Genomic DNA, 71,510 nt, shown 5'->3' with positions numbered 1-71,510 from the left:
TGTGTTTGGTTAACGGGATGAGGGGAACGGAAAATGGAAGGTCAGTTATTGCCACACAAGGAAAGTGAAATTCAGGAAGGAGTCTCCCTGGGCTTGGATAGAAGCCAAGGAGTGTCTGCGATGTCACAGCCAGAGCTAGGTTACCATGGAACCCTGCAGTGTACTGTGCAAAGGGATTGGGTCCTGGGATGGTAAGCCATGGCTTGTCTTGGTGCTAGGCACGTGACTTGGGGACAAGTACCTCTGATACTCAGTTTTGTCCACTTTAAGTTAGAGACAGTAATCCCTACTTGACAAGTTCACTTCATGGAATGAAGGAGAAGAAATACACAGATATTGTCACATAGCATATCTAAAAAACAATCCAGTTTTGAGGCTAGAGAAAGGGTTCAGCAGTTAAGAGTTCTTCCTACTCTTGCAAAGGATTGGAGTTCAGTTACAAGAATCCATGTCAGGTGGCTCACCACCACTTCTAACTCCAGCTCCAGGGAGCCCAATGTTCCTTTCTGGCCTCTGGTACTCACATGACATACATTCACACACATAAATAAACAATTTTAAAATAATAGCTTTTTCTGTTTTTTTTTTTAATGGGATATTCTTTAGGGAGCATTGGCTCAATACAATGTTCTGAGGTATGGTTCTATGACACACAGAATTAAAACTAATAGGATGTAAATGGAAACAGAACTACACAATGCCCTTTTATATAAGAGAAGTTTGAGAGTGTTGTATAAAAGTGGAACATTCTAGTTTGCTTTCTATTGTGATAAATACCATGACCAAAAGCAACTTGGGGAGGAAAGGGTGGTCTCAGGTGATAGTTCCAGGTCACAACCTATCATTGAAGAAACTCAAGGAAGGAACTTGAGGCGGGAAGGCTGCTTGCAGGCTTACTCTTTCACTTGATCAGCTAGCTTATATAGTCCAGTTATAGACAGCCAGTCTAGTGAGGTACTGTTCAAGGTTAACTGGATCACCTTGCATCAATCAGCAGTAAAGGCATCTCCACGGGTTCATCTGATGAAGGCAAATCATCAATTGTGGTTTCTTCTTCCAGGTGACTTGGTTTTTATAGGTTCAAGAAACAGAGAACCCCAGTGGGAAGCAGAATCACATCTCATCTTCAAGGCTTTCCTCACGCTCTGTGACCCAGTCCTACTGACGAGATCATAGTCTCAAAGACACCACAGACTCTCAAAGCAGCCCCAGCAAATGAAAATCAGTGTTCAGCCACACAATCCTCTGAGGGGTATTTCACATTCTAACCATAACACTTTCCTTCTAGCCACCATGAGCCCACGGCTGTGCTCATGATGCAAAGTACACTCAGTGCAATGCCAAAAGTTTCCATAGTCTTAAAAAGCTCAACATCGTTCAAGCAGCCAGTATCTTCTAAGGACAGATTGGATAAAGACATTTCATTTAGTATCCCATGTTCCCAAGTCAAGACGATCCCTTAAGTGTGAGATCCTGCACAATCAGAAGCAATTTATATACTTCCAATACACCATCTCATGTGAAAATTCCCATTTGAAAAGAAAGAATGAAAAGATAGCAAGGAAATGCTAGTGTAGACGGAGACTTCTTGTTCATTTCCCGGCTACCTAGACCCTAATAATAGAAACTATATTAATTATAACACTGACCAACAGCTTATGCATATTTCTAACTAAATCTTGCATCTTAAATTAACCCATTTTTATTAATCCATGAATCACTATAAGGGTGTGGCCTACCGGTAAGGTTCTGGCTGGCGGTTGGCATCTTTCTCCTTCGGCAGCTACATGGAGTCTCCCTGACTCAGCCCATTTTCTCTATACATCTCTGTTTGGATTTCCCACCTGGCTTTACTAAGCCATTGGCCAAAGCAGTTTCTTTAATAATCAACAGTAACAAAACATATTCATAGCATTCAGAGGGGAATCTCACATCATACGAGGCCAAAGCAAGAATTATACTCAACAGAGCAAACAGACAATCCTGTACCTCCGTGTCTAACATCTAGGTTAGATATGTGATGGTACCATATGTGCTTCTACAGGCATAACCAACCACATCTCCACAGCCCACTGTAAAACACATGGACTTACTCTTGGATCAGCTCCATTCCATTCCTAAAGCATCCCTTAATGGACAACATCCTGTGTCCCTGGAGCCCTGGAGTCTCCACTGCAATGTAGCTTCATCTTTATAGTTTTACACACAACTGTCTCAGAAATTCAGTATGGAGAGTCTACCCCTGCCTTACATTACATGACCTCGTTGGGTTTTCTCTGGAACTTTGCTGCAAGTTTCAGTGACCCCATAACTCTCGACGTTCTGCACATTTAAAAACATGTGTGTGTAAGACTTCAAATTCTTTTACTAGATCTGTAGCTTGACCACCTTGGACCATAGATGTAGTAGTCTCTGATTGCCTGCAGGGCTGATCCAGGGAAAATGTTGCACTAAGCGGTCCTTTTTGGGCATATGTTCCCATAGCATCATTCTCTATTTTTAAATGAGAACCTTTCAAGTGGGTTTTGATTTTATACCCTGGTGAGCAGGTTTTGCTATGGAATCTTTCTGATTATCCTGGTGCTAAGTGTGGGGTTTCTTTTCTTCCATTCTACATGTTTCTTCAGAAATCACAGCTACCATGCCTGGAACTTCTTTGTTCATAGCTTCAAACGAGCCTGTGTTCATAAACTACACAGTCTCCACATCTTTCTACTTTGATGGTTCACTATAAACATGACTAAAAGCAGCTACTAACAACCATGCTATAGTCTGACTATTGTACTGTCTTGAATTTTCCTTCAAGTTAATTATCCTGTTATTTTTAAATTCAAAATTACTCAGGCTTTAAGGACATGGAAAAACAGTTCAATGCTTTGCCAGAGTGCAATAAAAATGGTCTCTATCCCAATTCTCAGTAGATTCCCCACTTTGCTATGAAATCTCAGTAGCATAGGTTTTCCTACCTGTACTTCCATCTGCATTCTGGACTCCCACTGGATTGGCCTGTTAAGCTCAGCTTACAGCAAGTGTGTTCATATGTTGGGCATGCCTAGTTTACAGAATTCTTGGAACTCTCTAGTCTATAGTTCCAAAGACTCTCATATTCTTCCAGCATAACACAGGCCTGTGAACCACCCGGTTAGGCTGATTGCACCAATGCCACCGCTTAGTAGCAATTTTCTGTCCATTACTATCAAGTCGTTGTGACCAAATGTCTCACGGAAACTGACTGAAGAGGAGCCACTACCACATTGGACTGTATTCCACGAGTCATGAACCAGAGTAAATGGCTCCTCTTTAGTCAGTTTCCGTGAGACATTTGGGTTCTAGTTTAATCCTTATAATAAGGAAACACTGATGAGGGGTAATGAGGATATTTTATCCAATTAAAAATTTTAATGTCTAGTTAGGGAAAGCATTTTATAATATTTAGAGATAAATCTGATGGTTCTTAAGCTCCTGGAAGGTGATGTTACAGGAGCCATGAGGCTACTCTAGTGTGTAGGCTAATAATCCAAAAATATAAAATGATGAGAAATCAGTTTCTCCATCTCTGACTGAAAGGGATTAAGATGGAACTGGACACAATGCCCAGTCTCCCATTCTAACGCTGAACATAAACCATATGTTCAAAGGTCAAAATACCTGTACCTTGGTGTTATATGGTATAATAAAATATTCTCTCATCTGTTGCCCAGAAAGTGCTATAGACCACTGTTTTCCTGATGGAGTGTGCTGCAGTTCACAGGGCAAGGTTGAGATCCGGAAGAGGGACCTGGTGAAGGGAACCTGTTAATACGACATGCAGATCCTCCCCGGCTTGGTCTGACCTGCAGCAAGTGTGAAGAATGAGGCTAGTCTCACAGACTTGACAGTGTGAACCACTGCATAAAATAAGCTGGAAAAACTTGAGTTCTGAATTCAACCGGGAGGCTGTTCTGCTGGAACAAAAATGGTGTAATCTCGGGAAGACTGCAACGCTGCCAAGGTACACTACAAAATAAACCAGCAGCATCCATGAGATACTCAACATTTGTTTAGCATGCAAAGAAGGCAAATGCAATCCAATCATAACAGAAAAGACAATTAAAGAGATTAATCCTGGAATGAACTAGGTGTTTGAATTAATGATGACTCCAACAGATACTGCATCAAAGCCAATGCAAGTTCATGACAAAAGGATCTCTACAGAGCTGGTTGTGGGATAAATGCAAATTATAGTCACCCAGGTGTCAGTGAGCTCCCACTGGACTAGTTGAAACAATAGAGCCCTGCGGCACCAGGGAATCAGATACCTCTGGCAAGAGTGTGGGCATGTGTGATCACAATGAAAGGAGTTTGTTAGTTTCTTAGGAAGTTAAAGAAGCCTTCTCCCACAGTATAGCCATTCTATTACATATACTCCACAGAAACCAAGACAATAAATATGTCGTTGATATATATATATATATATATATATATATATATATATATATATATATATATATAGTCCGCAAGCTGACACGCTTAAAAATATTCATCATAGCATTATTTAGAATAAAATCCAAAGAAATAACACTGACATTTGTCAGTAAGAGGGCCGATAAAGCATGTAACATGGATTTAATGAATGCTTTTTTAATAATGCAAAGCAGCAAATTTCAGAGCCTGATAAATGCCATGCTGAGAGTCAGAAGACAGACAAAAGCATGTGCAGCACAATGAAGCTCTGCACCTTTCAAATCTGAGGTGCTGTGAATTTGAAATTTTGAATTGAAATGTTTGCCCTGGCAGTGCTGAAGTGCATATACAAGTGCATGGGCAGCTTGTATATGGCGGGTCTATAGAACTTGTCCATACTGGGTTTCATGGTCTAAGTTGGTAAGGACGACTGACCAGGTCTCTTCCTCAAGAGGGCACCAGATCTCATTAGAGATGGTTATGAGCCACCATATGGTTGCTGGGAATTGAACGTAGGACCTTTGGAAGAGCAGGCAGTGAGCCATCTCTCATTCGTACTGTGGTGTACATATAAATACTGACTCTTTTTTGGAATATTTGAATACGATTGGATTTTTCCCAGAAGATAATTTCTGGGATCATGAAACTTGTAGAGTTTGAAAACTAAAATATGTATACCACACCATTGATACCTATTCAGGTTTTCAATGGTCAGTGGCTTTGAGTTTGGAAAAGGCTGATTCAGTAATCACACATTTGCTAGAAGTTATGGCCTTCATGGTTATGCTTGCACAAATAAAGACAGACAATGCTCCAGTATATGTCTCTAAGAAAATGAAATAGCTTTTTATTTATTATTATATAAAATATATTACATGTATACCACACAATCTTACAGGCCAGATAGTTATAGAAAGATCAACTGAACTCTAAAGGATATATTAAATAAACAGAAAAGGGTTACAAATACCCCCCAAGAAATAGATGGCATAATGTTTTATTAACTTTAAATTTTCTAAATGCTAATGAGAAAAGAACAGCAGTTGCTGAGAGACATTTGATAGTAGAAAAAACTATGGAATTAAATCAGCCAATATACTTTAAAAATGTACTGACCTTAGAATGGAAACCAGGACATGTATTACATTGGAGAAGGGGTTTTGCTTTTGTTTCCACAGGAGAAGAAAAACTATGAATATCATCAAATTGATAAATATTTGATTTGAACAAGACTCTTAATTAGAATAAATGATAGTTCATTAACCATCATGGCCTTTTAATCTGAACTAACCTACAAAACTAACAAATGCCTTTAATTTGATAAGATATAACATGCTAAAAGAGAATTTTTCAAAGATTAGGGTTGGGGAAGGGTCCTGTTTCTGCCTTTTCAGGAGAATGAAGGTACCCAGCTAAGGAATCTGAAGATCATTGGACAAATGAGACATCTGAAGAAAAAGAACAAATCATTCAGAAAAAATGTATCAAAAAAAGAGTAAATCTGCCTATTGGTATATCACATTTCCAAAAGGATAAAATTTTATAAATCTTCCCAAATGTTTGTTTCTGCTCTTCTCTACAGACATATAATAAAAATGGTCTTTATGTAGTCCCAGTCCAGTTAAAGATTAAAGCTGGCTTTAGAGTTGCACTTTTGCTCTCTCCTTCTCTAAATCCAATCATGTTGTTAAAAGAAAAATTCAGAATTTCTGTCTCATATCAGGAGAGCCACCTGGTGTGGGACAGAAGGAAAATAAAAATAAAGGGACCAAGGTTATCAAAACTCTGCTTTCAAAAATTCTACTTCTTCTCATACCTATTTTTGTCTCTATGGTACCGTTCTTTAAATATATGTCTATTGAAATTCAAATTTTCTATTTTGATATGAATAATGATTAAGTTTTCCAAGAGTATAAATATAAGGAAGTTTCTTACACACTAGAAGGAAGCCATATTTAAAAATCTTCATTATGGACAGTGTAGTCAGTAAATTACTGAATGTTCTCACTCTAAGGTCAGGGTGAATATCCACCCTAATTGTAGGTTCTACTCAGAGAAACACGATAAGAAAAAAAATCCAGGTTATAAATTAAGAACTACAATCTCCATGTAGAATACATGACTCAAAGATAGAAAACCATAAAGAATCAGATAAAATGTTAGAGCTTGGAAGCAAGTTTAGCTAGGTTACAGGGAGAGCCAAGTACACAGATTTAATTGCATCTGTGCACCTTCATGATGAGAGATCTGAACATTTAGTTCCAGAAAGAATTAGAGTGGCCACAGCAACAAAAATAATAAGTTTGTCAGAATAGATTTATCGAAGAGCTCGTTTAGATGAACTATAAGGCACCACTGAAAGGAGTTCAGACTATCTAAATATAAAAAGAAGAAAAGCTTTCGCACCAACCAGGAAATTAAGAACAACAGCAAATTCTTTCAGATTGGTGCCACCTCTTACCAAAAACTCTTAATATAAATGGTCTTAACATTACAATTAAAAGACACAGACTTGTCTCTTGAATTGAAAAACAAGATTCAATTGTTGGTTGACTTCAAGAAACCACTTCTCAGGCAAAGATGTATACAAACTAAAAGTGGAAGGATGAACAATAGCAGTTCAAGCAAACATGCTGTGTAGCTGTTCCCTCCAAATTGAGATATTCCCTGTTAAATGGAGGATCATAAGACTCAGGAAGAAAGGGAAACTCAAAATATTCAGGAAGCTTATAAAGCTTATGGGATTCAGGAATTTCAGAAAATTATGAGTCCCTAGGCACTTATGTAAGGTTATATAAACAGCAAGCAATTGCAAGAGGAGAAGAGATTTTCTAGTAGAGCTGTCTACAAAATGGACAGCGAGCTCCAGGAATCCAACTTTCATGAGTCATACCCATGCTGAGTGAACCTCAGTGATACAGCTGTCTTTGAGTCACCAATATACTTGTAATTAATCCTTATTCAGTAAGCAACCCCAATAAACTCATTAAGAATTGGATTGACTTTGATCTATCATCTGAGGTGAATAAATGTTCATTTATTTTTCTTCAGGAAAAGCTAGGCAATAAAATGGAATCTGAAAGAAAATCAGAGTATTTATACATCGATGTGGGAAGTCCTTCTATATATGTGTTGCTCTTATTGGTTAATGAATGAAGAAGCTGCTTCGGCCTGTGATAGGGCAGAACAGGGCAAGGCTGGAATTCCAGGGATAGAGAAGCAAAGAGCAGTTGGAGTCAGTGAGATGCCATGTAGCCCTGCTGCAGGAGACAGATGCGCTGGAACCTTGCTGATAAACCATGAGCCTCTTGGCAAAATATAAAATAATGGAAATTGATTAATTTAGCATGTAAGAACTAGCCAATAAGAAACTAGAGCTAATAGGACAATCACTATTGTATTTAATACAGTTTCTGTGTGGTTATTTCAATTCTGGAAATGAACGAGCAGCCTCCGACAACAATACATAGCAAAGTGGATCTCAAGACAAAATTAATCAGAAGAAGAAAAGGTAGCCAAGGGAGCAAGTCATTAAAAAGATGCTCTGAATAATAGTTCATCTAAGTTTATAGTAAAACTCTACATGAAAGATTGAAAGTCTGACAGAGTCACTAGGTCTCATCAATAGATGCATCATTCAGTTCAATCAATCAATCAATCAATCAATCAATCAATCAATCAACCAATGAGGCTTCAGTTCACACGTGCGAGGGAAGCACTCAGGAATCTGAGGTAGAAGGATCCTAAGCTCCAGGCCAGCGGGAGTTACATGGTGAGACCTTGCCTCAAAACAAAACAAAATCCTCATAAGTAAATAAAATAAAATAAGAGAATGATACAAAAGAAACAAAAATTAACGTTTTTTTTTTTTAACTCCATAGATCAAATGTACCGAACAACTATCTCCAGGATATTCTAAGCCAGTGAAAACAGAATGCATACATTTCTTTACTTTCTGGAGAGCATTCTCTAAGACAGACCATGTGTGAGAGGCAGGATATTAAGCCAGAACACATTCAGAGTTCAACACTGATTCATGATGACTGTCTTGAGCAGAAGAATTACATGCCAAGTTAGCAAGGCCTGGATCTAACAAACCTAAAGCTAGCATTCACTAGATGGGAAAAATGAAAGCATTTCTGCTGAGTCAGGATGAAATAAACTTGTTCATTCACAACTCTTATACTAACGGAGCAAACAAGACAAAAGAAATAAAGGACATGGAGAAGGAAGATGAAGTTTTCCCTTCATTGTAGATGGTTTGATTTGATACTTAGAGACTACAGACTCCTTCAGAAAACTCTTAGGTCTAAACATTTTTAACAAAGTAACAGGATATTAAATCAAGATACATAAATCAGGAAATTTTTTATGCCAATAATGAACACACTGAGAAAGAAATCCTGACTGCAGCCCTAATTTGCAGTGGCTTCAAACACCACTTCCCAGAAGCCAGCACCCTGCAGCTAGGCTCCCCACAATCTCGCTCCTGCCTTTGGGATAGTTTGCTGCTCTTATCAAGTATCGACATGTTGTGGACACGAGGCAAGGACCATGTCTTTAAAGAAATCATTCTTCTAGATCAATTAGAAATACAAAAGTACAGGCTTTCTCTCCCCCAGGCTTCAGTGTCTGCAGTGTTCTCTCAGTTAGACACAAGCTTCTGTCTTGTGCAGCTTCCCTTTGCTGCTAAAGTTTTTGCACATCTCTTGCGTGGGTTGGTAATGAACTCCTTTAGTTTTTATTTATGCTCCCTTAATATTGAAGTGTAATTTTGCACTATGTTAATATTTCACTCTACTTTTCTGATTCACCAGACTCCCCGGGGAATTCTAGGCCAATGCTTTATTCTTGTTCCCACAGAGTAGTTACCTGATTTCCTCGGAGCTTTGCTGTTTGGCTTATGATATACCTTGAGTTTGTGTTAATCATCTTCATGTCTTTTGGTTTTTGGCCTGTGTCTTGTTGCTGTCATTATGTCTGGCAGATTCCTAGTCATTTTTACTTCAAACTTTTTTTCTGTTCCCATTCTTTCACTTTTCTTCTTATAGTGCCCTAATTAAACATCTCTCAGACTTGTTAAATTGCCTCAATTCATTTGACATTCTGTTCTGCCCTGATTTCATAATTTCTTATCAGACTTCTTTCCATGAGCAAGTCAAATCCAGTCTCCTGGTGAACTCCTGGCAGGTTTTTTTTTTTTTTAAAAAAAAAAAAACTTTCCTGAAATGTCTGGCTTCTCTTGGATCCCTCTTCTTTTCTTGATTTTTTTCCCTGCTTTTTCTTAGTCCCTTGCACTATCAATCAAGGACACTTTCAGGTCATTATCTGATGATTCCAGGGTTTCCTTGCAGCTGTCTGGCAAGCCAGTCTCTTATCCTTGGACACACCACTTCTTGCTGTTGGTATGCCTTGCAACTTTTAGTTTGTTTATTTAAAACCGCTCATAATGGAAAAGAAACATGAGATTTCAGCGGGCCATCCTGCGGTAAGTTGGGACGTATTAATAACTCCTAACACTGGGAGTTCTAGAGAACTCAGACTCATTCTTGACCACCTTCCTGGTGTCTGGTTTTCCAAGAACTCTGCGCATGTTCTGTCTGGGTCTTGTGACTCTAAGCTGTGATGAACTGAATTTTTTCTGGGTCCCTATTAGACCTGTGGATGGGTGTGACTGTGAGGTTAGTTTTAGTGGGTTGCTGGGCTAGGCCTTCAAGTGTGCCTAGCCATGGTGGATCCAGGGGCTGGGCCAGGCATGTGTCTTCCCGCGTGTGGGAATAGGTTCTCTCCAGTCCTTTCCTGCGACAGGAGGACCTCGCTGCAGAGATTTCCCTATGTGTTTCAATAGAGTTAGCTTTTTTCTCTCTTTGCCAGAAACTTTCTTGGCCTTTAATATGGGCAGCTGCTTGACTTCTGGGAGGTAAAACCATGGAAGTGTGAATCCTGCCCAAGGCCTGTATCCCAGGGGTCTCATCTCGGTTGGCTGATACTCAGCTTCCAGGAATTCATCAAAGTTATCATGAACTTGTCCCACCAGGTCATGACTCCTGAGGCCTCCAGAGCCCACCTCCAAGTGACTCTCAGAGCACCTGCCTCGGCAAACTTCCTGACCATGGTATCTCCTTGGAAAGAATCAATAAGGTTTGTTTCTAATTAGGCTAAAGCATCTTGTTTTTCAAGGTCTGAATGATAAGAGGCACCTGGGCAGAATATATTTGCATAGCCTATCTGAGCAAGAACTTGTACCCACACATAAAGAACATATCCAAAATGGAACAGTAAAAGCCAAGCAGACCAATTAAGGGGAGCTGTCTAAGAGACACTTCACCCAGTGAGGTGGACAGGTGACAAGAGTACTCTCCTAACCTAGGGACATGCTCGCTGAGACAGTGCTCCCCACCATGGCCACAGTGAGTACTGACCCCCAAGGTGTGGTCACAGATCACTCATCCACACTTAACAGACATGTGCAATGAGCAGCTGCTGGAAACAGCCCCGGAGTTTCTTGAGAGAGTCAAACAAGCCCGCCCAATGATGGGTTGTTTCCACCACTCAGCGTTTTCCCAGGGGAGATGGGAGCATGTGTCTTGGCAGAGATGAGGACGCCAATGCTAGCAGAAGCTTGATCTTTAACAGCCAGGAATTGAGGAAAATGTGGCTTTTTATTCAAAGGTTAATGGGTAAACTGTGGAATGCCCACATGGTGGGTTGCTGCATGGCTGTAAAAGCAGGGTTAATGCTCCATGGTGGAGCATGGATGACCCCAGTCTTCTATGTGGACAGCAAAGGCAGACAAAGTATCATGCAGCCATGATTTCATCTATATAAAATTGTAGGATAATGAGCTGATCTACGGTGACAGGAAGCAGAGAAGCCGTTTCCTAAGGACCCATGGCAAGAGCCGGAGGGAAGGGCTACTTCAGAGGGAAGGTGATGGTTCTGCCCTTCATCTCAGAGGTGGCTTCACAGTTGGGTGGCTACATACCGATCAAATTATACATCTTAATAATATGTGTTGTTTATTTTAACTATATATGAAAAAGATTTAACATTAAAACTAACAAAATTTCACATTCTATAACACAGTGTATGTGATGTTTCAGAAAGGAGAGAGTGGTCTGTAGAGGCACTGAAATCACTGTTCCCTGGCCCCTGACTGAGGGCGGTCTGACCGCAGCAGATGCCTGAGAATCCCTGGGGTGGTGAAATGTTTGTGGAACGTACAACTAAAATTTTGAATCTTCAGCATATGTATATTATATCTCAACATGCTTCATTCAAAACACCAAGTATAATCCCTACCTTTGGCCCTCTAAGTTATATAGTTCTGATTGAGGAACTAGTCTCATGATTACATATTTCTAGGTCATTATGAAATATATCTGTATTCAAGAAATGTTTGTAAATGTGTGGAATTATGTGAATCTTCCATTCTTTCAGAAATTCTGCCTTAGCAGCAGTGAGTATAGAAACCATCCAAGCTTTATAAAATTCATGGGACCAGAGTGTTCTTTGCACAAAAGTCTGACCCCAGTCACCTATTTCTAGTTGTTACCCTGAAAAGAATGAATTAGAACCATCTGATTCAGTTATATTTGTAGCATGCTTGTATGAGCAACTCCTTTGAATGTTCTAATTGTTTCTTTTTATAATTATTTGGTAATAATCTCCCCCTTAATAGTTTAAATGTCACGCTCAGACGTCAAATGAGTAATATAAAATATTTGCGCGTATACAATAGCTGTGTGTAATGGCCGGAAACATCCCATTATATCCTTCCCAGGCTGCTCCTACCCAGAGAGGATAAGGGTGGTTTTAATTATGTGTTGAAGAACACAAGTCTATAAAATATTAGCTATGATGAAACGGAGAGAATATTTTGAGGCAGCTACAGACAAACGCTGCTGTCAGGAAGATGAAAGGCTGGGTGAGTCACCTTGTGTGGGGAGAGCCACCCCCATTTCCCAAGTGGGGGCTCATCCTCTCCTGGGCAGTTGCACAATGGTCCCTGGGGCCCTGGGTGAGCTCACTGTCCACGCTGTGTTGTACATCACTGGGCAATGGCTTGCTGCCAGGTGCCCCAAACCTAGGAAAGCCCAGACTAGCAGAAGCCGTTTCCAGAGTGACTGTCCTCATCAGGGAGGGGATCCTGGGCTGAGGTCTGTACAAATATTAATGAGCTAATGTGAGCCAGTCTCACCCATGACCACGCTTTGTGACAGTCTAATTATGGGACACCTAGAGAAACACGAACAGGCTAATTTTAGTCAGGTTTTTTGGGATAAATTCTCTACACGGAGAAGGGGAATGCTGTGAAAAATGAAGGAGGTTTATGAAGATGAGGCCATGAGTTCATTCTTCAGCAGCCCGTTCTACTCCCACAGAGACACTGAGCAGTGGAATCAGTGGGTACAGGACTCAGAGCTAAACCAAGCAGGTGAATCAGGCTCCGATAAAAACTAAACCCAGAGGAGGTTGCAGCTGGGAGCAAGGCTTCTGGGGCTTGAGCCCCAACAGAGACAGCTCTGAAGGCAATATGCAGAAATCTGGAAGACAGAAGAGAGGAGCCATTTTTCCCAGGAGAGACCGAGGAGCCAACAAGACACACTGTGGAAATCCTTTTTACTTCCCCCTTGTTTTGCTTTGTTTAAAGTTTGTTAGCACTGAACTGACAAAGAATTCCTCCCCTGTTCACTCTTTGCTGTCTGCCCAAGCTATTCTTAACAGGGGGCAGGGCAGGAACTCTGTTGAAGATAGCAGAAAGGCAGGATTTTGACTTCCCTGTGGGCCGTGCACCTCTGTGGTGACCTGCACGTCACTCTTCTTGTCCCCTGTGGTCATCCAGTCAGCTGCTTTCTACTCATGCTCACCCTGCCTTGCGGCCATCACCTGGACTCTGAGTCTCTGATCTTTATGTGGACACAGGAGTTGTGGACGCTGTAGTTCATGTGTATGTAGCAAGAAGGCCACGAGAGTCTGTTAAGGGTTCTCAAGAATTTATTTAGGTATAAAATAGGGGTAAACACTCGCTGATACAGAACGGTTTAGATGCCATCGCTGGTCCGGCTGCCTTTGTTCAGTCATTCTGTCCAGGGGTCAAGGGCAAGGCGACTGCTCTGCTCCAACCCCTGAAGAGAGCGTGGGAGCAAGAGAGAGCGAGACCCTCTCCATAGCTCATAAATGGTCAAGTCTGCAGACAAGACCATGCCGTAGGGTTGGTAATCCCCAAAAACCATTGGCTAAGGGGATTGAAATCCCACAACATGCATGTGAGCTGTGCTGGGGGCCAATCTCATACCTTGCTGCCCTGGGCTTTGGTCAGGCTTGTCTGTTTCTTGGGTTCACAAGTGTGAGGTCTGCATCTCATAGGTTTCATTTCTTGCTGCTTTGTGGTTTGGCCAGGTGGGCCAATTCCTTTAGTTCTCTTCTCTGTGAATGTTGAACACCAACACTTAGCTCTTTAAATTGTTGTGAGGTTTACCAGGCAAGAAAGGCTGAACAATAGCGGCAAGGAGAATCATCTTGATGCCTGGGATGACCTCAGAGAACAAAATGGAGGAGTAAAGCTGGAGAGAGGGGGTGGTTAAGAAATATGTACCACCATCACCTATTCCACAGAACCCCAAAACCCAAGAAAGACTGGGAAAGGAGCAACAGATTTTTTTTTTGTCTGAAACGAATCAGAGGGACCAGGAGACATCTGCCTAAAAGCCTTTCATATATAATTGGAAGTATAAAGAAATGTAAAGGACTTGACACCGGGGCCATGCAAGTGAAAGCTGAGGTTATGGGAGCCACTCAGCTCATGAAAAAGCAAAGAGAGGAGGTGACTTCAGAGGACAGAGAGCTCCACAAAGTAGGTGTTCAGATAGAAGAGAAGCCATCATGTGGGGTCAACTGTGGCCAGGAGTCCACAGGCTTCCTCAGCTGGAGGCCCCTGCCGTAGAATGTCAATGTCAGATTGTTACAGCCCCCAAGCTGGCCTGGGATGACTTTGGCTCCTCTGCATAAGCGTGGTGTCCCCGGTCATGGCTAGTAAGCTACGTATGACGAGTTTGAGTTTCAACAGTATCAAACGCAGATTAGAACACATTCGTGTTCCATCTGAAGCACCCAAACCTGTCATGTCAGTGATGGTCAAGTTGGGCTTGTGTTTCTGACTGCAGGTGTCTGAGGGAGCATCTGGAACAACGGGAAGTCGATGCCCAAGCTGCTGATTTTAGCAGTGTTTGAAGCAGATGCACATTCTTTATAGCGGCTATTCGACAACCTGCGCTGTGTTGACTTTGCTCTCCTGCCTTTCCTAGCCCAGCCCATCGGCATGAGATAAATGAGGAAAAACAGGAAACTGAGTCTGTACAGGCCTGAGACTCTCATGCAGCTGGGCTTGCCGGGCGAGGTACCTCAGTATAGCTGCCTAGAAAAAAAGCAGCTGTCTCTTGTCCTGGTTCTGCGGCACAATAGCTCCTTTTGCAGAAAGTTTTGTTGTGTGTCCTGAACCATGGGGGTGGGGAGCTCAGTTGCTTCATAAGGCATCTGTTGGGATGTCTCAGCAGTGCACAGAGTCTGACCAGAGTCAGTCCCAGAATATGTCTGCACATATATGTACACAAACATGCACACATGTTTTCACGCATGGCGTCGGTTGCAGTTCTCATTGCTACCCAGAGAAGCAGCTAAGGGAGGAGAGGCTTGTTAACTGTCACTCAGTTCAGAGGGTATAGTCCATCATGGTGAGGAGGGTATGGCAGCCAGAGTGGCTTGGTCTGTGGCAGTAGGAGTTCGTGGCTGCTCCATCTCACATCTTGATGGATCAGGAAGCTGAGTCAGCTTGTGACAGAAGCTGAACTGGACCATCACCCTCAGAGGATAGCTCAGGTGATTACAGTTGTCATTTATGGGCTCTCAGCAGCAAGAGATCTTCCTCGCCAACCCCTGCCTGAGCCAGCTTCATGGCTGCACCGTTAGTTGACCTGGAAGTCAGGCGGGAAACAAAAGCTGTGCTCTGTTCTGCTGTAGACGACCCCAGTTTAGCTTAGTAAGCTTGCTCCATGGAACTGGAATCCCTCCACCCCTTGGCCTCTTCTCTTGTCTCTCTCTTTTCTGTTGGTTTGGATATATTGTGTTCCTCAACACAACTCCAGTTGCTGTTGGAAGATGGCGCCCAGTGTCACAGTAGCAAGAGGTGGAACCTGGCAGAAGCCGATTGCACCATGGGTTGCTTCTCTTAGGAAGAATAATGAGGTTCTTGTGGTACCCCAATCCATTCCCATGGAAGTGAGTAGCTATCAAAAGAACAAGAACAGGCCCTTCATATTCTGTGTCTTGCTCTCACCGTGTGCTTTCTTAGGTGCGCCTGCTGTGGTACGATCCGCCATGTTGAATTGTATCCATCAATTTTCTTCAAAGGCCAAATTCACGAGGGGACTTTCAGCATCCCCCACCCCAAAGGAGCTTAGTAGCTTTCTTTACAAGTTCCAAGGTCTGGGTACTCACTACAGCAAGGATGAAATGGATGAATCACTAATCCACTCATCACTGTTCCAAGAATGTCTTCTAGATGTCCACACCACACGACAGTCTCTCCTCCAACCAGGCACATTGTCAAGTGCTATGTGTGATCATGGCCCTGGATGGCAGTGCCTACTGTTTTATGATTTCTCAGAATATTCTTGCACTTCTTCATCTTTCAAAGAAGAGCCGTTCAGTATCTGACTTCATTCACGTAGCCAGCTGGGCTGTACACTTATCTCTCACCACTTTTCACAGAGGGCTGGGGCGTCATTTAGATTCCCGCCTCCCTTCTGATTTGCAGAGGATCTTGCTCTAGCCACGGCTGGCCTCCAGCTATGACAATCCCCCCATTTCAGCCTCCAAAGTGCTTGGATTGGGTATGGGCTGCCTTGCCCAGCTCTTAGCTCTCCTTTTGTGTTTATCTAGTGCTGGTGGACAGAGGTGAAACAAGGCTCACTTCTGAATAATTAACCCGTGAGTCAGATGCACGCACGTGTTCCTTTGTGTCAAAGGGGCCCTGGAGCACCTCCCACTTCTTCCTCACTCAGTGGTCCTCCTGGATGTGGTCTTCGTTATGTGTGGGCCTCTTACCCAGGGTCTCTGTTGCACGTGTTCTCAACAGTCTCATACCTGTCTTCAACACTATAGTTGGCTCTTAAAGGCAGCCTGGTGGGATTTGGGTGTTTGGGGATAAATAAATAGCACAGGAAATAATCAGTTATTGAACATCAATCATTCTGATTCAAAACAGGATTCCAGCTCCCATGACACAGCCTGGAAAAAGGAGAAGGCAAATGCATGTTTCCTCTGATGGGTTTGTGTTTCTGATCATGTTCCCTGGAGTCGATAAATGTGTGGCTAAAAGGCAGCTGGGCTCTGCCTGGATGGATATAATGTCTCCAGAGAATAGGAGCTGCTGTTTCTTGTGTCTCTGCTCACAAACAAGAGAAACAAACAAACCAACAAACAAACTCTTCTACTTCTGTCACAAAATGAGAAATGACGTTTACACAGAACATTAAAAAAAAGCATGACATGTTTTCCTGCAGTCATAGGGTTTTTAATTTTTCTGTGGTTGGACAGTAAGTACCCTCAAGTCCAAGAAAAGCTTGAGACACAGAGCTCATAAGCAAATTCATGAGGAATAAATGTATTTGTTTTTAAACTTTTGGCACACAGAGAGTGTGAAGATGTGCTCCCCAGTTACTGGCTCTCGGGATGCTGTGGCTCAGCCAGGGAGAGACTCAAGCTGGCCCTCACTTCTGCCTCTTATGTTGATGTGTGGATTAGGAAATGGCCACCCTGGTGGATAAAAGGAGCTGTGGGGTGGGGGCAGGGAGGTAGGGAAGCAGGGAAAATGGAAGCTGATGGCCCACCTAGGAAGGATGCTACCTGAGAGGGGTCAGTCTCTGGGCATTTCTCCAGAACCTGCCCTCGTTGTCTGTAGAAACAATGGGCAGAGGCTTTTAGACACGTGAGAAATGGTGGTGTCTCCCAGAATTCTGCAGCCCAGAATGTAGGAGGCAGCTGTAGCTCTAGTGTGAACTGCTCTGCACCCTGTTCCTTGGCCCGTGTTATCCTTCTTGGCCCCTCCTCTCTGCATCTGTGACTCCTTCTCAAGAAGTGTCTCTCAAGTGTACATAAGCACGACCTCCATCTGTCCTTGGCCAGCAAGTCCTCTGCCCATGCTATGGACATCCCAAAGAGGACGCTGTTCACACTGTAAGTAACTGAGGACTCAGAGAGCTGGGCTGGGGACTTCAGAATTCCATGGGGGCTGGGCATGGAACATTAGGACTCTATGGGACCTGAACAGGGGGATACAGTAAGTTGGAGGTTTATAGCATTTCCCCCTTTGTGATGTTTCTAGGAACCAGAGACAATAGTTTTCTGTCTTCTGGAATGCAGATGGGATCATTGGCAAGTCTATTCCATGTCTCCAGTTAGAGATGTGTCCTCTGCACTCTAGTAGACTTTTATTGTGAACTCTGGTTCTTTTAGTGTGAGTGTATGGTGTGCACATATGTACATACGTGTATTAACATGGATGTTCTGTGTGTACACATGGATGCTCATGTATGTAGAAGTCCTAAGATCAATGTCCCTGTGGTGGTTTGAAAGAAAATGACCCCCATAAGGAGCGGCACTATTAGGAGGTGTGACCTTGTTGGAGGTAGTGTGTCACTGTGGTGGGTGAGTTTTGAGGTTTCCTATGCTCAAGCTGTGGCCAGTGTGACACACAGTTCACTTCCTGTTGCCTGTGGATCTAGATGTAGGACTCTCAGCTTCTTCTCCAACACCATGTCTGCTTTCACGCCACCATGTTCTGACATTATGATAATGAACTATGCCTCTGAAACTGTAAGCTAAGTCCTATGAAAAATTTTTCTTTCTAAGAGTTGTCATGGTCATGGTGTCTCTTCACAAAAATAGAAACCATAACTAACACGGTCCCATATTTGTTCTGTGAGAGTGCATCTCTCCCTGAACCTGGAGTTCATTGATTTAGCTAGATCAGCTGATCATTGAGCCCCAGGCAGGGATCATCTGTCTTTGTTACCATAAACATTGGAGTTATAGGTGTGTGCTGCCAGGTCTGGCCGCTTCTATGGGTACTGGGTATTTTAATACAGACCCTTATATATTAAGACCCCTCACCTCCATATCCCCTTAAAGAAAGCCTGGCACTCACTGTGAAAGACAGCTTGGGAGATACAGGAAGCTCAAGTATCCAGGTGACATCTATTGTATCCTCAAAAGAGGCCCCCTTCCTCCTTTCTTTCCCCAAGGAAACCTGTAATATGGAACACACACATGTATGATATATATATATATATATATATATATATATATATATATATATATACATCTCCCTCTCTCTCTATATATATATATACACACACACATATCACACACATGTGTATACATATACATACATATATACATACACACATATACATTTTAACTGGTGACCTATGGGGAAACAGACTCACAGACACAGGACAAGACATATCCAGTTGCAGAGCTGGGGACTGACCATGCACCGTTTCACGCCACCTGACCTGATCTTTACTACCCAAGCCTAGTGCACAACCTCCCTTTCTCTCCTCTTAAGCGGTCAACTCTGCAGACAAGAAGCCACATCTTAAGGCTGGTACCTCAAGGCTATAGGAGGAATGAGTTCCCACAAGAAAGCTCCATGTGATCTGGTATCTTCTCTCTAATCTTTAGGAGTTCTGTCCCCAAATGACTTCAGTTGACGTGGTCACCCAAATAGCCAAAGTTTTCAGGTCTGTTTACTGGGAACTTTTGACTATCACCTTACACTACTAAAGAGGCTTGATGTGATGGCAGGATACAGGGTCTCTGGACAGGGAGGTGATCCTTCCTGTCTCTATGTGGGTGCTATAGGCAACGTGGCTTGTTTTAAACTGGAGGGAGAGCGTATTCCATAGTGCCAGAGAGGCTGCTCGCCAGTGAGCAAAAACAATACTCTGGATTAGTGGTTAGAGGAGGAGGCCATATGGGACTCACAGGGCTGAGAATTGGGGAGCAATAAGGGCATGTTTTCCCATTGTCCTGGGGAAGTCGATGTCTGCTAAGGAGATCTCAGACTGGGTTCCACAGGGGTGTGTGTGTGAGAGCCCCTGAGTTTGTGGACGAAGAGTCTAAGGGAATCCAGCATTTCCCATCTTCCTCCACAGGCACTTGTGATCTTGCTAAGAGAATCTCATTCCAAGACAAAAGTGAAAACATGGTGTTGACTTCCAAAATGTTCTCGTAAGGAGGGGGACTTGTCCTCTGCTCCCACACAACCTCCTGCTGGTTCCTGGCAGTGCTTACAGCCATCTTGGACCGTGAACCATAGTTTGGAGTTGAGTGCATGCATGTCGGGCCAACCAAGCCGAGTAGTGGACAACACAACATTTAATGAGAGGAACGAGGAACTATTCCACTTTGCATGTTAGGTGGGCCTCTGTCTGTCGGTTTCACTCACAGCAAACAAAGGAATCCACTGGTGTAAACACAGAGCCTGGTTCTCTCTCTCTCTCTCTCTCTCTCTCTCTCTCTCTCTCTCTCTCTCTCTCTCTCGTCCCAGGTAAATAAATCTGTTCCGCTCACTGAACTTTTTATCACAATGTTGACAATAGATGATGGGTGAGAGGAACCAGTCTAATGTACTTAGCTTACAGAATGGTGTGATGTGTAAATCGCTACTGGCTTTTCCAAGATTAAACTCTAAGGGTGGTTTTCCTCCGAGGGCACTTTTAACCATGTCTCTCTGAGGTGAATGTCCAGGCTTCGGGATGAGAGGAGCAGAGAGGCTAACGAATTGCATGCCATGAGTGATAAAAAGCTGCACGTGCATGGTTCTCTGCCGTCCTTCCCATCAGTGGGAAGCTATTTAATTTACACGTTCTCTGTTATCTGATTTGCAAAGACAGGTGTTTTCTGTGAGGACATTTCTGAGCCCCCCATATTCTCAGTTCAGAGTTCAGCATGTTTTGACGCTGAGGCCTGACATCCGCCTTGCTGGACTCTCCAGATGCGCGGCTACTTGACTTCTTCATGGAATTCCCAATGGCGCCCTAAAATGCAGCCGTGGAGAGAGTCATAAAGTTTAAGCCTTGTCCAGTCTTGTTTTCCTTCCTATTTATGAGAGAAAACTTTTGGTTGTTTTTGGAAGCTGGCTTCCTCATCCATCTGCCTCCGAGAGGCCCGCAGAGGTGGAGTTCCGAGTGTTGGAATCTGACCTGGGTGTCCAGCCCCCAATATTCAATTGACTGCTGGTGGTAGCAGACCTTCTGAAAAATAATCACTAAAATAGAAGCAGTGTTTGATTCTGTGTAGTCAGTTACCCTGCACTGAGGGAGGACGCGGGCCATGGAAGCCGCCTTGATGGTTTGCCCTACACGAAAAGACGTGCATGAGCTGCCAGCGAAGTACATCTTAGTGTTTACCTGTGCCTTTATTGAAGCCAGGAAGAGACAGGCCTTTTCCCCCCTCTTGGCATTTTGGACGCTTTACTTCCAGGCCCAGCCAAAACTTAGAAGTACAGAGAAAGGTGACTGAAGTAAACATTAGGGAAAAAAGTAAAGGCTGCAATGGGCTGGCTTGAACTTGGTATTTAACTTTAACTCAGATCTCTCATCAGCATTGTTTCGGGAGGTTTGAGGGCTGCTGTGGGGAGGTCGACGGCATCTCTGCTCCTCTAAACAAATTTAAATTATTCATACTTCTAAAAAATGCCTGCCATTCAAGTGATTATTTTTTTCATTTTGAGAGAAATTCTAAATGTACCCCGGCATTGAGTGAGGCTTATGTTTGGAGTGCTATGTGAACAGGCCCTTCAGGAGCCTTTTGGTGGAGGAGAAGCCAGGGAATTCTGAAGTCAAGCCAGCAAGAGGACACCCTACATGGTCAGAAGTGGAAAGATGGTTCAGTGTTGGGACTCAGATGGGCAGCAACATATCGGCATCTGGAGGACACTAACCTTCTGACCCAGGAGCGCCCTGATTGCTGGTCTAGCACACCCCCTGCCATTAGGCATCAGAGTGACCGTGCAGGGTTTAGCGAGCATATATTTTATCTGACTTATCTCTAAGGATTGCACGTTTCTGGACTTACCAGCACTCTTTGTAGAGCCCGTTCGGTTTCCTACATGGGTGACCCTGCTTTCTGCAGGAGCTCTGGCCTTCCAGCCTGAGAGCTCCGTTCTTTCCACCAGACTAGAATTCCTGGCACAACCGTGGACAGGGGTGATTCCCATAGCCCCAGACTTTGCTCTGTGCCTTGGGATTTACTGTTTTCTCACCGATATGCTGTCATCTATAGGAAGCAACTGATGTTCTTAAAGTGGCCAGAAAATCTCTGATTCTGTTTCCCTCTCTTAATTTTCCCTATCTGAGTGTGGGTAGGAAAGGGGGGGAGTCAGTTTTGTGTTAAATCAAAGATGGCTCAAACTGAGGTGAAATGGAGAAACCTTTGCTCTGTCACACACATATCTGCTAGGGAAGGGTCTTCTGCCTCCAGACATCTGAAAATGTCTCTGTTTTTCTTTTGGATTTAATAAATAAATCTTTTTGCTAGATATAAGAGACTGGACAGTCTTTTAGTTTCGGAAAATGGGGTCTCGTTCTCATTATAAAGATTAGTTCTTTATTTTTGTTTATTTTTTGTTTGTTTTGGTTCTTCAAGACAGCGTTTCTCTGTGAAACAGCCCTGACTGTCCCAGAACTTGCTCTGTAGACCAGGCTGCCCTTGAACTCACTAAGACCCCCCTGCGTCTGCCTCCTGAGTGCTAGGATTAAAAGGGGTGCGCCAGCACGGCCTGGCATAGACTGATTCTTTCATCCCCAGTTCTTCCTACATTATGTTTTCTTGTTCCCTGTTTTTTGTGTGCTCTGGGCCGTTCGACACCACACACCAGTTGAGTTTTCCTGGTGTTACTGTGGACAGCACTCATGTGCCACATGTGCTCCATTGAAGTGAGTGAATCATTCCTGCCATGCTGACTGAGCAGCCCACCTCTTGTGGGACTCCGGTTGCCGGCAGATTAGGTCTGCTGAAGCTAATTAATTATCCAACAGATAACTAATTACGGTGTGCTTACCAAACAGTTCTGCTTCTCTGTTTCCTGTGGAGACTAGATGTTTTAATTGCCTGACTTTCCTCTGCAGTATCTAATCTGCACACACGTATCTCCTGTGTCACACATGTGACTTCATGCAAGAAGTTTGGTCTAGAGTTTGAACATGTGCATCAGGGTGTGTCAACATTACTGTGTTGAACGCTCTCCAAGATGTGGGTTCTTGTTTCCTTCACCATATGTCCCAGGAGAGCTCTGGTCAGATAACAACACATTGGGAATTTACTTTGTACCAAACATTCTTTTGTTTGTTTGTTTTTGAGACAGCTCTCACTACATAGCCCTAGCCGTCCTGGAACTCATTTTGTAGACCAAGTCAACCTTGAACTCATAGAGCTGTGCCTGCCTCTGCCTTCTGAGTGCTGTGATTAAATGTGTGGGTCACCACGCCCCGAAACACCAAGTATCTCAACTCCTATGATATTCCTAGTCTAGCTTTGGGTTTAGGAAAACTACTGAAATAGTTTAATGCTTTCTATTCTTCCCTTTTAAGATTTAGGTGGTGAAGTAGAGAACAATATAGTTTGGGACTATTTCGCTCAGTGGCAGAGGCCAGAGTTTTCCAAGTCTTCATTTCCAGAAGCACCTGTTATAGCATGCTGGTGGGAAAAGGGGGTACCTGGTGTCACCTACGCTCTGGATCAGTTTCTGCATGGATGCTCTGGCGAGGACCAAAGGGTTGGGGCAGGGTGTTTCTGCAATTAATGGTAGCTTTTTCCACCCTGGGTGTTTGTCTTTACAACTCTGCCTTGTGAATTCTTGCCTGCTCCTCTCCAGGAGCTTATATGTGTTGACTCAGCACAGAGCAGATTGGACTCCTCACAGCAGGATACTGTTCCCAGGTCTGGGACAGGGAGTGAAGGACTCAGCCTTTATCCTCTCACTCTTTTATCCTTAACGTCTGGAATCGGAAACATAGTGACCCCATATGATCTGGCTTTTCCATATATTTCATATAGATTTTGTTTTTGGTTGCTTGGTGATTTCGAGGAAAGGAGTCCCTCTGGTTCTCTTTTTTGCGAGAGAAAATCGACAGCTTCTCGGACAGCTTCTGTGGGAGAAGAAGCGGCTCTCGCTAGCAGGCGCGAGGCTGCAAGGCGGCTTCCAGACGTCTTTTCCTAGCCAGCTTGGGACTCCAGGGCTGGGCATATGGCCCACTAACTTCCCCACAGCTTCTTGGGAGGAGTCTAGTTATGGCTGGCTCTGCCCTCGCCTTGGGTGTGGGGTGGTGTCCCTATGAATGGAAGAAGAACATCTGATAAGAGAGTGGCTATCTATCATCACGGTGCTGCAAAGGAAGGGGAAAAGGCCCGATAAAGCACTCAGGTGTCAGCAAGCCCCATGCAGGTGTGTGTGGGTAGGCACCAGCAGGCCTTCAGAGTCGGCTTCGGGTTCCGTGCTTTGTTGCCCCGTTTCATAGGCAGCGTTGGCTCACTGTTGAGAGGAAGGTCCAGAGGCCTTGGAATAGCATGACGGGCCTGGTTTGGAGAAGGGAAGGCTGCCCATCTCTGAGCACATGATACATCTTGCTTGACGGAGGAGCTGAGTCACAGCTTCTGCTTCCAACTTCCTTGCCTTCACATCTACAAAAGTCTCCGAACTTGAACTTCTTTTCTGACTTCAGCTACTTACTCCGGAGTCTGCTGTGGCTGTAAACTCCCAGCTCCTGAGCGGATGAGTCTTCTGGTGTGCCTGCTCCAGCTGAGGTTTTCTCTCTAGATCTTGCTCGGCCAATTGCAGGAAATGCGGGATCCATTTGTCACTCAGTTGCAGAACACAACTGACTGGAACGTGGATGAGGGACCATGGGTAGTGGAGTCCCAGATGGCGGAGCCACGGACGGTTCTATTACTGTTACACTCTACAGTACTCAATACACAACCACACTGTTTTCATTGACACAGGCCAGGGAGTCTACCTAGGCCAGGATCATCCTTCCCTCAACCTATCATCACCGAGGTCCACATCACTCAGGGCCTGACCTGGGAATGCAGAGAGGAGATTCCATGGTCCTAGACTTCCAGACTTACTCTAGGCATCTGATGTTTCTGTGCAGGCGCGGATGTGCTCTGTGTCCTTGTCCTGTAGTCATGGAGATGAAGAGACAAAAGTGTGACAAAGTCTACTCAGGAGCAGTAGTCCCCAGTGGATCGGAAGCTCTGTGCAGGCTTGAGAGAGTCTAAAGCAGAAGCGGGGGCCTATCTGATGTCCCTGTGGTATTTTTTCTCATCTTCTGAGCTCATTAAAGAGAATACTTTGTAAAGCTATGGTAAAAAAAAAAATCACACATTTTCCGTGTTTCAGTTTCTATTAAATTGTAACTGAATAAATATGATAAGAAATACCTCCAGGACCAAAGAATACTGTTTAAATGAGCTTTACAATTAGTTCATTTTGGTTTTTCCCATCCCTGGGAGTTTCAAGGTGACACTATGAGGCACGATCGATCCCAGATGGGGGCGCTGTTTTCATGGCCTCTTTCTGACCTGTGTGTACTGAGCATCCATTAAACACAGTAACCACCATGCTTCCTCCTTTGAAAGCCTGGGTTTTAATCTTTGCCCACCAGGTGTGATGGCTTATTTTATATGTCAAGTTGACTGGACATAGGGTGCCCAGATGCTCGGTGGTTGGGTAAGTAGATGCTCCGCTCTGTGAGCATGGAAGCCGTGGAGTTCCCCAGTGCAGTGAGCTTTATCCAATCTCTTGACCGAATGAACACACAAATGGTTAAGTGGCCTCTTTGGTTTGGGGAGCTTCTACCGGCCTCTGAGGAGAGCCTCCCGTCCCTCCTAGTTTTCCTGCTTATCCAATCAGATCTCAGGGCCTGTCAGTCAGTTTTTAAAGTTCAGTCTATCCCTACACACACTTCCACCTCCTCATACACCTACACACCTTATTGGTTCTACCTTTCTAGCGAGACCTGACTACCTATTGGATTAACTAAGCTAGTTTTGAAAGAATCCAGAATTGAGGTGAGAACATAGTACCCCTGATGTACTCATGAGGTCATGTGGCTCATCACATCTGGTAAAACTTGGTCTTAGTGAACCCTGGTGACTCAAAGAAAGAAGACTAAACTCTTCCATAGTCGTGATTTGTTAAAGGTGGCACTTGCTCAATGTGGGGGATCAGGCTCACATCTGTCACACAGGCTGGGATATTTCGTAGTTGTTGGAATTCCACCTTCTCCACTGGCTCATGGGTTCCACAGTAACAATGTGACGTGTGCACGCACGCACGCAGCAAGAGAGAGGGATGCCGAGGCCATTGGCTGGGCCCTTCCGCTTGGTCTCCATGTGCGAATTCCTGCCTAATCACAAAAACATTGTGCAAATGTCAGTCACATGAAGCTGCTTGTGAAACCCCGGATGCCATGTGTACATTCTCTCGGGACAATGCGGTGAGTGATTCAGCCCCAGATGTACCCTGTACAGGGACATCACCAGAACAGCGCACTGCGGTCGAGCCAGCAAGGGACATTTCACAGCTCCGAGCCACTGTGTTCATGTTGTTATGTGCAACGGGAGCAGTAAGAAAATCTGGTCATGTTGAGACCGTCCCCCTGCCAACCTCTGAGGCAGACACCCTGGAGTACCCTTTCTATGGTGTATCAGCAGGCAGGATTTGAGAAAACAAATATGCTAGTAAATACCAGACAATGTTTCAGTTCTGGGCAACTGAGCTCCAGCTTCCTGGGCAAACTACATTCTGAGAATGAGCAGAGACAGTTCTGTTCAGAGCTGAGAAGGTGTGGTTACCTCCCCGAGGCACTAACAGTGAGTTATAGTGCCCTCATGTTACACAGCCCAGGCTGCATGGGTCCTGCCTTCTGGGAGTAAAGAATGCTCCCATAATTCCACTGTAGTGTTCAAAGGCTGGGAACACCCCACGTCTGCTTTCTGTCTTCCTTCCTTGTCTTGTGCCAGCTCTAGACGCTCTCTAGACATGCAAGTGGCCCAGAGTCCAGAGCACTCTCATGTTAGAATCTGTCCTGGGCAAGTGCGGTGGTAGCTGTGGTCCCACAGCCTCCCCGCCTCCCTCTCCTGAGACCACTTTGCTTGTGCATCCCGATTCTACGCGATCCTACTTTCCTGTTCTGTTGAACAGGAGGCTCTTTGTGAGCCTTGTGTTTGTCCCCTCCACACACACCTTCTCGGGTCATTACTCTTTTGCACAGGGTATTATCCTGATCCAGGCCTCTCCAAGCACAGTGCTAACATCACTGAGTGATTGCCCAGCCTCCCTTGCGACCCCAGCTTCTTTGTGAACTCTGCAAGCTCACAGAAGTCTGATTCCTGCAAACTGTATTTCTGAGAGTTCCTGCCCTCTGTCTCCACCCCCAGGCCACACCTCCAATCTTCATCTGCTCTGATCCAGCTTCCTCTTCTTGCACCCACTCAGCTGTGGCCCCAGGTGTGATCACTGCTGGTGTGATCATTGTCATACAGTGACTTGACCCTAGCATGGCGGTTAATGCTGGAGGAGCCGACAGTCAAGAGATCCCATCCAGTTGTTGACAGAGAAGAGCTCGATCCTAGCAGAGGACACAGGCTGTTTCCTACAGGTCCCACTTGAGTCTCTGGGATTTTCACTTCGTTGATAAAGGCAGATTTTGGATTTTGAGTTTGTGGATGCTAGATTTTGACTCCTGATTTTCAGGACTGTAACTGAAACCTGAGATGATCATATTAGGTGAAATCTTTCTCCCAGAGACAGAGGGATGAATATCATATTTTTCCTTATTGGTGGAACCTAGATTAAGTGTGTGCACACACACGCTTGCACACACACATGTGCACACACACACACACACATACACACGATGTGGAAGCACAAAGGGGAACTATTTGGGAAGAGCAAGAGGCATTTGGGAGACAGACAAGAAAGGATACGGTAGTGGATATGCTTGACGTACATAATCCATTAGGATGGACCTGAAACCTGGTGCCTCGTGCAGTCAACACAGGCTAATGGAAAGGTTTTCAGAGGGGTCAGTGACTGACTGCTGTCTCAGAATTTTAGAGAGAGGACGTTTCCAAATACACTCTTCAGATCTTTACTCTTTACCTTGGATTCCCTTCATGGTGACTCAGAAGACCCGAGGAACAATAGCTGTTAGTTCCCCAGGCATCTTTGTATGTTAGTTATCATGGCTAAGTGCCTACTCTGGGGTAGGAGAAAGGATACTCAAAAGAGTCTCACAACTGGAGACTCATGCATCCGTCTTAGAGGAGCACCGTGGCATTTGTTCTCAGCCATGATATCTCTGAGGTTCTCCGTGATGCTTTCAGTGGCATTTTTTACGTATACCATTCCTTACATTTCCAGGGATGGTAGGCACTTGGGAACCCAGAGTATCCTGGGTGGTGCCTATGCTGTCCCAGGCTGGTCCATGTGGATCAGGTTAGCATGTGTTGGTTCAAGAAGGCTGCTTGACTTTCATAGTTTATATAAAATGTGATCTCTTTATCTATTCACAAATGTGTATAATAAAGTTTATAAATAATAAAAAAATAAAATGTTTTGTCTAATAAGAGATCAGACTGTATGCTTGAAGTGACTGGAACCTTTTGGCAGCAGATGGCTGAGAAGTGTCCCTACAGTGACTTTTTTAAGTAGAGGTTTCAGGGGAAGATGGCTGATTGGTCGCTCCACAGGCACTTGCACATGTGCCAAGAATCTGTAGAAGAACGAGGACTGTCCCCTGGTCCTCAGATACCTCAGAGTGGCAAACTTGTTAGGTTTGCTGGGCTAAAAATCTTGGGTGCAGCTGCCTTCTATCTTGGGCAGAAAGCTGCTGGGGGCAGGAGTGTTGCATTTGGACAGATGAGTCCAAAGCTAAATAGGTGATTGGTATCTGGTATGATGCTTAAACCACAGGTAGGGCAAGACCGTGTGAAGTGTGAAGACAGGAGAGTGGTGGCTGTGTCCTTCAGGATAGCTGAGTCCACACAGAGGCTGATGTGACCTTACCAGGGAGAAGTCACGTGACTGAGCTGCAGGTTACTCTGCCGTCTATCCCTGGGCAGGTCTTCTCTCTCTCTCTCTCTCTCTCTCTCTCTCTCTCTCTCTCTCTCTCTCTCTCTCTCTCCCTCCCTCTCTCCCTCCCTCCCTCCCCTGCCCCCCTCCGTTTTAGATGATTTGAAAAGAAATGCCTATAAGTTTCAGATAATACTGAATTTTCTTACTCAAAAGCCCTCACCTGAGGACCAGCACCATGTTCTAGAAGTATGTCTCAATTGCTCTTTGCTTGCTGGGATATTCTGAGTTGGCTTCAATGGTCACTAAAACAAGTGCATGATTTCTGTGTGGTTCCCTTGACTGGAACCTGCATAGAGCCAGCTAGGCCCAAACACCATGGCTGGGGACAGAGTGTTGTGAGCTTGCTTTGGTGGCTCATATGAGTACATAACAGCTCAAAGGTCTAATCCTCCTCACCTCACTGAGAATGCCTTCTTAGTGTACCCATTGCCCTGGAAGCAAAGGCTGAGTTTGGTGTCATAGTATGGCAAGCTGTCTTATGGACTGGCCATAAAGAGAAGAGTTCTCTTCTCTTCTCACCCCACATCATATTGCTTCCCTCCCCCAGGAGGGGTCTCCTTTACTCTGATGCAAGCAGAGAATGTTCTGGAATTTGATTCATAGGGAGAAGGGGCAACCCTAGCGTGATCCCACCCTGGGAGCCTTTTGGCGAGAGTTTTCTTCCTTTTGCTACCAATCTTGGGGTGCTCATGCTGGATTCCCGGTCTTTGCTACTTATTAGAGGAGAGCTGGTTCCCGTAACTCCCTCCCAGAGGAGGGACAGGAGCCTGCTGCTTACTCACTAAGCTGAGGACACACTAAGAGGAAACAGATGTCTGGGGCTGTGACTTTGTAGCCCAGCAGCTTTTGGACTTATTGTCCAAAGACCTCTGAGTGCCAGGACCTGTGGGGGCATCCCCGAGACAAAGTGTCAGCAGATGGAGGTTGTCTCCGGTCCTTGACACCTCCTCATTGCAAAGGAAAGAAGGCGACATTATCTCTGGCACCCACTGACTTGACCCTTTTGGCCTGGGACCCTGGGGTCCTCAGGCCAAGCACTGCGCAGTTAATCTCTCTCCCTTTGGCACTATCCACACTCTACTGACTCATGCTCATTCAGAGACAAGAGGCCATTCTGCTTATTCATTTGTAAATCTTTTTGTTCATTCTTTTATTAAAAATAGTTTAGGCTCTACAACATCAAACTCAAAGAAGATACTATTCCAAAATACTGAGTCTCCAGATATGAGTGTACCATGGTGTCTTTGACCTTAGGGGCTCACATCTATCTATCAGTATGTTGTGCCCAAATCCCCTGAGTCACAGCAATCAAGTCCCTGGTTCCCCATGGTGGGCACTCAGTTTTATCCTATAAACAGGCCTCAGGATGCTGCAGCAAATGGAAAAGGTCCATCTACTCGTCTCCTTACACAAACATCCTATCTTACATGTTTTGTTCTTTCTGAGGTATGGTCTTACTGAGGTCCTGAGACCGGCATCAGGTCCCTAATCTCTCTGCTTCCATCTCTAGGTTGTGGGGACTAGAGGCTGTGCCACCACACCAGGGGAGACAGAGGTCCTAAGACTGGCATCAGGTCCCTAATCTCTCTGTTTCCATCTCTAGGCTGCTGGGACTAGAGTCTGTGCCATCCCACCAGGGTGAGACACTGGCTCCATCTCCCGTGGTTCTACAGTCTTTGGCAGCAGAGAATTTCTTGGGCCCCGTCACGGACACCTACACATGTTCTCTTACCGGCAGCTCACTCTACTGCCTCTCTCTTTTCTCCCTCCACCAGGGAATAATTCCTCCTTCATACCATATCTGAGAATGTCATCCCAGAGTGGCGGATGTCACCAAGCATAGTCCTGTAGTCATGATGATGTAGATATCACCCAAGCTTCCTCTGCACTTCCTGTCCGGAATGGCCTGACAGCATATGGGGTTTCTGAACCTGTGTTGAGCTGCTTCCTCTCTATGTATTGGGGTTTTGGATCCCTATTTTTCCTACCTATGTAGCTTGGCATTTTCTATCTTCAGATTTGAAAATCTCAGTTTCACCTAATTTTGATTCTGGAGCTAGAAAACTCCTTCATGGAGTAGGGTGGACCAGATACCGACCTGGTCCTGATCATTGGTGTTGACCTGGGTGAAGCAACTCCTCACGGTACTTGTAATGCACACAGCTGTCTGTCCTCTCCCCGTCCCCCTTCTGTTCCCCTGTGTGACCTTGTCTACTCCAAGGCCTTGTGATATTCAGCTTATACTCAAAGCAGACCATTGCCCATCCCAACCCTAGAGATGGCTTCCAGAGTCAGCTGGTACCCCCGGCAGAGGTGTAATAGGTGAGACCACCAAGAAGAAGCCCAGTCCCAGATAAGCCTTAACATACAACAAGAAACAAATCCATCTTTTCCCGCTATGCCACTGGGGCGCTACACCCCAGCTTCCGGAGGGACCCTGCACCAGTGGGTAAACGGGTGAGGTGCCCTTGGGGCCACATTCTCTGTCCTCTTTCTGGTCCCTGTCACCACTGGCCATCTCTTGCTCTTCAAGCACACACTCACCACTCCCGGCCAAACATCAACTTCCTCTTATTTGTAGATCCAGAATGACTCTCTGGAAATGTGACCATGAACAACAGATGGTGATCAAGACCCAGTCTGAGGAATTTTGGGTTTCTGACCCTCTTTCTGGAATCCTAGGGCTTGGCCCCTGCTGCCCACAGTGGCTCCTGTCTCAGCCTAACTCCCACTCCCACTGGACAACACTGATGGTGTACTTGGGCACGTGGAGGACATGTTGTCTCTGCTGAAGGTCTCCTGAAGCCATGATGCTGAGCTCAGCTGCCTAATTCCTTTAAACCCGGTGGGTTCCAGGTAGAAAGTAGGCTGCCTTATCCCACCCACACAAGTATCTTCATGCTCTGTGCCACTTGGCCATTCAGAAGTGACCTCAGCTGATCACTGGGTCAGCCTGTCTCCTGATGGTGCTCTGCCTCGTCTCAGGATCTGGGGGGACATTGTACTCACAGCCCTGTCTACTATTTTATCTTTGGTTCCTGGTTTGTTCTATGGTAGCCCGGCTTCTCCACAAAGCTAGTATTGAATGGCTGTCCTTGCCTCTTCCTTCTGCTGGATCACAATCCAGCCACATGTGGGCGTCTGGTGCCCATGCTCTGAAAGTATCGATCTGACAGGATTTGCTGTCTGTGGAGATCACACTGATCTTCGACTCTGGGGCAGAGTTTGCCTGATTAGATTAGCTCATCTTGTCAACTTGCCAGGACCTCTTGCTTTGTGACCAAGGCCTTCTGTCTTGCATTGCTCTGGGCCTTTGTCCTGTTTTAGGAAGTGCTCACAGCAGGGGTTTGTGGGGGGCCCTCCTCCAACCTCTCCCCACCCACTGCCCTGTTCTCTGCCCCTTCCCCCCTGCCATTAAGTCATCATCATTGGCTACGCCTCTTCTCCTTCTGGAGCTGAACTAAGACGGTGTAGGTCAGTGAGAAATGTCCTCTGTGGTAGGAATTCCTATTTGCTGGTTGTGTAGTATTACAGGGCTGGCTTTTAAACAGTATTTGTAGTCTGAGGTAAGGTGTCTGTCAGACAGTCTGGCAGTGAGTCCATCAGGTGAGGGGTAAATGATAAACCTTGTCACACCGTTTTGGAGGCCAGGAGTCTGAAGTCATGGTGTGACTATGCCAGGCATCAACCGGAAGATGACTGACACGAGATTTATAGTCTTGAGAGCCAGGAACTGATGCTCCTGGTTCTACAGTCAGAGATGTAGAGCTCTAGGTACTCAGGTTGGAGTCTCACTGCCCTAGGCTTTGGTTGTAGTATCCTGGCCCTGGTCAGCTGGTGTTGTCTTTGGTTACTTGCAGCCACGATAGGAGAAGCAATTTGAACGATCTAATGTCACAGCTCCCAAGCTTTCTCTACCATGTTCCATGGTTCCTAATGACATCAGGTGTCACAGTTCCCGACTGAGCCTTGGACGTCAGGACCCTTGGCTTTAAGACTAGGAATCCTTCCAGGAATGGGGTTCCAGGCTCCTTACCAATCCTGTTCATACGTTCACTGTTCTCTGACATCTCAGGTCATGCAAGCTGTGCCCCAGCCACTCTCTGGGACTCTTGTGAGCCTCTTTCTTGCTGCCATGTGTGCTCTGCCACTGTTGCTGTTGCCGCTTTTCTGAGATCTCTTCTTTGTGTTACCAGAGGGGGCGGCTGTGTTTGTGACGAAATCAGAAGTAAGCGAAGACAAGACCATTGGAAGAAGGATTTTACTGGGCCCAATGTTTCAGCCCCAGGAGTCAGATAGCAGGGTGTCCTCCAGTTGGCTTGAAAAGTGAGCCTGCTTCTGTAAACAGCAAGGGCTGTGACAAGGACACTTGGAGCAGACACAGCACAGCTCTTTTTGCAAATGAAAGATAAGGTTGAGCCAATCACGGCCCTTCTGTTGGGCCCCCAGGGGAAGTGTTTTCCCCTGGCCTGGATGAATGTAACTGTAGAATCATCTAGAGTTTGTTGCCTTAGGCTTTCTGGAGTGGTCATGGCTGACACACGTCTTCAGTCATGTTTGAATTGATCCTCTGAGGCTGTCGGAGGATCCTTACAGAGATTGCAAAGTGTATAAAGCCACCAACTTGCTATGTAGGCAGTCTGGCCCGATGTCAGGAAACAGGCTACTTGGCTGACAGTTCTCAGCCCAAAGCTGCCAGGCACAGGGAAGGGTCTGTCAATGGCCACATGTGGCAGTTTCAGTTACTCACAGAAAGCATTAGCAGTGTGCTCACAGACCTGGTGAACGCGCAGCACAGAACTGGCTACCTTGGCAGCATTCCACTGCGCTTTACCGTGCCCAACTCTTGGTGTTGCCATCCAGGGATGGCCAGGTCTCTCTCACCGTATCCTTCTTTCACTGGGTTGAAAATTTTCTCTTCCCAGGAAGGCAAATGTAGTTGACAAGAGCTGACCTCCTTCAATGTGACCTCATCTTAGTTTCCTTCTCGATGCAGGCCTTAGTCGCAGTAAATTGGCATCCGCAGATCCCAGTGGCCATGATCCCTCAGACCTTCCTCCATCAACCCCTTCCTGTGACATGTCCCTTCCTTGCTCTGCATTTTTCCTGGAAGTCTCCACACACTTGAGAAGCCCCCCCCCCCCACCGCTGTTCCATTGTCTTTCTCCAGCTCTGTGTGTACATCACACTCCTGCCAAGGGCACTGAGAAGTAAGATACCTGGAAGAGACCCCTTGGTTCTAGGTGGGGCTGTGAGGGCAATGTCACTAGCTCCATGACATTTTGCCTGGGATGTGCATGTGATCACGGCTGTACTGACTCGTAGCCCTCAGCGATCTCTACCACGGGAGTCATTTTAACACTGCTTCTACTGCACCATCTGTCTGCTGGGCTGTTTCTGGCTTTCCCTGTGTTCCACTCCTACATCACACACATGCTGTAGAGAGTGCACGCCCTTTCCACACCCTGACCCCTGCTTTTTCTTGCAATGGCTACCATAGACTAGGGCATGGATCTGAACGGCAATAGGGCAGTTAGGCACTGCAATTCAGGAAGCTCAGTGACATTTTCCTTTCAGCTTTGAATCGTAATATAAATTTTAATCTAATGATTTTGGTCAAAAATCAAGATGTTGGTCATTAATTAAGTGACTCAAAGCAATACAACCTCCTTCAAAGAAGACACATGTACTGTTAGAGGCCAGTTTTTTTTCTATTTGTGAGTTAGGAACAGACACTTTTTTTCAGATGTTTACTAAATTTATTAATTGATTTGTATGTTTGAGGTATGTGTATGTGTTTGAGTGTGCGCACGTGGATCTCAGCGTGTGAGTGGTAGTCAGAGAACAGCTTGTGGGAGCAGCTTTCTTCTTCTACCATGTAGGCTCAAAGGATCCAAGTCAAGTTCTGAGGCTTCATAGCACGTGTTTTTATTCCTGAATTATGTTGTTGGTCCAGAAATTGTTCCTTCCTCTTTTCCTTCTCTCTCTCTCTTTCTCCCCACCCTGTTTTCTTCTCCTTCATCCTCTCCTCTTCCTCCTCTTCCTCCTCTTCCTTTTTCTTGTTTTGTTTTTGTTTTTCAAAACAGGGTTTCCTCTATGTAGCCTTGGTTATCATGGAACTCGCTCTGTAGCTCTGTAGACTGGGGTGGCCTCAAACTCACAGAGATCCACCTGCCCCTGCCTCCCAAGTGCTGGGATCAAAAGCGTGTGCTATTCCTGGCCAGGTAGAAACTGTTATTTTTTAGGGAGTGATGCAGGAAAAGTCTTAATAAGAAAAAAAATGTCTTTTCCAATTGCAGCCTCCTCTCCCTCTTGTCTCTGTCTCTCACACCTTCCCTCACCCAGCAGGGCTTTCTCCTGGGGTGGTGTCTGCCGGCTCCCTGCCCACTCTGGTCCCAGGACTAAGAGGATCTAGCACAGTGAGTGCTGGGATACTTCACTTAATCCCCAACCAAGAGCAGAAGGTGGCTAAGCATGTCCTCCACTTCATTTCTCTCTCCTGCTCTTTGAATAAGACCTGACTCATCCATCATTGTGCATCAACTCAGATCAATGTTCAGAAAACTTGGAGTGTCATCTGTGAAGACTGAAGCCGAGCAATGGTTGTGGGAGATGCCACGGATCTACCATCTGCTTTGGGCTCTGGAGGAACCACCTCTCCCCAGCTTCCCTGCGGACCGTCTTCCCTGGATGATGACCCTGCTCCCACCTAGCTATCATCTCCCCGGGCACTGGCCTTACCCCACCTGTACCCATCATCTCTCCTCTCAGGCTTGCTTGGTATAAATCGCAGGGTGTATAGGGAGCATCAGCTCCTGTCCCTGTATTTTCACGGAGCCCCTAACCTGCCCCCAATTCTATCTTATTAACTGTGAAGACTACTTTTGACTACAGGATTCCCATTCTTGGGCAAGCGAGCTGTTCCAACAAGACTTGGCTGAGGACTGAGTTCTCTCAGAGAGACTTGGTCATAGGGTCGTAGGGCCCTGACTGAACAGAGGAAGTGAGTTTAGATTAAGGTCTGTTCTCCCAGAAGCAGGGCTACTTCCCAGGGTCAGAAACAACATGAATTTTATAGTATTTTTCTTTTTTTTGCATATGACACAAACGAATTCTTTGAATAGAGTAACTTCCCCAGCACAGTGGTGAACTTACGGTCTCCTCCCTGTTTTTTGGGTTGTCATTCACTTGGTTTAGAAAGACCAATATCACACTGGATAATTTGAAACACATTTAAACATAAAATTGGCTTTTTTTTTCTTCTCGGCAAAATGGGGAGTCCCGGCCAATCTCGCTGGTTTTATTTATAGCTTTTTATTTCCTGAGAGAAGACAGGAAAAGTGAGTCCCTGCCTGCCCCTCTTGTCTAACTCCTCCCCTGGCCCCTGTCTGGAAATCCTGGGTGGACATGTAGGAGGGGCGTCAGCTCAGAGGGGCTGGATTTGGCCTGGGACACCAGGTACTCTGGGCGAATGGTGAGAGCAGAGGAGGAATTATGACACTCCTTCGAAAGAATGAATTAAACGTGCCTCCGCGTGTGTCTGATTGACAGGCCTCTTGGAGAAAGGGCGTATAAAGGAGCCAGTCACTGCCTGGAGGCAGCGAAAGCTCTGCTGTCTGCAGCCTCCCTGGCCAGGTCACTCCTCAAGACAGACTTAGAACACTGACGTCCATCATCATTCATTTTCAAACACACAGGTACCTTTTTATTTCTAAGACATTTCATCGGGTTGTGATTTTTCAGAACAGGCTTGTGGTTTCCAGGAGGCTAGAGGGAGAAAGTGCAACTCTGTCCTCCCACACTTAGCAGCGAGGTTTTCTCACCCTAGGTTTGCCCTGCACAGTTAGAGACCAACCAGGAACAGTTGCTGCTGCTGCTGTCTTGGCCCCAGGGTCTCCCACAGCAGGATCCCAGGGATATGAGGGTCTGGCTGGCTTTATTCCTAGGATGCTGGGGGAAAGCACTGTCATATTCTATTTCAAAATAAGAGGTTTCTACACTGAAGTTTGTTATGGAGGAGGAGCAGAGAAAGGAATGTCGAAAGATCCCTTGAAAATGTGAAAATAACCAGAGGGGTTATAGCGATCCTAACTCTAAACATTATTAGCAGCCGAACAAAGTGTTGCTGTCTTTATAATGTACAGTGGGGTGGGCTGGGGGCCCTGAAGGGAGCTGCGTTTGGGTTACTGCTTGGGTAATTTGCTGATAGACTGGGGCAACTGAATGAGAGTCGTCTGGTGGGGAGGGAGGATGGGGGAGAGGAAGGCAGAGCAATAGGTATTGAAGGGGCATAGAGATCGCCCAGCAAAGACACTTCGATTGCTCCTGAGAGATAAACTTGGGTAAGACCCATATAAGTTTGTCATAATATCCCACTGTAGAAAGCCTTTATGAAAGTCTACCCATTGCAGTGTGGATTTGTGGTCGGGGAAGAGGCTCCAGCTCAGGGGGCGCCTAGTGCCCATGGAGCTGGGATGCAATTGCATCGGCTGCCAGGAGGCTTGTTCCAGTACCAGATACTCTCCACTCCTTTGTTCCATTTTGGTTTGGGGAAGGCAGCAAGATGAGATGGGAGCTTATTAAAGACTGCTGGCTTTCTGTGGCACTCCTGATTGTGGTGGATTTTACTAAAGCACGGTTTAATGGGCTCCGCTTGTGTGTGCATGGAAGCAGGGCCAACTGTCATTCTGAGATGGAGTTCGCCTTTACAGAGCTAGTATCCTGCAGCTGTCCTTGGGATAAGGTGAAATTTGGGGGCAGGGGTTCAGAAGTAGGTGTCCTGCGGCACACACCTGATTAGGGATTCAAGGGTAGATCAGGCTGCAGCCTTCAGAAGGGGACTCAGATGAGATACTCGACTTTCTCCGAGGTCTCGGTTCTGTTCTGAGTACCTGACAGGGTTTACCTTGCTCTTCAATTTCCAGAAAAAGGCTGCCTCGGTACACAGTGTTAAGAGCCCTCCAAGCTACAGACACACTGAGGGCATGTTTGCTGTATCTCAAAGAGCTCACTGGATATTCATTTGCACAGGGTCTCTCTTCAACACCCCAGATAGGTATTTTAAGAGTAAATTTATCGAGCCACAGACAAGGACACCAAGTCAGAGGATGGGAGGGTTGTCTGGGTGCATGTTAAGGGCTCAGGTGGCACGGTTGCTCAGCTGCCTCCTGCACCATGACCTAGAGCTCAGTAGATGAGCACTGGGCAGTGCTGTGGGCATCAGGACCACACTCTCAAAGGCTGAGGGTCCTGCCGCCTCACCTTTCTCTGGAGAGGAGACTTTCCCTCTGTGGAGGGCACTGCTTCCAGCCTACCAAAGTGTTCCAGAGAGGGGACTGCTTAGGTGTCCTTATCAATGAGAAACTGAGCTGCTTTAGCCACCTAACAGATGAGGAACTCAGTGTATGGTTCGGTTTCCACAGAGCAGGGTAGACACGGAAAAGAGCCAGGACCATCGCCCCATACTCCTTCCTCTTGGATGGGGAGCTGAGACCCGGGCACAGGGAAGGCCATAAGGAGTTAACAGAGCAGGAGCGGAGCAGCGGGCTGGGCTTCACGCCAGGCCTCCTGACTTCCTCCAATCCAAAGTCTAGTGAGCCAACTCAGAATCCCTGAGAATGGAAAAACAGGCCTGCAGGAGACTAGCAAAGTGGGCTAAAATCCTCCAAGTAAAAGTTTCTGCTTGACCTAAGAAAATGCACTGAATTTATTTGTAACTTCAGATAGCAGTTAGTATTGGTTGTGTTTAATTAAGGCACACATAACGGGTTTTTCCCCTGACATTGACATAGAAGGCCTGTCCAGCGTTGTCCAGCGTCTTCTCACCCCACAGGACCTGGACCTCAGTCTTGGCAACAGGTCCGTATCAGAGTTCCTCAGGGGAAGCAATGCTCTGGTGCAGCCCCCATTTACTCCTCCAAAGAGCAGAGGGCACAGTCTCAGCCATAGGAACCCTAAGTTGTGATGGTGACCACGCAGCAAGAGTGCTTAGAATCCCCTCACCTCGATGTCAGGGGGACGTAGAGAGATGAGTGCAGCAGCAGTAAGGAGAACCTAGTTGGAAAGGAAGCGTCTTGTCTAGAGTTTTGCTTCCCACGGATACATTTGCTTCTGATTTTTGTGTGAAGACTGTTTTTTTTCCCCTCAAAGGTCACGTGAGCTGATTTCCCAGTGACATTCAGGCTGCAGCTGTGCGCTCATCACCCGCGAGACCGGTTCTCTTCTGAGTGTCACGGGTGGAGACAGGATGCTCTGGGCACTGGCCCTGCTGGCTCTGGGCTTGGGGCCAAAAGCTTATGGTGAGAATGGACATAACCCTTGTCTCTGTTTGCAGAGTGACTTAGCTGCAGGCAAGAGACAAGCAAGCATCTTGGAGTCCACATCTTGTGTGTGAAGTTTTTTTTTACTATGCTTGTAAATAAAAAATGCTCTGACTTTTGAGTCTGTATAGCATGGAGAGATTATCTTTTGGAAACTGAGGTACTTGCTTCACATAGCTGGGTCTTTGTGCGTTATTATAGTTCATAAAACTTGGGCTGCCATTTTTAATGGCAATAGTCACCAGTTCTAATTATTTTAATTGTGTTGCTGGTAATATTTTTACTTAAAATGATAATATTTGTGCCTCTATAAGCAGTGGTTTATTTTCTTTTCAGTTTCTGGGCATCTGATGAGAAGCTATGTTTTGTTTTAACTTTCTCGTCAGCATGTCTATTTGAATTATTGAGCCTGTTCTAATTTTGATAAGATCTGGTGACTTTTCTCATTGGCAGCTGGACAGTGAGTTCAGACCCCTCACTGAGAGTCATGTGGTCCATTGCTGTCTCACATCCTGGCCCACAGTGCACACTAATTATTATTCATTGAAGGTATTTCTGCAGAAGTGAAGATGTCTACACCATCTGTTTAAGGCAGAATATCCTTCCAAGAATTCAAGATAAGACTTAGTGGACCCTCAAATCCCACAACCAAAAATCAAAGGTCTACATTTTAAAACATCTTTTTTCCCCAGTCACACAACAGAGGGAATGGCTGTGCTCAGTCCAAATCTGGGACAAAGAACAACAGGGATCGGGGGTGGAATTCAGAGGCCTGGTCTGGAGGGAGATTTGGGCAGATGTCACAGTGCTGACATTTATGGAAGAAGCCATGTTGTGGGTTCTGGGGAGACACAGAACACTCTCTGCACTGTAGCCCTTGTCAAAGCCAGCCCGCAGTGCTGCAGGGAGCCCACTATGGCTCAGCCAGGGAGGGAGGTGGAGATGCACAGAAAAGTTCTGCATCTTGTCATAGGCGAGAAGCCCTTGTGAGCTTGTGGTTCTCCAGCCTGCATTCTGAAAAGCCTCCCCTTCAGCCTGTAACTGTGCCTCTGTGGTTCTCTTTGGCAGCTGGTGACCAGGGCGAAGACACTTCGTTTGACCTTTTCAACATCAGCAACATTAACCGGAAGACCATCGGCGCCAAACAGTTTCGAGGGCCCGAACCTGGGGTGCCTGCTTACCGTTTTGTACGCTTTGACTACATTCCCCCAGTGAGGACAGATGATCTCAGCAGGATTGTCAAGCTTGCAAGGAGAAAGGAGGGCTTCTTCCTCACAGCCCAGCTGAAGCAGGACCGCAAGTCTCGGGGCACACTCCTGGTATTGGAAGGCCCTGGCACCTCCCAGAGGCAGTTTGAGATTGTGTCCAATGGTCCAAGGGACACCTTGGACCTCAACTACTGGGTCGAAGGCATCCAACACACCAACTTCCTGGAGGATGTGGGCTTGGCTGACTCTCAGTGGAGGAACGTGACCGTGCAGGTGGCCAGTGACACCTATAGCCTGTATGTGGGCTGTGATCTGATTGATAGCGTCACCCTGGAAGAACCGTTCTACGAGCAGCTGGAAGCAGACAGAAGCAGGATGTATGTGGCCAAAGGTGCATCCCGAGAGAGTCACTTCAGGGTGCGTGTGAAGTACGGCAGCCATATGACAGGGCTGTGAGGGAGCTCACAGTGTGGGGCAACTCAGTGTAGCCTTTGTGTTGGAAAGGTGTGATCTTGCCTTGGAGAAACATGTAACACTTCCTGTGGCACATGTGCGTGCACTAACACACCGGCACATACTGCATACACATTCACACATATCATACATGCTCAGTTGCGTGGCGCCTATACTTATATGATAGGCACACACAACTATACACTCTAGAGTGTAAACTTATCATGCAGGTGCATTCATACCACACACACACACACACACACACACACACCTATCTACCACACATACACATTTGTATAATACACTTGTTTACACAATAGGCAAATACAGCACACATTCACATTCACTTCACAAGCATGCAGAAGCACACACACCATGCCAGCACACTCTCACACACATTTACACATGTGAGCACACAATAGACACACTTACACTCACAAACACAATACTGATTATGGAATTACACTGCATGCATACACAAAGGACACATAGGAACTTACGTACACACATGTGCATCACACCTCTGCACACATGACACCTGTGCACATACCAACACAGTGCAACTCATAAGACACAATCAACTCAGTATATGTAGAATACACATTCCTAAGCCATGACAAGCAGGGCTGTGTCACAGGTGTGTTGCTTGTGGATGGTTGAGCCGGGAGTTGAAGGCAGAAATCCTCATATCCCTAGAAACCCCAGGTTACTTTATTAGGCCTGAAGCCATATCCTAGCCCTTGCTTTGGGAATCAAGTGACTGGTCCACTAAAGAGGAACTGAGCTCCTCACAGACAGGTTGCTGTTTTGTGAGTGGACACTACCCTGTGCCCTCATGTGGCTAAAGAAGTTTGGATCCTTCTAGAACTGAGCACTTAGAAAGTGTACTGCCAGGTCCACATAGACGCCCCAGCTATAACGGCTTTCTTAGGGTTTATTCACAATTTCCCCAGCCTTAAGATTGTCCACTGATAGCGGGATCATAGTGAGACTCTGTGTTTTGACTCTTTGTGGTCCATCAATAATGCACACTGGTCCTCCCTCCTGATGCTGGGCAGAGGCAAGCCATGGGTGCTGGTGGGTCTGTAAGCACAGAGAACAACCCAAGGGTGTCCTCTAGGCAACACGAGCCAGCTGGACTTTCATCATGTGATGCTGTATCTTGGAATGGTTGTACCCATTCCTCTCTCACCGCAGATTAAGGGACGTTTGAGCATTGAGCTCTTGCAGGCGTGCAAGAAGTGAATTTGTGTAGAAGTGAATGTGTGTCAAAGCTTAGCTGTTTGAGGAAAAGGCCTAGATGTGCATGCTCTGTCAGGTGCTGCTGTGGCTGTCTAACTGGCCCATTTATGTTACATTAACTCCCTTCTCCTGCCGTGACCCAAAGGCCTCTTGTTCTGAACCAGTTGGTCTTTCTGAGACTTGAATTACAAACAACGACACAGCATTCCAGGTCCAGGTGCGGAAATAGCCCAGCATGTCTATGTGGGAGCATACAGGGGAAAAAATTTGCCTGTCCTAGGCCTCCCTCATTCTTCTCTAGGGTTAATTTTCTCCTAGTTAGAAACTTTTTATGCTAAACCTTTGTGCACAGGCATGCATGCATGTGTGCATGTGTTGTGTGTGTGTGTGTGTGTGTAGTTGTATTTTCAAAGTAGCAGGAATAGGGTAACTGATATAAAAGGACTTCTTTTCTAGTGGATAAAGCAGAGGTGACTTGGTGCTTTTGGAATCTTCTGTTCTGTGTCTGTAAGGTGTTATCAGCTTCCATCAAGTTCATTGTTTAACTAAAGTTCTGTTCCTCTGCCTCTCCCCAGGGCCTGCTGCAGAACGTCCATCTCGTGTTTGCAGATTCTGTAGAAGACATTCTAAGAAAGAAAGGCTGTCAGCACAGCCAGGGAGGTGGGTGAGCTCTCACCTAGGAGTTTCTGTCCTTTCCTGCGGGCTTGCTGCTGGGCCATGTGTGTGTCCTGCTGGGAATCTGGGTCAAGTGGGCAAGTGTGCTGGCCAGCTTAGACTTCTCAGCCCTTGAAAATGACAGTTGTCAAGGATTAATGTTGAATAGATTTCAAGAATAACAATCCAATTGGGGGGGGGGCGGTTCTAGAAAATAGTCCAGCTCATGATCAAGACCATTCACCCCTCTTATGGCTTCTGAACACATTCTAACCTGTAGGTTCCTTCAACAGGATTATTTTACACTCTGAGTTACAAGCCAACAATACACAGAACTATGAAAAGCAAACACTTAGGCCTTTCTAGAAGTTCTGAGCCCTTCTTAATAAAATAGACTTACACAGAAGTCTAAATCTGTTCTCTTAAGATGGGGAGTAAGAACGGACTCATTGGATTCATGTACTTTTTATCCGTGTGTTAGAACCCACTGTGAGTTCTCCGCTCAGAGCTTTGGTCCGGCAGAGACCACCATCCTCCTCCCCTGTCAGAATTGACTACTGCAGTCATTGGAAAAGCAAACTCACGAGCCTGGTCTCAGAGTGCGGCTTCTTTGGTGTTTGTGAAGGTGAGAATGTTTCAAGGCTGAGTCATTCAGACTTCACAGCTGCAGACACCGGTGTAGATCTGGCAGGAACAGACTGACTCAAACATCTGTCTATCATCTTCCGAAACCCATCCACGGCAGAGGCAGGCGTGAACAAAAGCAGAAATTGGCTTATTTCGCTTAATTCAAAGATATGCAAAATAAATATCTCAGATAAGCCAAAGATTTTAAAAACATAAATGAAAATAAATGCTGGAAAAAATCTACTCAAAATCTACTTAAGAGTGTCCCTGTCTACTTATTTATACAAGTACTTATTTTAGTATGACTTTTTATGGTTTGTAGCACACTGGATACGAGGGGCTTCCAGGAGCCATGAGGATTGCAGCAAGGTTTTGAGCCCAAGTAATAAACACTCAGCTGTGAGTGAGTGCCTGTCATCCCTCCCTTCTTCGCTCTCTGGAGCTCTCTCTTCTCTGGAGCCCTTGGCTCTGGATTCACTGAGGATGACTCTGTTTTTGGACTTGTCTCAAAGCAACTTGAGAATTAAAGGAGTCTGTGAATGCATGGTCCAGGCAGCCTCCCTGTGATTGGGTCAGGACTATGAGAGTCTACCCTCACTCCAAGGAGCCACTGGGCAGCAGAAGATACTGTGAGGAAAGAAAACAGTTTTTCCTAGAGGTGTAGGTCTCTGTATGCTTTTATTCTGAAAGAAAACCCCAAGAATGGGTTCGCAGGTTGAAATGGGGCATAGGAAGGGTGAAGGGGGCGGGGGACTAAGCAAATGAACTATGTGTTGGAGTTAACCTTGGGATTAAGGATGAGGACAAGGCTCTGACCCTCAATTCAGTTTTACTGAGGTGTGTGATGCATGACCCTGCACTACAAATTACTTGTCTCCCATTGCTTTGCTTTGCCTTTCTCTGTTCCTAGGCTGGACCACTGCCCTGCTGGGGAATCTTACAGGCCTAGGAACCTGCCCCACTTCGTAGTTGCCACCAAATGTTCTTGTGTTGATGGACACAATTTAGCATGTGACTACTCCAAGAAGGCAGAGAGTTTCAAGAGTACTGGTTTATAGCTGCAGAGGTGACACCTCAGGAGCTGTGCTCCACTAACTGACCACATCAGTGGGTGCCAGTGGACAGTGGACAGTCTGACCACATCAGTGGGTGCCAGTGGACAGTGGGCAGTCTGACCACATCAGTGGGTGCCAGTGGACAGTGGTCAGTGTGACCACATCAATGGTGCCAGTGGACAGTGGTCAGTCTGACCACATCAGTGGGTGCCAGTGGACAGTCGTCAGTATGACAACATCAGTGGGTTCCAGTGGACAGTGGTCAGTGTGACCACATCAGTGGGTGTCAGTGGACAGCAGACAGTGGTCAGTCTGACCACATCAATAGGTGCCAGTGGAGAGTGGATGGTCTGACCACATCAGTGGGTGCCAGTGGACAGTGGTCAGTCTGACCACATCAATGAGTGCCAATGGACAGAGGACAGTCTGACCACATCAGTGGGTGCCAATGGACAGTGGTCAGTCTGAACACATCAATGGGTGCCAGTGGACAGTGGTCAGTGTGACCACATCAATGGGTGCCAGTGGACAGTGGTCAGTGTGACCACATCAATGGTGCCAGTGGACAGAGGACAGTCTGACCACATCAATGGGTGCCAGTGGACAGTGGTCAGTGTGACCACATCAATGGGGACCAGTGGACAGTGGTCAGTGTGACCACATCAATGGGTACCAGTGGACAGTGGTCAGTGTGACCACATCAATGGTGCCAGTGGACAGTGGTCAGTCTGACCACATCAATGGGTGCCAGTGGACAGTGGTCAGTGTGACCACATCAATGGCGCCAGTGAACAGTGGTCAGTGTGACCACACCAATGGGTGCCAGTGGACAGTGGTCAGTGTGACCACATCAATGGCGCCAGTGGACAGTGGTCAGTGTGACCACACCAATGGGTGCCAGTGAACAGTGGTCAGTGTGACCACACCAATGGGTGCCAGTGGACAGTGGTCAGTGTGACCACATCAATGGCGCCAGTGGACAGTGGTCAGTGTGACCACATCAATGGGTGCCAGTGAACAGTGGTCAGTGTGACCACACCAATGGGTGCCAGTGGACAGTGGTCAGTGTGACCACATCAATGGTGCCAGTGGACAGTGGTCAGTGTGAAACCTCCCAGCCTGTGCTCTGCTGATCATGCTTTCTCTCCCGTAGCTGAAGTCAACGCCATCAGTGAGCACACAGAGACACTCCACCTGAGCCCCCACATCACCACAGACCTGGTGGGCCAGGGTGTGGAGAAGACACAGGAAGTGTGCACACACTCCTGTGAGGAGCTGAGCAACATGATGAACGAGCTGTCTGGATTGCATGTCATGGTGAACCAGCTGAGCAAGAACCTGGAGAGAGTGGTGAGCACCCGGAAGATGGCAGAGTTGGCGAGAGAGGGTGCGGGAACAGATGGTAGCCCGCTATGTTAAGAGGCCATCCAGGTCAGGCCCTTCAGGACCCTGGTCTACCACAAAGTTAGTGGGAAGAAAGCCAGAGATGCAAGAAACCATTGCAAATAACAACACAGTCAGGGGACACAAGTTCCCCACAATAAAGCTGTTTTTCTGGAAAATATGTCTCCCAGAAAATAAAAGACATCCACGCAGAGGAAGATATTTTATGAGAAGGGCAGAGTTTTGAAAGGACTAGTCCGCAGGCCTGAGGACTGTCTCAGCCTTATTGTGTTTAAGGCCGAACATGTGTGTCCCAAAGTGGGTGGAAGCAGAGGACAGAGCTGCACACTACAGAGCAGGCCCTTTGTGACTTTGGAGAGGGCGGTGAGAGCTGTAGTCTCTCCTGGCTGCAGCGCCTTGACACCCGTAATATCGTGAGAAGCAGAGAGGGCAGGGAGACCTTCACACAAACACTTCCTGCAAGGCTCCACTATAGCGCAGGGGGCAGTCCCACGACCAGGCCTGTACGGAGTGCTCTGTGGGGCTGTCTTTTGGGCAGAAGTTTTTCCTCTTTCTGTTTGCCTCTTAGTCGGGGTCTCTGCGTGACATCACTTAATTCATTACTGTTCTAGGAAGTACTGAAACTCAGTGCACAGCACAGTGATGGTCCTGGTTGGCTTGCCAGATGACCTGGCTACAGAGGCCAGAGGAGACAGGGGCTGAGCACAGGGTCTGGCAGCTTCCCTACAACTGTAATGTAGTCCAGGTCCAGTGTCACTTAACGTGAAATCAGTGTGAGCCCCGAAGCTGCACAAAGCCACAGAGGTGGTCTGTTTCTGTATTTGTTGTAGAGGGTTCGTGACACCCATCTGACTCCCAAGTTCAGACATTGCACCTTGGGCGAACCTACAGAGTTCTGAGACGGCCAAAGCAAATACATACACGTTTAGTGGCATTTTGTGCAGACTTGCCTGGTTTTTGCATTTTACCCCTCCCCCCTTTTCCCTGGTATAACGTCCAGATGGCCGTTCTTGTGGCCGTCTTCTTCCCCTTTACCCTGGTATAATGTCCAGGTGGCCATTATTGTGGCCATCTTCTCCCTTGCTACCAGCTCATCGCACATCTTTCTCATCCTATCTGCTGAACAAAAGGAAGATGAATGAATTCATAAACTGGCCTCTCCCTACTTCCCTGACCTCTGCTCACTGTGCACGAGGGTGGTTTTTGAGGGATTTAGCGGGCAGCGCTTCTGCACATCTCTGTGTTGGGGATTAGCTGTGAGGACGGAAAAGGCAGGGAGGCTGAGCTGACAGATGTGTGTGTAGCTGAGTTCTGTGATACGGTCTTTGTTGTAGACGTTCATGTGGATTTGCAGTCCCACCTGCTTTTACCTGACCCTAGATGCAAAGTTCCCTCTACACCTGGAGGTTTCAGGGTTTGACCTAAGCTCCTCAATGGAAGAGGATGTTGAATTCTTATCCTAACTCTCATCTCTGTTTCCAGTCCAATGACAACCAGTTCCTCTTGGAGCTCATCGGAGGCCCTATGAAGACCAGGAACATGTCAGCTTGCGTGCAGGAGGGCCGAATCTTTGCAGAAAATGAAACCTGGGTGGTAGACAGTTGTACCACGTGCACCTGCAAGGTGAGTTCGGGAGATACGTCCTTCTGGAGGCAAAAGCGCCCTGCACAGAGTGAGCATGTTCAAACTGACATGTGAGGATCCTAAGGGCTGCCAATGACTTGCTCAGCACACATGTATAAAAGATGTTTAGATACATGGAAGGCTCATCACAAGAGCCTCAGAAAGTGAACACAAATGTAACTTAAATTGACCTCATTTTGCTATGCATAAAGAAACCACAACCCAGAGGGTGGGGTGGCTTGTCCAGCATTGCCGCGTGATGAGAGACAGTGAGAATCCAGCTGTATCAGCGCCTCGCTAGTGTGTGCTTGACCCCATTCATCTCTGACAGGGCCCCAGTGCTCACAGAGATATCTGGGCAGCCTGGTCATTATTGAGAAAATACAAACGGTCTAGTTTCTCCTCATTAATCCCTGTCTGTGTGTTGACCTCAGATGTCAGGGGATCTGGGAATAGTCACTCATTCTTCTTCTTTCCCACCCAGAGGACGGTGTCAGTGCTCAGAGTCCCCTTGGGACTGCTCAAGTCCTATATCTGAAGTAGGATTTGTAGACAGAAAAACCCCTATTTTTCTTGCTGATTTTTCCTCATCCAGATCCCGTGACAATGTCTGTTACATTACATAATTGTTTCCCAAATATTTTTCTGTTCTTCCAGAAATTTAAAACGGTGTGCCACCAAATCACTTGCTCACCGGCAACGTGTGCCAACCCGTCTTTCGTGGAAGGCGAGTGCTGCCCATCCTGCTCCCACTGTAAGTCCCCGGGGGCGAGCGTGTTGCCAGTCCTAGTGGCTGCATCTGTTTATTTGTCTTATGGTTTGAGCGGAGGAGGGTGAGGCTCATGTTCCTAGAGGCAGGCAGTGGGGAAAGAGCAGAGGCGTGGCTGAGGCCCTCCTTTAACCACTAGCCAGTGGCCAGGAAGCCGCTGAGAGCTCTAGAAATTAAATGCCTGCAGCTGTCCCATTCTGGCCCGTCCCAGACAAAGAGGCCCCTAGCGATACTGCAGGGACCAAATTCCCAACTCCCAGGCCAAGAACAAGGCCCTGTGTCAGTAGCCACTGAGAGTAGAAGCCACAGCTTGATCTGGGCTGAGTGAAGATTGGGCAGTTGCTGTGAAACCCACAGTACAGTAAATAAACACAGAACCCAGAGACCGTGACTCAATGGTGCACTCAAGTTACAGAGATACGGTCCAAGCGACACAGAGCTGGACTATGGCGGAGGCAGTTCTGTGAAGTATGATACTGTAGAGACAGCAGGGCTGGTATCAAGGAGTCCTGGAGACTCCGATGAAGTCTAGAAGTGCTTACACCGCCCCTTCTAGACTCAGCTCCACGACTCACTCAGAAACCCCTATGGTCTGTGGATCCCTGTGTCTGTTCTCTGGATCTGGCTTCTGGGAGATGCTCACCTGCGGCTTCCCTGGCCTTCAGACCCAGGCATCATCCTCGAGTGTTCTGGATTCCTCTGCTTAGATTTTATCCTGGTCTTTCCTTCTGGTGTGTGTCTAGAATCCCAGCTACTTGCTCAACACAGCAATGCCACTGCAGCACACTGGGTGCCTGAGGTTGCTTCCCCTGTGTCAGTGAGGACAAGAGTACAACAGACTGGCTGGGTGCTCTGGCTGTCTGTGCTCAGTGCCCAGTGTTGACCTTGCTGCTGCTCTTTCCTTCCTTGGTCACCCAGAGGAACTTCTACTAAGAAACCCCAGCTAAGAGACCCCTGAATACAGACCCCTGTGTTAGAGATCCCTGTGTAGAGATCCCTGTGTAGAGACACCCTGTGTAGAGACCCCTGCATAGAGACCCCTGCTAAGAGACCCCAGCTAAGAGACCCCTGCATAGAGACCCCTGTGTAGAGACACCCTGTGTAGAGACCCCTGCATAGAGACCCCTACTAAGAGACCCCTGCATAGAGATCCCTGTGTAGAGACCCCTGCATAGAGACCCCTGTGTAGAGACCCCAGCTAAGAGACCCTTGAGTAGAGACCCCCTAAGAGACCCCAACTAAGAGATCCCTGTGTAGAGACCCCAGCTAAGAGACCCTTGAGTAGAGACTCCCCTAAGAGACCCCAACTAAGAGATCCCTGTGTAGAGACCCCTGTGTAGAGACCCCTGCTAAGAAACCCCTGCGTAGAGACCCCCCCTAAGAGACCCCTGTGTAGAGACCCCTGTGTAGAGTCCCCAGCTAAGAGACCCCTGTGTAGAGACCCCCCTAGGAGACCCCCAACTAAGAGATCCCTGTGTAGATACCCCTGTGTAGAGATCCCAGCTAAGAGACCCCTGCGTCGAGACCCCTGCTAAGAGACCCCTGTGTAGAGACCCCTGCAAAGAGACCCCAGCTAAGAGATCCTTGCGTAGATACCCCTGTGTAGTGATCCCAGCTAAGAGACCCCTGCGTAGAGACCCCTGCTAAGAGACCCCTGGGTAGAGACCTACTGTGTACTTTACCTTTAACTCAGGCCCCACCACACCCTGTGTGCCTGTGAAAAACTTCTTAAGAAAATTGTCTTTTTATTGAATTTTCTTTCAAGTGTTTGGAAATAAATTATGCAAGCTATAATCTCAACCAATAGGTGACATGCTGTTACCTTATATGAGTCAGCAGAAGCTATGTAGAAATGACCTCTTAGGGGCTTTGAAAATGCTTCCTGTAGACACTCTCTGTGGGCGCTGTCTCCTCCGCTCTGTGAACGAGCTTCCCTAAACGCATCTAGACCACTCTCTGCTTAACAAACACTCTGTGTTCTCGTCCCTGTGCTGGACTCTTTCTTCTGAAGGGCCTGGTGATGGGTCTACGTCCATAGAATTTTCTTCCAGCCGAGTCCCTCCCTGTTACAAAGTCTTCAATGCAGCCCCTACTGGTTGTAGTGCCTGGCTTCCCTACGGTGTGTGCAAAGGGAGAGCCCATACTCATGGACATGTGTGCTTTCTCGGTCAGCTTCAGACAACGATGAGGGCTGGTCTCCATGGGCAGAGTGGACGGAATGCTCTGTCACCTGTGGCTCTGGGACCCAGCAGAGAGGCCGGTCTTGTGATGTCACCAGCAACACCTGCCTGGGACCCTCCATTCAGACGAGGGCGTGCAGCCTGAGCAAATGCGATACAAGAAGTGAGTGTGCCCCAGCCGTACTCCAGGGTAGGGTGGATGGCTCTCCGTGTGGGTATGCCAACCACAGCTGTTTGCTGATCTCTGGCGGCTGTGGCCTAAGGGAAGGGTTTTACCATGAAAGATGCTTTCTTCTGGGTGAAGGTGGTGCTCTTTCACCTGCCTTCTTTAGTGAAAACGGACTAGCTGGGAAGACAGATTTGGGGATTGCCTGGCCCCAGGTCACAGCCTGGGAAACTGATCTCCTTTTGCTTCTGATATCAGTCCGGCAGAATGGTGGCTGGAGTCACTGGTCGCCATGGTCATCGTGCTCTGTGACTTGTGGTGTGGGCAATGTCACCCGCATACGTCTCTGCAACTCTCCAGTGCCCCAGATGGGTGGCAAGAACTGCAAGGGCAGTGGCCGGGAGACCAAGGCCTGCCAGGGTGTGCCGTGCCCAAGTAAGTCGGGGATACGGGGAGGGGTGATGTTCTGCCTGAGTGAGACAGGACTCTGTGGCGGCTGCTGGCCACAAGGTCCGCTCAGGCTGAATCTGGTCACTAAACTAAAAGCCAGCAGAGTTTGAGCAGTGGGGGCGTGGCTGCTCCTTCTCTGAGGACAGAGCCCATCACTGGGTCGTTGGATCCCCACCCTGACCTCCTAGTTAGTCTGATGTCTCTGTCCCTGAACAGATCGATCAGGTGAGCATGGATTGTCATCTGCGGAAAAATAAGCCAGCACTGTGAACTTGGACCTAGAGCAGGAAATGAACAAAACAGGTCCAAATCACAGCAAGTTTCAGCTTAGGGAATTCCCAGCTTAGGATACCAGGACCTCTCCAGGAAGTCTGGGCTTCTGCAGTGTGTGGATGCAGGAAGGTTTGCGTCCACAACAGGCATTCCTCCCAGATCGTCACTGCCTATCTGCCCAATGCAATAAGAATCCATCTCAGTATTTCAGACTGAAGGTTGGTCTACCCTGGAGGCCTGGCTTTGTAAGGAAACTCAGGCTTCTGGCTGTGAAAGATTAGAAGGATTTTCTTTCAGAAGCAAAACAATCGATCGGCAATTGTATATCAGTCATGACTGTGGAAATACGGAGTAGGCCAGTCCCTCCCTTTCCCTTCATACACCTGTTTCTTCAACTACGTTGGAATAGCCAGGATATCAACTTCATCTTCCCTCCGCTCTTTCCAGCGCCGATAACACATCCAGTCCTCCACGCCCCACTCAGCTACCTTTTCTGGTTCTCTCTACAGTCGATGGGCGTTGGAGCCCCTGGTCCCCTTGGTCGGCCTGCACGGTCACCTGTGCTGGAGGGATCCGTGAACGGACACGTGTTTGCAACAGCCCAGAACCCCAGTATGGTGGGAAGGACTGTGTGGGGGATGTGAAGGAACACCAAATGTGCAATAAGAGAAGCTGCCCCATTGGTGAGTCGTAGTCATAGGGCTTGCCTGAGTGTGTGTGTGTGTGTGTGTGAAAGGACCTGCTCCATTGGTGAGTAATAGGGCATGTCTGCTTGTGTATATGTGCATGTTGGTGTGTGTGTGTGTGTGTGTGTGTGTGTGTGTGTGTGTGTGTATGTGAAAGGAGCTGCCCCATTGGTGAGTAATAGGGCATGTCTGCTTGTGTGCACATGCATGTATGTGTGTGAAAGGAGTTACCCCACTGATGGGTAACAGGGCATAATAATTGTATGTTTATGTATGTATGTGTGTGTGTGTGTGTGTGTGTGTGTGTGTGTGTGTCTATATGTGCAAATGTGTGTAGCATCTGGTCATATCTCTGTCCCCCCATCCTCCATGCAGATGGATGCTTATCCAATCCATGTTTTCCTGGAGCCAAGTGCAACAGCTTTCCTGATGGATCTTGGTCCTGCGGCTCCTGCCCAGTGGGTTTCCTGGGCAATGGCACCCACTGTGAGGACCTGGATGAGGTTGGTACCTCCACCTTGGGTGGCAGGGTATTCTATGGAGATAATGAGAAAGGCTGACTTCTCTTTGTCCTCACAGTGTGCTGTGGTCACAGATATCTGCTTCTCAACCAACAAAGTTTCTCGCTGTATCAATACCGACCCTGGCTTCCACTGTCTGCCTTGTCCCCCACGCTACAAGGGGAGCCAGCCCTTCGGGGTTGGCCTAGAGGCTGCTCAGACAGAGAAACAAGTAAGTGCTGCTGGCCTTGCCTGTGTTTCTAAGGGCTTGAAAAAGTCAAACAAGTCTAGGCAAGTGGAGATGGGATAGGGAAGAGAAGGGGCAACATCACTGAGAGACGGACAGAGATAGAGTTTACCTTATGGAAGCCTCTCTGTTTATCAGGGGCCTCTCCTACTGACATGTGGAATCCATGTCTTCATGCAAAGGGCCTATGAACTTCTGGGTAGTAGTGACACCTTGGTCACCTCTGGGATGCTATAACAGAATGCCCAAGGTAGGGTAGGGATAAAGGGAAGACACCGTTTATCACACTTTTGGAAACTGGAAATCCCAGACTGAGGACCAGGCATCTAGTTCAGGTCTCTATGCTGTCATCACTTGGATGATGAGAGAGAGAGAGAGAGAGAGAGAGAGAGAGAGAGAGAGACTCAGCACTGACATGCTGAAGTGGCAGGATTCTGATACTAGAAACCTCCAATGAGGCTTCACTTCCTGAAGCCAGTACACTGATACAGATTCTTAGCAAAGCCATGACAAGCGGTATCACGCAGTAAGCTCAGAAATGATATTAATCTGGCTCAGATAACCACTAAAAATACTCAAGTCTTCTCCCTGAGAGATCCAAATCAGTACTTTAAGAACTCAGCACTATGCCTTGCTCCCCATGTCCTCTGGCAATGAGTCTCTTGTCATTCTCAGGGGTACCCATGGTTACCTTCTTTCCTCGTGCGTCCTCTTTGTAGCTCTTACTACTCTCTGTCTTGCAGGTGTGTGAGCCAGAAAACCCGTGCAAGGACAAGACTCACAACTGCCACAAGCACGCAGAGTGTATCTACTTGGGTCACTTCAGTGACCCCATGTACAAATGTGAGTGCCAGACCGGCTATGCCGGTGACGGGCTCATCTGTGGGGAGGACTCAGACCTGGATGGCTGGCCCAACAGCAACCTGGTGTGTGCCACCAATGCCACCTACCATTGCATCAAGGTGAGACCCACATCATCTCAGGCCGAGAGCTAGGACTGTATGCCTCAGTCCTTCCTTAAGTTGGTGCCAGGACTCCATGCCTTAAAGCCTCTTCATCGGTGTAGGGTCTGCTCCCCATCCTCTTCACCAGTGAAGGGTCTGCCCTCAGTCCTCTTCAGCCAGTGTGAAGGGTCTGCCCTCAGTCCTCTTCAGCCAGTGTGAAGGTCTGCCCTCAGTCCCTCTTCAGTGAGTCACTGCCAGGAAAGACTGGGCCAATCTGGAAGCAATGATATAAACAGTGAGAAACTCTAAATTATCATGTCCCCTCCTACACTCCACATGAACCTTCTGTTCTGAGACTGGGCCGTGTTAGCCCTACACATGTTCCTACGACTGCAGGTGTGAAGAGAGCTTTGGTCCAATGTATGGAGTGCACAGGGATCCACCTCAAACTCTGAACACAGAGATCTCTCCCTTCATTTTCTTTTCACTCCAGTGATGGTTAGGAAAAGCAGCACACACTCGTGGTGCTTGTTGCTGATCCCTAGGCCCATCAGCAGTGAGACAGACAGGCTGAGTCCGTGCCTAGCCCCAGAGTATGAGGCTGAAATGACCCCAACAATGTCCTGCTTGGGATCGCTTAGCAAGAGACCCTCAAATGCCTTTCTTTACAAAGACACACAAGTGCCAGGGTATAGGCCTGTTTGGGGAGTCAACGTTTGATTAAGCACATGAGAAGTTAGTGCAGGTTGGACCTCTGTAACTTCACAAGTGTAAGTGCTGCAAAGCTTCTCATCGAAGAATCATTTAAAAACTTAATTATACGAATATGGAACTCTCATTTTATGTTTAAAGTGAGGACGTCTTAGTGCAGAAATTTCTTCCTTCATAACCTCTGAGTGAAGATGGAAAGAACTGGCTAATAAAGCAAGACTGTCACAGAAACAAGGCAGTGATTTACACACACACACACACACACACACACACACCGAAATGAATCTCAGCACACACAGTGTGTTTCCTCCAATCTGCGGTACCATGGTGATTTATTTGTAAAACATTTGCAGAATCTTAAACAGCAATGTAATGGTTTCAGAAAGGACCTGTCACAGACACAGACACACATAATGTACGTGCACACATACACAAACACAAGTGCACACACACTATGTATGTATACACACACACACACACACATATACTGCACTTCCCTGCCCACCCTCCCTTAGTCCCTCAGTTGGGTCCATGGCTCAGGTTCAGGTAGCATAACAGTGGATGCAGATGTCACACGTCCATCAACTGTGACAAACTGGAATGGAGCTCGCCCTGCCTTCCTTAAGCGTCTGTTCAATGCAGGGATTGCAAAGCTTGCACCGTGTACAAGGAGGCTTCTTCCTTTGAGGCCTGCTGGCCACTGAGGGCCTAGCTTACATAGACAATGAGGCATCTGGTTCATTGGCTGCAGCTGTGGGAAGGAACGGGACTCCAAGCCTTTGCTATTCCACCTCCCCCGGGCAGGCACCCTTCACCCTCCTCTGCTCTCCCAGGTGTCTGATCCCTTCCTGGAGGTCCTGGGCTCAGAACAGGGCTCCTTTTGTCTGCTTGTGTGCAGAAGCGACATAATTCCCAGGGTAGGACTTAAAAGAACACCACACGTCCAGGCCAGCTGGCTCTGGACCCCGTCCTGCGTTTATCTGAGGACTTGTATCAGATATTTATATCCTTGGCTTCATGGGTCTTGCTTTTGTTTTCCCTGTTTTGGAAAGAAAGCCACTTTGGAATGCTTTCATGGTGATTATTCCTCTCCGAATTACAGGACAACTGCCCTAAACTTCCAAATTCTGGGCAGGAGGATTTTGATAAGGATGGAATCGGAGATGCTTGTGATGAGGACGATGACAACGACGGTGTGAGCGATGAGAAGGTAGGACGGGTGCTGCTCTCAGGCACTCAGCTACTCTCAGACACTCAGCTGCTCTCAGACAGACACTCAGCTGCTCTCAGACAGACACTCAGCTGCTCTCAGACACTCACCTGCTCTCAGACACTCAGCTGCTCTCAGACACTCAGCTGCTCTCAGACACTCAGCTGCTCTCAGACACTCAGCAGCTCTCAGACACTCACCTGCTCTCAGACACTCAGCTGCTCTCAGACAGACACTCAGCTGCTCTCAGATACTCAGAAGTTGGAAAAGACCAGGACCCTGCACCAACAGTGCCCCCAAGGCTGGCCTACTGACACATATTTGTGAATAGTTCCCAGGGGCTATACCGATAGAGAAAGTTGTCTCCGTAAATGCTGATTGGTTAGTGCATGGGGTTCCCTGCGTACAACTCAGTGACATCACTTTCTTTAATTGTATCAAAGACCTTATTAGCTTCCTTCTCTTCTGGTGAGCTGTGCTTGAGGCAAGTGAGGGGTGCTACAAGCAGAAGGTTTAACATGTGACTCACGCAGCTCTCTAAGGATGGGTTCTCAGTGGGGTGACCCAGGGCTCTCCACGTCTCACCCAGATGAAATGACCCCTTTGCAAAAGGAGAGCTTAACACTTATGGGACAGGCCAGCTGTGTGTATGTAACCGCAAAGTCACATGATGTTGAAAAGGCGCCCACGGAGGGAGGGCTAACTGGCTCGCTTCCTTTGCTTCCTTGTTGCTTATCCCCTAAGCACTGAACTGACTTACGGCCATCTGGCGTATGTCCTGTGCTCTTCCTGATGACTTTCTCTGGTGTTTTTAGGATAATTGCCAGCTCCTCTTTAATCCTCGTCAACTGGACTATGACAAGGATGAGGTTGGAGATCGCTGCGACAATTGTCCCTATGTGCACAACCCAGCACAAATCGACACCGACAACAATGGTGAAGGGGACGCCTGCTCTGTGGACATTGATGGGGATGGTCAGTAGCTCTTCTTAGTGACTCAGATAAGGGTCCGTGGTCATAAGTGTCTCAGAACCTTGTGTACGCAGGTTCACAGCCACAAACCAGCTAACCATAGAGCGTTGACAAAAAAAATCGCATCTAATGAGCATGTACAGACTTAAAGTTTATTTATGTGTGTCCAAGGCTATGTGGAGGGGGAGGGTGCTGCCCTGTGCCTGTGGGAGTCAGAAAACAACTTTCAGGAGTTGGTTCTCTCCACCTTCTTGAGACAGGATCTGTATGGTTTCTGTTTCACTGAACTTTGGAATGGTCAGATGATGTTGCTGTGTCTTCTGCTCATCTTGCCGAATTGCTGTCGAGGTGCTGGGATTACAATGTTCACTGATGCTCACTGCTGCATCTGATTTTTGTTTGTCTGTTTTGTTTTGACGTTGAGTTCTGAGGATTGAACTTGGGACATTGGGCTTGTCTTGCAAGCACTTTTACACACCTAGGCATCTGACTAGCTGCTAGATCATTATCTTGTCCTTAAACGAAACAACAAAATTATTCTATAGAGATGGCTTTTAAGTATGTGGGAGATTGTACCTAGATTGTTTGTAAACATCACACCATTCTGTGTAATGGGTTTGGACATCTGGATTTTGGCATCTTTGCGGGTCCTGATAACCGCCCTCTATGTACATCAGGGCCAACTGCACTCACAATTCTGAACTTGTTGGAAGAGCTCAACTTTATCTCTACTGTATAAAACTGATTTCTTAAATAGCTTGCCTCCTCCCACAAGCCTTGGGCCCATTCTCAGAAAATCACAATTTTCCACGTCCTCTTCTTTGGTGATAGCTCTACAACTGCTTCTCCGTATTCTTTTTCCTGAATCTTCTGCAGTGAATGCTCCGTCTAAAACACACAAGACCTGCACTCTTGCCTCACCCTGCTCTGAGAAAAGTCTGAGGAGAGCTGGTGTCTCATCTCCAGCCCCTTTTCATGTAGTTATTGGTTAGGTCTAACTACGGAATCTGGCTCCCTAGATAGGTAGGGTGATATGTATGTCCCCTGAGAGCTCTGGCATCACTGTGGGCTGACATTTTATCCTGAGACTCGGTGGCCCCCATGAAAGAGCCCAGAGAACTACCATATGGCCCTGGGAATTCACACTCGTATCTCAGGGTGTCACTGTAGAGCCAGGAGACACTCAGATCACTGCTCTGCTCAACTTCTCCATGCGCCCTGTGAGTCTCACCCGCTCCTCATCCTTTTCCAACCTTAAGTACCTCCATCCACTTTGACACACTCTACTCTTGTGTTCTTGTGGAGCTTTCCAGTGAGCTTCTACATCCAGCCTCATCCTCAGGACAGGCTGAGCCACTCCGCCTTCTCAGAGCTCAGTGCAGTCAGCAGGTTCCTCCTTTCGTCTTCTTGTCAATTAATGCATCTGTTACACCGACTGGGGTCTCAGGTTCTTAGACTCTGTCCATTTGCCTTCAGTTCCTCCCCCGATGTCCTCCTCTTCCTTGTGAGGCAAGGCCAGTGTTCAGGGCTCCTTCTTTCTGATTTCCTTGTTATGACCCTTCACTTTGCCACCGTATCTTTTTAAAATTATTATTGTTTCTCCAGTACTGGTGGACTGTGTTATCTATTTTCAGATTTCTAAGACCCTGGCCACTCTATCTCCACCACTGCTTCTCTCCTGTTGTGTGTGGATGAGAAGGTGTCACCCAGAACCTGACATTAGCACAGACATTCTGAGATTTAAGCAGGAGCAGTCAATGCAGCAAGGCAGAGACAAGCCACACTCACTCTTCTCTGGTTGAGCAGCATCATCCCCAGAGAATTCCAAACACTAGTTATATTTTAGGCTAAGACAATTGGTGTTTATTTTTTTTGAGACATGGTCTCCCTGGGAATTTGAATTTTAATAGAAACTTTATCATGAACTCTTCCCTGAATCTAATAATCTTTACATTTTTGCCATTTTTTCTTCATGAAATTTTGTCTGTGTCTTATGATGGGAAAATGATGTATCTTCTCGAGACTCAGGGTGTTACTACTTTTTTCTTCTGTTCACAGATGTTTTCAATGAGCGAGACAACTGCCCCTACGTCTACAACACTGACCAGAGAGACACAGACGGGGATGGCGTGGGCGACCACTGTGACAACTGCCCCCTGATGCACAACCCTGATCAGGTGATGGAATGTCTCTAAACAGGGCTCTGTGGTCCTCAGCTGCTGCCTTGAGATGAGTCTTTGAGGGCGGCCAGCATCTCAGACCAGGGTGTGCCACATCCTCAAACAGCTCCAGGAAGATGTTTCTGTGTGGTTCTCATCTGCTCTGCCAAGATGACAGCATAGATTTTTCTATAATCTCAGCTGGAACCTCTTACCAAGCCCAAACATAAGCATGTTGTATCTAGGTGGCCATAGGCCAAGTGAAGAAGTGGCCTCCCCTTACTGTCTGGGGGGATATTTGTCTCCATGGTTACCCTCAGGCAAACTCAGACCCAGCTACATTTCCAGGCTTGCTGTTGAAAGGGACAAAAAGAATGTGACCTAGAAATACGGTCTGCAGAGTGTACAGCAACAAATGGTGGGGGAAATGATACCCGTGACAGTTGAGGGGTAGTTAACTATAGTAGGTCCCTTATAGAATGGGGCACAGGAGGGAGAATCTGAACACAGAGCCTGGAATCCAGACACACCCCATTTTTGCCCCCTGCCCCCAATACTGTCCTGTAATTCAACGGGGCGGGTCTCTGATCTGGCGCCTAGCCTTCAAGGACTTCCTCAAGGGGTATTCCTGGTGTTCACTACCTGCTCTGCCCTCCAGACGGATATGGACAATGACCTTGTTGGAGATCAGTGTGACAACAATGAGGACATCGATGATGACGGCCACCAGAACAACCAGGACAACTGCCCATACATCTCCAACTCCAACCAGGCTGACCACGACAATGACGGCAAGGGTGATGCTTGTGACCCTGATGATGACAACGATGGTATTCCAGATGACAGGGACAACTGCCGGCTTGTCTTCAACCCAGACCAGGAAGACTCAGATGGTGGGTGCCTTCCTCAGCTTGTACGTGTGTTGCAACTGCGTGAGCAGTCCTGCGGAGGTAGACCTGCTTCTCTGCTTACAAAACTACTTTAAAAGTCAGAAGCACGGCTGTCTTAGCATGCTGGCCACAGGGATGGCTGGTTCTCTATCCAGTCTACTTGGCAGTTTCAGCTTTTTCTGGTTTGTTTAATATTCTACCAATGGTGGAGGAGAAGTGTGTTTGAGCACGCCAGAGTGAGGAACCCTCTCAATAACTGTACTTTTGAAAACCTTTGGTAATCACTTAGAAAGAAATAAGGTTCTCCATGTGCAGCTTGTGACAGGATGGGGGGATTTATTATTTTGAATTGAGTAACTAAAATAGGGCAAGTTGAAGTGGAAGTTCTTGTGTAAACCACTGGTCTGTAGCTGTGCAAGTTCTGGAGGAAGTCACTGCAATCCTAAATAACAAAGCATGCAGCTCTGCTTGCTGATTGGCTGGCCATGAACTCCCTCCCAATGGCCAGAATGATCCAAGCTCAACTTGGAAGACACTTATCCTGAACAAATGGAGACCAGGAGCCCTGGGGTGTTGAGCCAATTTGACTCAGAAGCACGTGAGAAAAGCCCAGCCAAGGCCCAAGGGCAGCTCCAGGATCCTCCCTGCCCAGGAAAACAGCTTTCAGCAGAAAATTTCCAGCTTGATATAGATACCAGTGCAGTCAGAGGTAGAAGTGGGTAGGATTTGGGCTCATCTAGGAAGGGGATTGGGAAGGAGGAGAGGTTGACATACCTAGGCTGACATTTTTAATACTTTTAAGACACCATTCCTGAGGCTAGGGATGCGGCTTAGTTGATAGAGCACTTGCCTAGTGTGCATGAAACTCAGTACTATATATACAAGGCATATTGGTGAGTACCTCTAACTCAGGAGGTAGAAGCAGGAGGACCAGAAGTTCTAAGTCATCCTTAAGGTAAGCCCTACAGAGGCCCTCCCTCCCCGTCTCAAGAAAAGGAAATGCCTGTACACCTAATTATGTGTATCACGTGGCAGGGGAGGATGTGGCAGTGGACACAGAACTGGAAACTAGTTTGAAGAGTGGAGTAATGAAGATACCAATCTTGATACCAAATATGGTTTCTTTTCTTCCTTTTGAAATAAGAGGTCACAGCAGCATGCCTGTTTACCCCACTGCCTCTGCCTGTGGGCACCTCTCTGTGGCCAACGGTGGGGGAGCTGTGAGGTCACACACGTGACCTATCCACCTTTGCATACCAACCTCTCTGGGCCCAACCTCCCTAGGGAAAGTCATGTGTGCTGAAAAGGTTTTATTTTAAATGCCAAATAAATTAACATGGCTCCAGTTATTAAGAACGACAGTGAGAGACCCTGAGTGAGAAGGGGGCAGAGCTCTTGCCACGCTATCATTGGCTTCAGGGTTTTCTGGGATGATGCTTTAAAAAGCACTTCTGGGATTATTTGCTTTACAGACTCAGTGCTTAAGGAGGCAGTTGGCTCTCAACCCATAGTTATCTGCAAGATGCTCAGCCACACCTCAGGGACCCAGAGGTCGCTGCTTATAAGAAACAAATGCAAAGTACTCACCTTTTTCCCCGTGTCTGTTTCTTTCTTATCCACAGGCGATGGCCGAGGTGACATTTGTAAAGATGACTTTGACAACGACAACGTCCCAGATATTGACGACGTGTGCCCTGAGAACAATGCTATCACTGAGACAGACTTCAGGAACTTCCAGATGGTCCCTCTGGATCCCAAGGGAACCACTCAAATTGATCCCAACTGGGTGATTCGTCACCAAGGCAAAGAGCTGGTGCAGACAGCAAACTCGGACCCTGGCATTGCTGTAGGTGAGCCCGAGATCCTGAGTGAGGTGATGCAGTTGAGTGGCCAAGTGAGGCCATGTGGAGAGGATTCAGGATAATTTTCCTGGTAGTCTTACCCTTTCTTGGTATGTAGAACAGCTTCCCTTCAAAACCTGGGAAGGGGCTCTGGGAAAGTACAGGTTGCCTCTCAGGCCTATGGATTTGGTGTTCAATAAGCCAGTTCCCATTATGGACTCTCTGAAATGGTACACAACACAGTGGAGCCTCTGTGTTCTGGAGCCCAGCAGGCTATTGGTTGGGTCACAGTCCTGTAACTTTTGCTAATCTCCCAGTGACGAGCATGGGGCAGAGCCAATCTAAGCTCTTTAGACCCACGTTTCTGTGACATGGGCCCTTGAGGGGTCCCTGAAGTGCCTTTCCCTGGGCCTCCAAACCATGCCTGTTTCCTCTGTCTCCAGGTTTTGATGAGTTTGGGTCTGTGGACTTCAGTGGCACATTCTATGTCAACACTGACCGCGATGATGACTACGCTGGCTTCGTCTTTGGCTACCAGTCAAGCAGCCGCTTCTATGTGGTGATGTGGAAACAGGTCACCCAGACCTACTGGGAAGACAAGCCCAGTCGGGCTTACGGCTACTCTGGTGTGTCCCTCAAAGTGGTAAACTCCACCACCGGCACCGGTGAACATCTGCGGAATGCCCTGTGGCACACGGGAAACACAGAAGGCCAGGTAAGGGACTCGGCAGTTGATGACCTTTTCTGTACAGACCCTTTGCTCTCTTTAATTTTAAATGATGTTCTTGGTTCATTTTTAATCAAGTAGAAATCATTTTAATAGTTGACATTGAATGCCTACTTTATTAAACACAGACTGCCCAGTGTTCCTGTCAACAAAGTTGACAAGACTGAACACACGTTCATTCTCTTATATATAGAGACAGGACTCAAAAGTGTGAGTGTTCTGTTCTTAGTGTCACACCCAAGAAGAGAAGATCTGAATTCAGATCCACACATGTCTGGGCCAAGTGTTTATGCTCTTAGTGCTAATTTCAGGGCACTATGTGGTGGATTCAGGTACACATTGTAGTGCCCCATAAGTGTGCATAGTAGGGTAGATGATATACAGCATTTGAAAATATAGTGTATAAAACAGAATATGCAAGAGAGGTAGTACAGCAAGTAGGGTATTGCTTTTCACAGTCTAGTTGTGGGGGAGAGAAGAATGGTAGAGAGGCATGTATCCATCCTTCAACAACAATGCTGTTCTACAGGTGCGCACACTATGGCATGACCCCAAAAACATTGGCTGGAAAGACTACACTGCCTACAGGTGGCACCTGATTCACAGGCCTAAGACAGGCTACATGAGGTAAGGGCTGTTGTACATTTCTGTTCAGTGGTAGGTCCCTCAGGACTTTCTTCCCATTGGATGAGTTAATCTTCTTTTCCCATAAATAACCAGTCTGCTTTTTTCCATTGGATGGCTAGTTGGCTTTTACAGTGGATGGATAGTCTGCTTCCCATTGGATAGACAGATTGCTTTTCCATTGGATGGATAATTTACCTTCTCTGTCTTTCTTCCCTTTGGAGATTATCAATAGATAACTATGCCATAAAATACTCTTTTGAATTCTTCTCTGGATTCCTCAGTTTAAAATGTCTTTTCTCATCTATCTTACATTCTTACTATACATCAGTTACTTTAAAATCTTGAAAGAAATCTGTGTCTTAAGATACTTGTTGGGTGGTGTGAAAACCACTCCACATCCATCTGGATGAAATCCAGGACTTTGTACATGATAAGCAAATGTTCTACCAATGAGCCAGAGCCCTGTTAGCTATCTGGTGTTTGCAGATCCTTGAGGTTCTGGGTAGGTGAGATGTAAACTGGTGTGCAGGGTATGATGTTCCTGCAAGGGGATCCCAATTGCCATGTGCTCCAATAGAGAATTCTATGACATCACTTCACACTCTGGGCTAGGAAGATAAGAGTCCTGTCCCTACTCTCAGAGAGCTCTTACAATGGGACAAAGATGAGACTCAGGATCTTCAGGAAAATAAAAGCAAAGGGGGAAGACCTGTCTCTATGGAAGAGAAACAGGCAGCCATCCCCTACAGGCAATCAGGAAACACCCTTCACGCACTCTGCACACTGCCTTGGCTCTTAAAGGCAACCTAACACAAACCTGGGTGATTAGTCTCTCTCTCTCTCTCTCTCTCTCTCTCTCTCTCTTTCTCTCTCTCTCTCTCTCTCTCTCTCTCTCTCTCTCTCACACACACACACACACACACACAGAGGGTACAACAGCTTCACCTGTGAGAAGAAATGGTCTCTTCAGATCCTGCTGCCTGATAGGACTCAGTGTTCCTACAAGGAAAGCAAGCCCAGCCCAGTTGCTAAAACCCTGAGCAGAGAGTGGAGCTATAGATCCCTCTAGGTTGGTCTGGGTTAGCTCAGTGGTAGAGCAGAGAACTCTTGGTTAGCACACACAAGGTCATGCTTTCATCTTTAGCACCAGGCAGGGAGAACAGACTCCTCTTGATCAACAGCTTCCATCCAGAACCAACCACTAGCCTCTCCAGAGAATGTGCTGCCGAGTTCAAATTCTCTTTTATCCTTCACTTCCTTACCTGTTTTAGAGTCTTGGTGCATGAAGGAAAGCAGGTCATGGCTGATTCAGGACCAATCTATGATAAAACCTATGCTGGTGGACGGCTTGGCCTGTTTGTCTTCTCCCAAGAAATGGTCTACTTCTCGGATCTCAAGTATGAATGCAGAGGTGAGTGCATGTTCTCATCGGGGACAGTCCCACAGGATGCGGGGCGGCGGGGGGGACTGACATCAACTTTTCTGTCTGCAGAGGCTTCATTCCATGAAAATGAATGATGAGTTACAGTTTCTGCCCTTCTAGCAAAGTTGTAGTTTAGACAACTTACATTCCCCCCAACTCCCCGTCTCTCTGATTTCCTTTTGTCTTATATTGAATCTGAAGGTCTTTGGTAAGACAAATACTTTCTGATAGGTCACAGGTCATCTGCCACTGTACTGATCCTGTAGCTTTCCTGTTTTCATACTCTCTGGGTTTCTAAGGGCATTTTAGAATATTATCTTTACTGAAAATTGCAAGAAGGAAGGAAAGGAAGAAGGAAAAGGAGAATGGAGGAGGGGAAGAGAGATAGAAGGAAGAAGTGAAGGAAGGAAAGAGTCTACTTCTTAGTTATACTGCTAGAAATGTATTTATCTGAACCAAAAGTAAACCTGAAAGCAAACGTGGCTCCAGTCTAGTATAATGACAGGTCTACAGAGTAGATCAGGATAATTCAGGAATGTTTCTCAGTGCTCATACCTTGAAAATAGTACACAAATCAAAGAGAAGCAGATCAAACAAATCAAAGACCATTATTCCCTCTCCTTCCACCAAAGGTCCTTTTCTTATGATAGGATTCCATTGAAGATATTTCTTTTTTCATGAATCTACTCATTAATCTATCCATCTATGTCCCCATCCTTCCAAACATCTATTTCATCCCTCCAAACATGTATCCGTATTTCTATCATCCCACCCATCCGCTCATCTCCCATCTACTCATTCATCCACACAGCTACCAGTCTGCCCTACCCATCAACTTTATGTATTCCTTCTTAAAATTAATACAATGGCAGTTGAGGGTTATAGGTAAAACAGATGCATGGGAGCCTGAAGCAGGAGGATTGCTTCATTTGAGTCCAGTCTGAGTCACATAGCAAGTTCTAGGACAACCTGGGCTATAAGTATGAGATGAACAAATAAAGGAACACAATAAAATACCCCTGGTTGTTGCTTCCTAATCCCATTGCTCCTTCTCTTCCAGATGTCTAGAGAGAAAGGCTGCATTCCAACAATGTGCTACAAACACTGTTTACGAGACACGTCAGTCCATCTTGGTACTTGCAGCTTTTCTCTCTTTTGGCATTTCCTGTTTCTTGACCTTAACTGAGTGGATCTTCACCTCCTGCATCAGCACCAAGTCCAAGTGCCTTCAAATGACAAACATCAAGGGAACTGCAAGATGAGCATCTGGCCCGCTGCTGGAAAACAGATTGACAAGAAATGAGACTCACCATGGAGTGGAAACTTAGCGTGTTGTTGCATTGTCTTTTCTTGTCTGTTTAAACAGAATGACGTTTACATGTAAAATGTAATTACTTGCAGTATTTATGTGTATATGGAGTTGAAGGGAATATTGTGTATAAGTCATTCTCATAAATTAAGCATGAAAACTATTGCTCACCTACTTTCAGTGCTTAATGTTGTCACTGTTCTTGGATTAGTGCTGTTCAGCAACACACCAATCCTGCAAGGTCAATTCTAAAGAAAGATTGGGTGAGTGTGGCTGCAGTAAGGAAAAGGTCAGAAGACAGTCACATGACTGTGGGAAGACAGTCACATGACTGTGGCCCCTTGTTCGGTGATATTAAACACTGACTAATCAGAACGTAGACAATGATTGGAAAATTAGATGAAAACCCCTTTTTATTCCTCTTGGTTCACAGTTAACAGCTGACTTGATGGAGACAAAGAACGTGTGTCCTTGCAAAAGTGAATCTTTCAGGGTTTTTCAGAGCTTTCAGAGGCAAGCACCTCCTGGACTTTGTGGAGAGCATACTTGGCTGGAAGTCATGGAGCTCTCTCTGCACACTGACTGCTAGGATCTCTGACTGGGCATCCTTTCCAGTTCCTGCTACTAGGAAACAGGCTAGGAGATAAATTTGCAAGTGCATTTTGGTACCCTACTCCTAGTCTAGACTTTGGAAAGATACAAAAGTTGCTTTTGTCTAATTTGGTAAGATATTTTATTAAGGTTCCAGGTACAACTGTTTTGTTAATATTTATTAAATGAATTTAGAATGTAGCTCCACTCACCAATATCTTATTTTAAATATGCAAAGCAACAAATATGTAGTGTAATTTCTAAAAATAAGCATATGACAAGAATATAATGATATAAAGATCCACTTACCAAAATATCTGCTGGTTGAAATACAAAGCTCCATGTCATGATAAAATGGAACCTTAATACACACAGTTACCAATGATTTTAATTCAATTCCTTTTACTGTTATCTTTTTGCTGTATATAGGTTCTTTTTATTTTAATACTGAAGAAAACATTCTCCTCCCCGCAGACACACCCATTAATCAGTAACACCACAACAGACATGTGCTAGGCTGATTTTACTGTATTGCTTTAAGCTGCATGATCTCCCAGCAGGAAGTACGGTTTCTCTCACTCCATGTAAGTTCAGTGGAGGCACATCTTGTCTCTCTTTGGGGTAGATGGGGTACGATCCCTTTTCAGGGAATGGCAGTTAAATTTCTAAGACAGATAAAAAGAATCCACGCTTAGATTCTGAGCTTCCACAGTTCGTGTTGACACAGTTATTTGTGCTGGTGTCTCTGAGGGTGAGTTTCCTCTGTGTTTTGTTACCCTGCACTCTTTGCTTTCTGTGAAACTGTATTCCCAAGGCCAACATGAGATTTCTAACTGTGAGGCTGTGGAGAACATTTAGGCTTTCCCTTGGGGCATTTGGTTGAATGGTACAAGGTGGTGGGGAAGATGTGAATACGTTCAGTGTGCCATATTATTTTTGTAAATTATTTATGTAGTTTAAAAAGAACAAAAGCTTCTCATATACGTTAATGAAACATTGTTTCTTGCCAAAGACTGTAAATATTTATTTATTTGTTTATTGGGTCAAATTTTCACCACTGAAACCCTACGTTTAGCTAGAGCTTCGTTTTTCTACTGAAGATTAACAACAGCAAATAAATTATAAAAAGGTTTCTATAAGTGAATCTCTTTCCCTTCTTTAAAAAGAATTAGTGGGATTTTTTTCTGGAAAGGGGCTGGGCATTTTACCTAGGGAGAATGACTGACATTTCGTTCCTTGGAACTGAAAGAAGTGGTGTCCCCTGGTTGCAAGATTTCCTAGTATGCATGTAGGTTCAAGGCTCAAAGCAGTTGTCTTTGACGCAGGTCCCCTTTCCACTGAAGGTGCTGGTGTACCCATGACCCTGGCTGCTGGTTCCCCTTGTCAGACAGGAACAGAACCTCTCAGTGAAAAGCTGAGACACAAGCTCATGAACACAGTAGGGCTCCCCTTCCTCTACTGATTCCATGCAGAAGAAGGAGCTAAGACCAGACAGCACATGACAAAGCGCATCCTGGTCTGATACAGGGAAGGGAAGACCACAGCCCTGCAACCTGGGAGATTTGGCAAGGTTTATGGACATGATGGTGGCATTACACAAACAGAGACACAAGAGAGTAACACAGAGGTAGAAAAGAAATAGTCGGGGTTCAGAAACAGACAGAGTAAGTGTCTTTGCCTGTAGTATTGGGTCTGACCACGAGCGATGAGGCTCCACACTCTTTGTGGTGACATGACTGGAGTGAAGCCCCTGGACTGATCAAGTCAAGCTGGTGGACTTGCACTCATAAGTATAGAGGGAAAGGTTGGGCTCACATACATCTGTGAACAAGACTTTGAAAGGCTCAGAACCACAGCGGTAAGGGGTGGGATGTGATCTTGGCTGGTCAGTTGAGTAATATGGAAGGATGCTTAATGAATGTTTGATTCAAAAAACAGAAAAGGTACAGGGAAGGATTAAACCATGATGAGAAGCCAGCCTGAATATGAAACATTGCTCAGTTGCTCATTTGTACATTTTGTTACTCTGTTTGATCAGCTATGGACAAACACAAGTTTTCTGACAGCATTCTCCCCTCCCCTGTGGCCCCAGGCACATCAGAGCCACTGTCCTCAGGACTGAGGCTTGTGTGTAAAGGACGTGACCAGGCATGAGGAGGGTCCCTGGGATCTGGTGGCTTATATGAGAGAATAGCCTACAAATCTCTCTTCTGCTTCTCACACATGCTGTGGTGTCTACAGGCTGCACACTCTCAGCCTATGGTTGAATGCTATAATTCTAGGAGATAAAACTGTCGACTGTTGTTAAGTGACTGGGACCCCACAGTGTGAACTCTGGGTTCAATGAAGGACTCCATGTTATAACAGACGTCTTGTTCCCCAAGTATGTGATTACCAGGGATGGAGGAAATTCTGGGGCAGAAGATTTGATAACCTTGATATCAGTCTTGGCTGTGTGCTTCTCCTAGTTCTAGGCTGAACGCTGGAGATGGGAGATTTTGGAACCTTCCGTGGCTGTGGGAGGTTTGGGAACCTCAGACTGCCTTTTTCTGTTTGCTCTGGATTTCTAGTCTTTCCAGTCCCATGAGGAGGATAGTCACTGGGTTTGCAAGAACCCGTTTAGGGCAGCCAGCGTTACTTTGCTAGTTCTGATTCCATGACTCAGTGAGCAACAGTGAAATGGTTCTGGTGACCCAGACACTGGGAGTTGAGGAATGAAAGCGCACATGAAACATTTGTGTGGCCCATGCTCCTCACCCATGTTTTCCAGAGCTAACATCCCAGTGCCAGTGAGGCCGCTGAAAGAACTGGGGGTACTGTCAGCCATGCCAGCTGCCTCCCTAAGGCTGGGTGCTACACTGCTCCCAGGAAATATTCCCGGCAGAGCATAATGTTATGAGAAGAGAACTCACTGCCAAGGTAGCGAGGACAGTAGCCGGGGAACTCCCTTTGGTATTATTGCCAAGATGCCGATGCTACCAGACCACAAGTGCCTACCTCAACACCTCTTACCTTCTGCTGCAGCTGTCCAACATGGGTAGAGAGACTCGTCTCTGACCCTTCTCATTCCAGGCGAGGTTCTGAGAGGCCCTGGAGCACAGGTTGGCACTGAAACTAGGTGGCCATCCTCACCTTGCCCCTCAGAAGCACTGTGTGTCACTGGTAGCGGTGTCAGGACCCCGCCACGTACAGACTGAGCTCAGGTTCCCATGATAAGATGTTCTTTGAGTCACATGATGGCCTTTTTACTCCAGGCACATGGTGTGTTTATGAGAAGTGCTATTTTAGCACTGGGCTTCCCATGAAGAGACACTTTTCTCATGCCTTGGCTCAGAAAGCCAGACGATCGGATCTAAACTCCACGCTCCATGAACAGGTGTTAGATGTTTGCTGACAGGAGCAGGTAGAAACTGAAGAGGTGGAGTAGAAGGTGGAGGAGGAGGAGGAGAAGGAGGAGGAGGAGGAGGAGGAGGAGGAGGAGGAGGAGGAGGAGGAGAAGGAGGAGGAGGCAGCTCCTTGCAATATAAAGGCTCTAGTTCTGGAGCAGATTCTTCTAAGAACCCACAGGGCATAGTATGTGCAGTCTATGCTCAGAAAAAGTACATGTCTGTGCACGCTTGTGTGGAACAGGTGTATAGATCTGGATTTATTGAATTAGCCTGTGCTTGCTGTTGGGATTGGTGCTGTACACACAGGCGCAGTTTCAAATTATTTCTGTGGGTTCTGTTTGTTCTCACTGTACACACAAATGAACTGGAGTAGGAATTTGCCAGCATTAGACAGGTATCAGTGCAGTGTATTGTATGGATGTGTATGGTATGCAGTGCAGTGCAGTGTGTGTGTGTGTGTGTGTGTGTGTGTGTGTGTGTGCATGTGTAGGCTACACAGTGCAGTGGGGTGAGTGGTGTGTAGGGTATGCAGTCACAGTGCAGTGTGTGGGTGTGTAGGGTACACAATGCAGTAAGTGGGTATGTAGGGTACTCAGTGCAGTAAGTGGTTATGTAGGGCACACAGTGCAGTGAGTGAGTATGTAGGGTATGCAGTACAGTGAGTATGTGCAGGGTGCGCAGTACAGTGTAGTGAGTGTGTGTGTAGGGTACATAGTGTGGTGCAATGAGTGGGTATGTAGGGTATGCAGTGCAGTGCAGTGAGTGTGTATAGGGTATGCAGTGCAGCACAGTGAGTGTGTGTAGGGTATACAGTGTAGTGAGTGCGTATGTAGGGTATACAGTGCAGTGCAGTGAGTGTGTGTGTGTAGGGTATGCTGTGCAGTGCAGTGAGTGTGTGTAGGGCATACAGTACAGTGCAGTGAGTGTATGTAAGGTATGCAGTGCAGTGCAGTATGTGGGTATGTAGGGTATGTGGTGCAGTGCAGTGAGTGGGGGGGTATGTAGTACAATGCAGTGAGTGAGTGTGTAGGATGTGCAGTGAGGCACAGTGTGTGGGTGTGTAGGGTGTGTAGTGCAGTGCAGTGAGTGGATGTGTTTGGTGTGCAATGCAGTGAGTGTGTAGGGTATGCAGTCACAGTACAGTGAGTGTATGTGTAGGTTATGCAGTGCAGTGAATGGGAGTGTAGGGTGTACAGTGCAGTGCAGTGAGTGGGTGTGCAGGTATGACGTGTGTGTTAGGCTCCTGATGTTTGGAGAAGACCTATGTTCAGACAAGTTGCCTATTTAGCTCAATCATTTAGCCTTATCTTGTGAAGTGAGGACTGAGGTTCAACATACTAACAAGGACTTTGCTGTTTAAGCTGTCCAGTTTAACTGGAGCAGTCTGAAATGCTCTGGTATACAAGCTGATAGCAAAGATTAGTTTTTAATTATTGTCCCTTGCATGGAAGTGTGGTATTGATCTTACCTTTGAGGCAACTAGAGACTTCTTGGTCAGGGAAGCTGCATAGGCATTCTTTCTCCTTCACAGACTGCCCTGGTCTAGTCTGGCTGTGTATCCCTGGTCAAGATAATCACATATGCTGCTTGTTTTGTAGGGGTGACTGGCTAGTTTTATGCTAAATTGACATAAACAAGAGTCATTGAGTGGAAGGAACAGACCAATAGAATCAAATCAAAGACCCAGATATTAATTCACACACCTTGATACATCTGATTTTTGACAAAGAAACAAAAAATATCAAATGGAGAAAAAGCATATTTAACAAATGGTACTCGCACAACTGGATATCAACATGTAGAAGAATAAAAATAGATTCATATCTATCACCATGCACAAAAATCAAGTCCAAATGGACTCTTTAGAATATCTTCATTCCTATTAGGGCTACCACAATGTGAGTCAGAAAAGGAGAGAGGCGTTCCTGCTTCAGTTCCTCTGCAGATACTTGGTTTGGAGCTGGGACCTGGAAGCAGTGCACAGGGCTCAGCTCATCTATTCTGCCCTCTTGATGCAGACTGTATTGCACTGGGAGACAGTTTGGACTTGATTCTCTCTCCTGGGTTTCACAGAATGAGTCCTATATCCAGGCTCACATTTTGGACTTTAGCTAAGTGCTCTTGGCAACATGAATTTTAATGCATGAGCTGTTTCTGGTTTCCAAGTTGTCTTTCTACCACTTTCAACCAAAGGAGCAGGACCCTTTTAT

General features: G+C 46.5%; 1 protein-coding gene across 2 annotated transcripts; it reads left to right on the top strand.

The window, feature by feature from the left end:
- Positions 1 to 36,147: 36,147 nt before the first annotated feature.
- Thbs2 (thrombospondin 2) lies at positions 36,148 to 67,050 on the top strand. Of its 2 annotated transcripts, XM_048421435.3 has the most exons (23): positions 36,148 to 36,348; positions 38,801 to 38,949; positions 40,039 to 40,595; positions 42,449 to 42,533; positions 43,009 to 43,152; positions 45,363 to 45,559; positions 47,096 to 47,236; positions 47,894 to 47,990; positions 50,178 to 50,348; positions 50,610 to 50,786; positions 51,584 to 51,757; positions 52,136 to 52,263; positions 52,340 to 52,492; positions 53,251 to 53,469; positions 55,265 to 55,372; positions 56,188 to 56,347; positions 58,403 to 58,521; positions 59,162 to 59,396; positions 61,016 to 61,243; positions 61,678 to 61,949; positions 62,491 to 62,588; positions 63,860 to 63,999; positions 65,072 to 67,050. In XM_048421435.3, the coding sequence occupies exons 2-23, from the start codon at positions 38,898 to 38,900 to the stop codon at positions 65,077 to 65,079; spliced, it is 3,663 nt and encodes a 1,220-aa protein (XP_048277392.3). In that variant the 5' UTR covers positions 36,148 to 36,348; positions 38,801 to 38,897; the 3' UTR covers positions 65,080 to 67,050. The 2 variants fall into 2 exon arrangements, with proteins under 2 accessions (XP_048277392.3, XP_048277397.3); XM_048421440.3 differs by lacking the exon at positions 43,009 to 43,152 and having other exon boundaries at positions 36,150 to 36,348.
- Positions 67,051 to 71,510: the final 4,460 nt, after the last annotated feature.

The sequence above is a fragment of the Myodes glareolus genome, chromosome 1 (assembly GCF_982192425.1).
Source record: "Myodes glareolus chromosome 1, mMyoGla1.1, whole genome shotgun sequence".
NCBI lineage: Eukaryota > Metazoa > Chordata > Mammalia > Rodentia > Cricetidae > Myodes > Myodes glareolus.
This window is presented reverse-complemented; position numbering and strand designations above follow the sequence as displayed.

Bases quoted from the DNA above. Each gene is read 5' to 3' on its own strand.
- Thbs2 (XM_048421435.3), top strand. From the start codon at position 38,898: ATGCTCTGGGCACTGGCCCTGCTGGCTCTGGGCTTGGGGCCAAAAGCT. The intron at 42,534-43,008 runs GTGGGTGAGCTC...TCCGTGTGTTAG, and splicing joins CTGTCAGCACAGCCAGGGAG to AACCCACTGTGAGTTCTCCG. The intron at 52,493-53,250 runs GTAAGTGCTGCT...TCTGTCTTGCAG, and splicing joins CTGCTCAGACAGAGAAACAA to GTGTGTGAGCCAGAAAACCC.